Below are 72,089 nucleotides of genomic sequence, written 5' to 3'. Positions count from 1 at the left end.
CCTTGGCATGGTCCCAGTTATTCTTGTGAAAGGATAATTTTGCACTCAGGGACAAACTACACAAATAATATCATATGTAGTTGGCTCCCAGAGAAGAGGAAGCATCAAAATGGGGCTGGGCTGCAATGGCAATGTGCAGGGATTGCTTTTCCCTATTATGCAAATCCAGCAGGAGCCTTATAAGAAAGGAATGTGAGCATTTAGAATTGGACAGCATAGAATTGCCTCTTTCAATAAAAAGGAATCGATTCATACAATTCTTTCTCCTCATTGTAAGGCCATTTTTGCAATCTGGGGGAAAGAAAGGAGGAAAACTCCAGGACCATTATGAAACCCAACATGTTTCAAACTGAATTCTTTCTCAGGTGCACTCTTATATGGCAAATGCCTACCTGGTATCAAACCACCATTACGAGTTGTAACCATATGAGAAATGTTTCCTCCCTTCCTTCCTGTATGATTGGCACCTTCGTATTGGACTTTCCCAGTTTTGCAATCACATCACTATGAGACCCATGTGAGAGCAGACGTATGGGTAGGGTTGAACGCATTTGTACATTTCTGCAATGCTCCAAAAAGAACTGCTAAAATGAAAGCACAGAGCTCTTCTTATGTTAGACAGTAAGTGGCTGTCTGAATCCAACCCGAGTGTGTACACAAACAGGACTGTAATAATTCCCCCCCCCCCAGTTTCCAATCAGTGTCACTATACACATTATTTAAAAGGATGTTCCACAATGATGAAAATGGCCTGAAGATTATGATGTTATTATTTTGAGAATTTGTCCTAATTAGATTCATTTCACGTGTGTTTCTAATGTTATGCTGCTGCTGAACAAAGCTAATGAGTTGAAACATGTCTAAGAACTAGTTTTTTTGTATAAATATGCTGATGACAAATACTGTATGTATTTGTAAATATACTTTGACTGTAGCATTAGCAGAGCTACAGTCTAATAATCCAAAGTCATTATGAGTGTTATTAATATGCAATCATTTGAAACATTATGCTTAATTAACATTCAATATTTTAAGGAAAGTTTTAAACAATGTGACTTACAGTAAACTTAGATTATCTAATGTTGTACCCTAGTTCTCAGGGACCTTGCTGATTTAGTTACTTGCCAATGAGCATCAAGCTTATAAACTCACAATAGTGCCAAATGTTCAGTAGAAGTGTTAGTATCTTAGCGGAGCACATTCTTTGTACCCCATTTCCTTAATACGTTAAACCATCAATATCAGGGCCCTTTAACTAGACTGATGTCCACATTGTGATTTTTGAGGAGCCATGAAAGTCACAGAGCAATAGCACTTCTCTAAGCCAGACAAAGAAAGAAGAAATCCTTCCTGCTTTTACAGTAGCGAGATTGTGGGAAAGGACTTAAGGTCTTTCTTCTTCACCTGTCACTCATTCCAGCAGAGCTTTCCATAAACCTTGGCTTCAACCTAAGAGTGATGAAGTTCTCATCCAACCTGCCATCAAATATACTTTGAACCCTGTATTGACAGAAGAACAAAAGGTGTTTATAGAAGACATTGCCAAAAATAACCTTCCTCAGTACTGCTTACATCAACTTTAAGCTCAGTTCAGTCAGACTACCTTCATCCTAAACCTTCAGACAATTCTTAATAGCAATGCAAGGATTATATACATTATTTAAATTGTTTGTTTGCCTTTTGTGGGATGCATCTGAACAAGTGCAAGTCTGCAATACATATTTTCACAGACATTACCAAAAACATCTCTTTAACACCCATGGCATAAAAAAGCTGTATATTTTGCTTGAAAAAAAAAATCAAGCTTCTAAATTATCATTCTGTACATTGCTATTTTTGTATTGCATCCGAACACATTTGCAATGCAGCAGTAGCAAAGAAGCAACTTTAATTGTAAATATGTTTCACAATTTTTATTATATTTTATTTTATTTATTGGTGATGATGGAGGAGGGAATGAAGTATGACATTCCAAAACTATGCCAATTGCATTGATTCCCTGGCATTCAAATCCCTATCTTAGAGGGGTTAATGCAAGCTTTGTGAGTTGCCATTTTGAAGACAATGCCAAAATGTTACTGTACACAATCTATTGTATTACTCTCCCTTGTAGCAGGCTGCAGAGAAATAACTAGCAGTCCTCTAAATGTCCCTTGTAGTTGAGAAGGGAAATTCTGCCACCAACTAAAAGTCAACTGAATAAGAATGTCAGTATGCTACAGGCACTTGGGTTAGAGTTTTAAGTTCTTCTAGAACAGTCTATATAAATAAAATCAGGGCAAAATCCTATGCATGTTTAGACAGAAAAAAGTCCTACAACTCACAGCATCCTCCAGGCTCCAGCCAGCATGGCTGGCTGGGGGGTGCTGGGAGCTGTAGGACGTTTTCTATCTAAACATGCATAGGATTGCACCTTGAATAGTACTGGTGGTCACTAGCCATAATGGCAAAAGGTACAGGATATAGTTTTGACTGCCAAATGCTGTGCCCCAGCAAAAGCTGGTAGGTAGCAATTACGCTATCATGCCATGCGCTATCATGTCTTCCCCAAGGTACGGATGGACAAATCTGTTCTGCTTTCTATAATGTTCACATTTTCCCCCCAAGCACAACTTTGTTCTATTTCATTTCCACACAACTTTTTAAAAGTCTGCACACAAAAACCCATATACATTTTTCTGCACATTTTTGTATGCACAAAAAAACATATGCATTTTTGTATGCAGTTTCCCCTAACATGCACACTTGGCGCAAGCAATGTTCTCTAATATATGCCCTTCTGTATGCTGTTTTCCCCAATGTATGCATTTTTGTATGCAATTTTGTCCTAATTGTACACATTGCATAAAGAACTGGATTGCAAAATTCAGAAAAGTGTGAAAAATCAAGGATAATTGCATTCCAGTTTATCTATTAGTTCAGGAAGTGTGAATTAGGATGGTTCATATTAAAATGTGAGCCAAACTAATTTCTCCTCCATCTCGATCCCAAGTTTAATGTTGGCAAATATGTGAATGCAGTTATATATTATATGATTTATTTTTTAAAAAAAGTTTTTGTTGTTCAGTCGTTAAGTCGTGTCTGACTCTTCATGACCCCATGGACCATACCACACCAGGCCTTCCTGTCCTCTGCTCTCTCCTGGAGTGTGTTTTAAAAAGTAAATAAAATGATAAACAGAATGCTAAGTGGTCTGACTGAGGGTGCCTTTACCTATGGAGATTTCAGTGATATAGGGCAGGATATAAATGTAATAAATAAATGAATGAATGAATGAATGAATGGAACTAATGTATAAATTAACATTTAGTCACTTAGGAGGGTATCAAAGAGACCTTTTCATAGTCCCAATTAGTTTGACCAAACGAAATCTACAAATGTTATAGCTCTCATGCCAAGCCCCCAAACTGCTTATTAAAAGCACCAGAGCTTTAAAAGAATCTTGGGAATTTTCTAGGGATGGCAGAGAATTCCGCCACGGATCTCGGTGAGGCTGAATGCCAGTGCATTCGGCCCCCTGAACTCCGTGGCGGAACGGCCTGCCACCCACCGCCCCCCACGGATCCCCCCCCCGGGACGAGACTTACCTGGGGCGGATCTTCCGGGCGGCAGCGGCTCCGGCAGCAGCCTCGGCGGCAGCAGCTCATCTTCCGACCGGCTGCCACCGCCATTTGCAGTCTTGTGTAAAAAAAAAAACAATGTGATAGGCTACATAAAGATTAAGATTTACATAGCCTACCATGGCTGGGTTTAAAAAAAAAAAAAAAAACCGACGAGATAGGCTATGTAAAGATTTACGTAGCCTATCATGGCTGGGTTTAAAAAAAAAAAAACCCACGTACGCAAATGGCGGCAGCTACGGCCGCTGCCATTTGCATTTCTTATTTTTGGCTGTCTTAATCTAAAATAATCTAAATATTTACGTAGGCTAAAACAGTGAATCAAAAAGGGACGCAAATAGCGCCCGCTGCGCTATTTGCATTCCCCTTTATTTTCGCCGTCATAGTCTACGTAAATATTTACTAGATTAAGATGGCCAAAAATAAGGAATGCAAATGGCGGCCGCTGTAGCCGCCACCATTTGTGTATGCGGGGTTTTGGGTTTTTTTCCCCAGAGCCCTCTGTGGCCAGAAATCCGGCTGCGGATGGCTCTGGCCTGGCTGGGCCTGGCTGGCTGCTCCGCAGAGCTGCCGCAGAGCACAGCCGGCCATGGAGGATTCCGGGGGGGAGGAACGGATCGCCTCCCCCCCCCGGCGAGGATTCCAGGGGGAGGGACGGAACGCCTCCCCCCCCATCAACATAATCCACGGAAAGGTAAGTGACTTTCGTACATCCGTAGAATTTTCTAAGGACAGATGGTGAGAGTATAACTTTCAGAAAATTTCCAGGGTATGTGCCAGTGGTGTTCATGAACCCTACTGAATCACAGCCAGTGGGGAGGGGGAATCGTTGTAGAATTGTGTGCACCTTCTAAACCACTCACCTGCTTCAAATCCATTCTGTGACAAAGATAATCCTCAATGCCCTTTTTATGGCTTGAAATGGTCCTCAACATTTAATAATTAAATAACAATATATTGAATAATTTGCAAAACATAGACAACGCCGCCCCCTCCCCATATCTTTTATTAGGAACAGCCTTTAGACATAACATTTTCAAGCAAAGCAAAGCCTAGCATTTTAGTTGTCTGTGTCTGAGCCAACTATGTTCTTAAGCATTAACGAAGCCAGTATTGATTTGTGGAACATGACTTAAAATCTCAGCAATCACTGAACAATCTGTGAGGAGCTCTTGAAAACTGAATGTATGTATGTAACTAGACATCTCAATTTAGCAACCAGACATACATTAAACAGCATTAATAGCCAGGCACTTAATAGATCAATTCCCACTGTTTGTGTAATGTGGAAATAAAAAAGGCTTATTAAATGACAAGCTTTCCCTGGTTTGTGCTAATTAATTATACACTGCATCTGACTGCTAATTTAGTGGGAAAATGCAGCCCAAAACCATGGTTTCTGCTTGAACTTTGCCTGAGATCCACCTAATTCAGCACAGAGTGCAGCTGCGACCCACCTCTGAACGACGACGGTATTAAATTAGAGCACAAGGCCATCAATTTAATAAGTACTGTAGCAGGTAATTTGAATAAGGACACTATTAGTATTCTAGTGGTGCACAACTAAAGGCAGCTGACCTTTCAGACCAGAGAAGATCCTTGAACACTTCAAGTGAATCAGAGAGCACAGTAATAATCTGACCATGTTAAGAGTGCCAAGAGAGACGTTTATTGCCCTGAGCCCATTACTGTACATGAGCTGCTCTGCAGTATATAATACTTTATGTACAAACAAACAAAAAATGTTAGAAATATAACAAAGGCAATGCAAAATATATTTTCAGTGGCATGTTTGAAAATGCTCCTTATTATCTTGATTTATGGCATAAAGAATATAAAGTTAATCAATACACATAAAGAAGCACTACGAACATCCAGATAAGTATTCAACGATGTTTCACCACAAATTTAGTACCAGGAACATATGTCGGTATCTTGAAATAAAAAGTACATGTGTGTGTGTGTGTGTATATATATATATATATTCTTACTACTATATTTCTGTAAACTGCAGGAATAGAAGATAGACAAAATCAGATAATGCTTTTCAGCTAATTGGCAACTTTTCCAAGGGTTTACAACTATAATAAAAAAAATTCCCTACGAAAAGGCTTTCGGTGTGCAGACACATAGGTATGCGTGAGCTAATCCCCTATAGTCTGTCAAGCTGTCTTGGAAATAATCACAAGCAGTGATTGCCAAAACTACACATACACCAGGTCTACATATGCTGTTGGGATTTTTTTGTTCCACTTACCCTCCCATCCCCATCTCATCTGACAAACTACTTTTTGAACTCCAAAGGGGTTTGTGATTTGGTGTGGAAAGCCAGAAAAAATGGGGGGGGGGGAGAACTTGAGTGCATGGTGTATGGTGGCTTTGTAGCATTTGTAAATTATCACTCTGGATTAAACTGCCCTGGAATAGATATTATGAAGGTGGGTATATAAATGCCTTAAATAAATAAATGTGATAGAATACCTGAGCAAAGAGAACGCTGGTGACTGAACATGATAGCCATGGTAATGGAAAAAGCTAACCAGGGAGCAAGACCGTTACACTGTTGTGATAGAAGGTAACCTGTCCAGATTGGTTTTTCTATTTATTTCAATTGAAGAGTCAGAGTTCCATGCACAAAAGGACCCACTCCATTTACTGAACTCCTCTGAGCACACATGTATCTGCAGACCATGCAACAGAATTTAGTTCTCTTGCACCCACATACCTTTGTTGTGCAACAGCCACAGTCCAGAGCCCATGAATTCATTTGGGCTTTCATTTTAATTGTCCGCAATAGCAACTTCCAGGATGACTACCATAGCGTGAATGGCTAAAGCATCACACCACATTTACATCCCAACTTCACATAGATGTTAATGGGATCTGCGCTTGCAGTGACTGACCAGGAAAGAGATATTGGAGTCATGGTGGATAGCTCAGTGAAAACATTAACCCAATGGGCAGCTGCTGAGAAAAAGGCAAATTTCATACTAGAGATTCATTAGGAAAAGAACTGAAAATAAAACTGCCAATATCACGATACCCATAGTGCGACCATACTTGGAATACAGTGTCAAGTGCTGCATCTCAAAAAAGATATTGTAGAACAGAAAAGAACCATAGAAATTATCACGTGAAGAAGCAATGCTCCTATGAAGAAAGGTTACAGTGTCTGGGTCTTTTTTGTTTAGAAAAAAAGGAGAGTAAGTGGGGGAACATGATACAAGTGTATGCAGATACACACAACATACAAAAATATACACTCAGAACCTTTACATGAGGCATTTATTGTGCACTCATGATTTCTCACTCATGGTAGTTTGCAAGTGCTTTACATGCTGTTGTCATCCTCCAGGGCCTCTCCTGTTCTTGCAAGCATTTTAGTGGGGGTGGGTGGGTTTGACTGGGGAAAGTCTGGTATATTGGGGAATGGCAGAATGAAACCAGCGTAGTTTTGCAATTCTGCTATACCACAGCGCCACCTAGCAGTTATGTAATGGAACATACAGAAAAGCAGAGAAGGAAAAACCCAGGAAAAAAAACATGTGTAGAGGACCTGATCTTAATCTCACAAAGAATCTGAAAACAGAAGCCTTGGTAAAGTGGTGGGTTAAAAGCATGTAGTAGTGTGGAGAAAGTATTAAAGAGAAGCTTTTCTCCATCACTCATAATACCAAAACTCAAGGTCATCCCATCAACTAGGGATGTACGAAAGTGACTTACCTTTCGCGGATTATGTTGATGGTGGGGGAGGAGGCATTCCGTCCCTCCCCCCAGAATCCTGGACGGGGGGGGAGGCGACCCGTTCCTCCTCCCCAGCCGCCGCCATTTGCGTTCCTTATTTTTGGCCGTCTGAATCTACGTAAATATTTACGTAAACTATGACGGCAAAAATAAAGGGGAACGCAAATAGTGTAGCGGGCGCTATTTGCGTCCCTTTTTGATTCACCATTTTAGCCTACATAAATCTTTACGTAGGCTAAAATAGCAAATCAAAAAGGGACGCAAATAGCGCCCGCTACGCTATTTGCATTCCCCTTTATTTTCGCCGTCATAGTCTACGTAAATATTTACATAGATTCAGACGGCCAAAAATAAGGAACGCAAATGGCGGCGGCCATAGCCGCCGCCATTTGCGTACGCGGTTTGTTTGTTTTTTTAAAACCTACCCAGCCATGATAGGCTATGTAAAGATTTACGAAGCCTATCACATTGTGTGTGTTTGTTTTAAAACCCAGCCATGATAGGCTACATAAATCTTTACGTAGCCTATCACGTCTTTTTTTTTTTAACAAGACTGGAAATGGCGGCGGCGGTGGCAGCCAGTCAGAAGACCAGCCGCTGCAGCCGCCGCCGCTGCAGCCGCCGCCACAGCCGCCGCCACTCGGAAGATCCGCCCCAGGTAAGTCTCGTCCCAGGGGGGATCCGCGGGGGTGTGGGGGGGTGGCAGTCCGTTCTGCCACAGAGTTCGGGGGGCCGAATGCACGGGCATTCAGCCTGACCGAGATCCATGGCGGAATTCTCTGACATCCCTACATGAAACTGAGGCATGAGAGATTGAGGCTAAAAGGAAGCACGTCTTCATACAGCACATAGAACTATGGAATTCACTATGATATGGCAATGGCCACCAATTTAGATGGCTTTAAAGGGTCTTAGTCAAGTTCATGGTGGATAAAGCTATCGGTGTCCACTAGTCATGATCGCTATGTATTACTTCCACCATCAGAGACAGCATGCCTCTGAATTAGGGATGTACGAAAGTCACTTACCTGTTCGCGGATTATGTTGATGGTGGGGGGAGGCATTCCGTTCCTCCCCTCCGGAATCCTCCGTGGCCGGCTGTGCTCCGCGGCAGCTCTGCGGAGCAGCCGGCCAGGCCCAGCCAGGCCAGACCCGTCCGCAGCCAGATTTCCGGCCGCAGAGGGCTCTGGGCTTGTTTGTTTTTTAAACGCGTACGCAAATGGCGGCGGCTACGGCCGCCACCATTTGCGTTCCTTATTTTTGCCCTCTTAATCTAAGTAAATATTTACGTAGACTATGACGGCGAAAATCAAGGGGAACACAAATAGCGTAGCGGGCGCTATTTGCGTCCCTTTTTGATTCCCCGTTTTAGCCTACATAAATATTTACGTAGGCTAAAACGAGGAATCAAAAAGGGATGCAAATAGCACCTGCTACGCTATTTGTGTTCCCCTTGATTTTTGCCATCATAGTCTACGTAAATATTTACGTAGATTCAGACGGCAAAAATAAGGAACGTGAATGGCGGCAGCCATAGCCGCCATTTGCGTCCGCAGTTTTTTTGTTTTTTTTTAATCCACCCAGCCATGATAGGCTACGTAAAGATTTACGTAGCCTATCACATCATTTTTTTAAAAACCTAGTCATGATAGGCTATGTAAATCTTTACGTAGCCTATCACGTCTTTCTTTTTCTTTCTTTCTTTTTTTACAAGAATGGAAATGGCGGTGGCGGCAGCTGGTCAGAAGACCAGCCGCTGCAGCCACAGCAGCCGCCGAAGCCGCCACTGCCGCCCAGAAGATCCGCCCCAGGTGAGTCTCGTCCCGGGAGGGATCCACAGGGGGGGCGGGGGGGCAGGCCGTTCCACCACGGAGTTCGGGGGGCCGAATGCACTGGCATTCAGCCTCACCGTGATCCGTGGCGGAATTCTCTGCCATCCCTACTCTAAATACAAGTTACTAGGAAACAACAGTGGGAAAAGGTTATTGCCATGTCCTGCTTGTGGGCTTTCAATAGCCATCTGGTTGTCCACTGTAGGAATCAGGATGCAGACTAGATAAGCCTTTGGTCTGATCAAGCAAAGCTCTTCTTGTGTTCTTAAAGGATAGGACAAAGAGAAGATCATTACAAGGAAAAGAAGAAAAAAACAAGAAAATGAAGAGCAAATGAGGTTTTATACGCAGGGATCAGGATGCCATTGCTTCATTATTTTTGGTCTGTGTAAATCCTTGGTTATGAGCTTAGTACTTCACATGGGTATAGCTTCCCTTAATTAAATATAAAGATTGCTGTTGTTGTTATTTTTAAAACAATAATGCAATGATCACCAGAAACTGAAGGTGTTAAAAGTGAAGTTAATAACTGTGCACCTTAATTGTAACATAATGTTGTACACAATTTCTTATAATCTTCAAAATTTATTTTTGTACAAATCCTCTTTCACATAGCCATGCATTACTTTAAAAAAGGTTATTGTCATAAACAGCCAGTCAGAGAGCTACGTTGTAGCACAGTCCACAGAAAAGACACACTACCTGATCTTTCCATTAAATTTACACTACATAAAAATGGAGGGTAAGCGGGACATGACTCATTCATGAATAGAGCCCTTAGTCTGATTTGTGGCAGTGTGCATGGTGTCATTGGCATACTTACGGCTAAGAATGTATCAAATTACCTTTGCTGCAATTATTAAAATTCTTTTTCCACCTTCCAAGTGAACTTAATTTCAAGTGCCAAGACTCTCCCTAGTGAGTTTTCCCCATCAAATATTTCATAACTAAAACATTAAATACATCTGCTAAAAGAGGACAAGTAATAGTATAATCCATTTTATTTTTAAAAGCCATGCAATTTCAGAAAGTACTAATACTAATAATATAACCACCTACTTTAATAGGGCTCTGCATAATACTGCACCTGCCAATCAGCTTATCCATCTAGCACCACAAAACCTTTAGAGAAATATAGCTCTGTACAATCGGCACAAAGCTTTAACTTAAGGCAGAGCTCTCTCTCGCGCGCGCTCTCTCTTTTTTAGGATTAAAAGCATTTTAAACAGCAGAGCAGAAAATCATAAACAGAGCAATAGAGAGCAGGATATGAGAAACTGTCTTATACCAAATCAGAGCATTGGTCCATCTAGCCTGATGCTACTGAAGTATGAACAATTTTGATTGCCTCCAGCATTATTTCCAAGGTCTAGGAAGCCTTCTCTAGCCTACTTACCTGAGATACTTCAATCAGGGACTAAACCTGCTACTTCATACATGCTAAACATATACTCCACTGCTGTGCCCATCCTGAAGTCTGCAGAGGCAGTGGGTGAGGGGAGGGAATGGTCAGTTCAGGGCTATAACCATATGTTATAGGAATGTATGGTCTGTGTAAAATCCACTCCATCTGTGTTTCGCAGATTGTCAGTTCCATCGTCCGCTCACAGACAGATGCGAATTATTATTTTCTTGTCATGAGGAAAAATATTCAAATAATTACGTAAGAGATTTCATAACAATTTACGTAATTTACCTTAGTATTTTGTCCCACATGCCATTCAACTTTTCCTCAGCGGAAACTTGTGAATTTTCAATTTTCCTATGAATAAATATGCATAAATTTTAGGAAAGTAAAACAAAAAACAAAAAACAGAAGTCCACGGACTCTGTGTGGCCTGAGGGGGTCTCTCTGCAGTGGATTCCACAGGTTGGATTCTTAGAAATCCAAGCTCAGTTTAGTCCACCTTGAATGTCTCTAGCATCCCTAATAGCCATACTTAAAACCCAATGTCTCTTTTTAATAAGGGCCAAACTACGTGTTACCCTGGAGCTCTGTCTTTGGAGCGCCAAATGTTTAGATTTTAGGTTGTTTTATGGCAGTGTTTTTAGGTCATTTGATGTATACCATGCAGAAATCCTTTGAGGATGAAGCCACAGTCTATAAATTTAATTAATAAATGAATAATGTAATTTTATTTTTGTAGAAGCATCTGTGGGAGAAGGGGTTTTGGACTGGAGCCACAGTGAAGGGAAGGGGGATCTAACCCCCCGCCCCCCATACTCCACAGCCAGATTGACATCACACATATAGAACCGGTATTGGTCATGAAGAGGAAAACATACAGGCTCAACTTTTAAGACAGCAGGTTTCCCCCTCTGTGATTAATAATAACTCCAGGAGACCAACCTGAAGATTCCCGCTGTGATGATTTGTCCTGCAGAGGAAAAAACTGCAGAGGAAACAACCAAAATCCACACCGACTTCTGACACCATACGATGACTTGTCCTTCAAGAGTTCCATGAGATAGGCTCACATATAAACAAAGCTCCCATATAGCAGACAAAAGGTATATTCTTTAATCTGAATACAAAGCAAGCACCAGCATAACCCCTATGCTAGGAACAGACTAAGCAGAACACTTGGTTACTTCAATACTCTACAGCTGTGCTGGAGAACAGTTGGTCTTAATGAGAGGTTTACACCACACACACACACACACACCGCAGCACTGGGGGTAAGGGTCAGACCCCCCTCCCCTTCCCTCACACCGCAGCCCCTAATGAAATCTCTCTCCCTGCTTCCCCTGGTGTGGCTGCTGTTGCAAAAAGAAAATGATGTTTGGAGCTGCAATGTAACGTGTAGTTTGGCTCTAACATTTTGAGATCATCTATCCATCAAGAAAGATTAAATTGACCACTAGGCAAAAATAATGCCAGATTTTTAAGTAACCTCTGAAACAGGGCTTAGGAACATTGTTCTGAGAGCCACAGCAGAAATATACCATGAGTCGGAGGATTGCTGATAAATTGCATATTTAATTGGATATGTGGCATATATTTTCACAAAGATGTCCAATTCCAAATTATAGTGAGCTGAGATATTGCAGCAATAGATAACTCATTTTCTTCAGACTATTGTGATGTACCACAATGGCATACAGCTGTTCCATGTAGTCATGACAAAACTAACTAAGACTGCAATCTTGGCCACACCTAAGGTGCAATCCTATGCCTGTTTAGACAGAAAAAAGTCCTACACTGTAAATGTAGGACTTTTTTCCTGTCTAAACAGGCATAGGATTGTTCCCTTACTTGGGAAGAAAACCTGTTGAACTTGGTGAGGCTTCCTTCAAAGTAAATATGCATAAGATTGCACTGCACAGATTCAGTCCTATACATACTTACTTGTGAGCCACTCCTAATAAAATCAGTAGGATTTACTTTCCAGTTAATGTGGCATTATAGGCTCCATACTCACATAGTTGAATGTACTTGTAAGATTATGACTAACATGGAGAACTGATATTAAAGGGGTTGGATCCAAAAAGTCATACTTACAGTAGACCCACTGACAGCAGCCTAAGTCCCATTTATTTCAGTGGGTCTGTTCCAAGTATGACTAGGTCTAAACCCAAGCCAATGAGAGCACAATACTTCCAGGCTCACAGCTGCTGCCTATCAATATACTCTTTGGAAAAGAAATACTCAAATCCCCTACTCTTCAGTCCTCATTTTGCTCTTTAGAAAAGAAAAGCCTATTACATACTATATAACTAAAAGCCGGCCAACATTCCAGGCACATTGAACACTGTAGTACCTGAAGTCAACGAGTTCTCAACTGCACCTTCTTTTCAGTGGGCAAGTGAATGTAAGAACTCATAAATGTGAAAGATCTTAACAGCTCTGACCTGAAACAAATCACAGTGAAAGATTTCCTCCAAAGCTCAGATAAAATATCTTGTGGCTGACCTGTGACAGAACCCCTGTTATTCCTCTCCTATAACTCTGCTGAGGAGAGAGACTGACAATTGTGCCTCATATGACAGTCGTTTTCAAGGTGCACACAAATGGGGACATAGATACAATCCAAGTTATTGTTAATTGTAACCTCTGCTTGAAACTGGGCCTTCGAGGTGAGAGGCTAGTGAACTAGTGGTACTGATAAGACTTCTTCTACAAGTGTGAATTTATTTCTTCCTCGACCAGGATAGTGATAGAAGTGTAGGAAAGGAGTATAAACTCTAGGTGTACTGCAGACCTAAGAAAGTAACTGTTACAAGTGCTTACGGCATGATCCAGTCAGCACTAAAAATATTTCATTCCCACTGCTATCAGAAGGACAGTTAAGCAGGTGATAAGCTGGTGTTTAATGTTCTCCCTCTGTTATCGACAGAACCTGTGTGTGCTCACCTTTGGATGCATCACTATGGCTAACTAAAACTAGTCAAATAACAAAGTACAGATAGTGATGATTGCTCATGCTATTCCTAATCTAAAAAGGCTTTAGCTAAATGCATACTTAAACTGCCTTGTTTGTTTATAAGAGTATTTATATGCCAATTTTCTGTCACAAATGTGGCACACATAGTGACTTCCAACCTAAAGTAATAAAACACAGTCTGAAACAAATAATACAAAAACAAATAGCAGGAAAAAATAAATTAAAACTACAGCAACAAAAGAACTGGAATCAAAACCATGGGTCAGATTGTATCTGCCCATGAGAATTAAATTATACTGAACTGCCCCCCACCCACAGAACACCAACAGTAAAAATCAAGAGTTTGCTCATTCCAGGAGTAGGGATGCCAGCTGAGACAGGACTATGGTTGTCATGAAGGCTATGAACTCCTGAGCAGTCCTGACTGAGTGAAGGGACCTTGGCATGGCCATTGAAATCAACCAGTGGGAGTCATGACATCACAGCTGAGACCACCTCTGCCACTTCAGGGGGGAAATCTGTTGGACAGGGTGGGGGTTGGGCAATATACCAACTATTCTGTCTCAAAGGTCCATCACCAGGTGCCTTCAAACACGAACGCTACTGTTGTATAGTGAGAACAAAGCACAAGACTAGCTAACAATAACAAGACTTTAATGATTATTCAACAAATAAACAGTAGTTAACCTTACATCTGTAGGAGACATCTAGGCCTTGCTGAGGCCTGGTCCTGCCTGTTGGGAGGAGAGCTCTTGCCTGCTTTGCTGCTTGCTCTGAACTGAAGCCCTACCCCAGTAGTCCTGCAATAAGCCTCTAACAACTGTAGGAGGGGAAATCATTTAAAGGGGCAGTGCACACTCAAATACACATCAAATACCAAACCAGAAACCTAGATAGGGTTGTGGATTAATGGTAGTTTATTGCAGGTGAAGCCTTCCCAGGTCTCACCTGCTACAGTACTTAAAAATGTGGTGGACACAACTGAGACAACTTGACCCTTCTCAACTTGTCCAGCGAGGACTCTGCCACATATAACCGGTCAGCATTGCTGATGTTTACTCAGGCCAGGCAAAGTTCGGGGGTTTGTTAAAGCCACCCACCAAAGTGATGTAAGCTTTAACCAGCCCCTAAACTCTTCTCCAGTTCAGATCTTGATCTGAGCTACCTGAAAGAGAATGCTCTTCCTGCGCCACCATTTGCATTTGTGGGGGGAAGGTAGAAAGGAGATGAAGGGGCAAATTCTCAGGGCTGAGATTCACCTTCAGAATCTGCCCAGGCAGTCTCTTTATCATCCCCCACAGTGGAGTGACTTTGCGGCATTACTTCATATGGAGGCAGTTAGGAAAGGACAACCTGGCCAAATTCAGGGTCTGGTTCCATCCTTGTACCCCCTTTCTACCCTCACCAGAACTAATGGGATCCATTTCGGGGAGATTAAAAAGCAGCTGCAGGGGAAATTCAGGGTTAGAGAACCCATTCCCCATACCAAAAAGGAATGGGCTCCCATCCTTCATCCCTGGTTTTTGCCCCTGCAGTTCCTTTCTATCCTCCCCCCCCCCAAAAAAAAACCCATATACTTTAATGCAGCTACTTTACTCCATTAGACGTCAGGGGAGGAGAACATTAGAAAGAGATGGGCAGGGGCAAATAATTTTGACAAGGCCTCAGATTGGCTCAGAATAATTACCTGAGCATTTCCAGCTTCTGTCGGAAGAACTTGGTATTCTTTTGAGCTGTCCGCAGCAAAACCCACCAGGCAAGGCAGGCTGATGGTTGCAGCACCATGGAAAGCTCCAGATAAGCAACTTGCTCTGACAAAAGCCGGAGATCAACTGAGGCCTTATGAGCCCCTCAGTCTACACCTCCTCAGGTCCACCCCACTGCCTGAAAAATATGAATCCTTAAAGGATTCATATTTTTGGGTTGAAGACCCTGGGTTGAAGATAAGTGCTTCTTCTTTCTGTGGCCTCCTCCCTGGTGCATTCGCTATGCTGTTGGGCCGATGTGGTGGAACGGGAGGTACTTAACTCCTCAGGGGAATTGGACTCAGGGGACAGTAGCTGCATAGGCCATGGCTTGGGTTCTGGAAGCTCCTGACCACTCACTTCAGACTCAGTACCAAGAACCCAGTATAGCAGCCCCAGACTCTGCTGGCTCATTCTCCTCTGGGCCTGAGCTCAAGGCCAGGGCTATGAAACTCAGCTTATTTCCAATTTAAGGTGCATTTTCTCGAATACACCTATCTCTACAGGTTCTTTGGGGACATGCTGACTGAGACAAGATCTGGAAAAGAAGACAGCCCCTTGCATGGTGTCTGCTGATCTTCAAGGGTGTCAGACCACCCTTTCCCTGGAATAGCCAGGTATTCTCCCTCCATATACCACACTTACAATAGCAGTGCCCATGCCCCTGTCAATCCCATCTGAATCCCCCAAACATTCCCAACTGTACTCATAGCCGCAACAGTAATCCCCCAGAAAGAGATCCAGACAGAATATCAAACAGCACAAGAAGTGTGACTAGTAAAAAGATGTATACAAACAGGCAAACAAGAAAAAAAGATTCCAAAACCATGATGTAAAAATAGCTCTCATCAGAATGCCACACTTTTGAATTGGAAATCCAAATTCAGAGCATGGTTCACTGCCCAATTACTGAAATGTCCACCATTAATATGGACAGTGTGTGTGCGCGCATGTGTATGCACGTGTATGTGCATGTAGGGGTATGTGAGTGTGTGTGCGTGTGTGGGTGTATACACAAAAAACAAATTTCCATGAGGAAACAGAACAGATTTTATTGAAAGGATTTACATCCCTTCCTTCTCTCTCAGTACAAGGCACTCAAAATGTCTTACTATAAGATGAAACATTAAACAAAACAAAGTAATTAAAAATATAGTCAAGGACAGTAGAAGCAGCAGATAAAATATAAAACAGGCAAGAAGCAAATAAGAAGTTAAAACATAGCTGATGTGTCTCCCAGGCTAGAGGCCTGCCCGAACAAGAAGATGGTTAACTTTGCCTAAGTCAATAATGGTGAGCATGTTGACTGGGAGCTGGGAGATCCGGGTTCTAGTCCCCACTTGACCATGGAAGCTCACTGGGTGACTTTGGGCCAGTCATAGACTCTCAGCCCACCTTACAGGGTTGCTGTTGTGAGGATAAAATGGAGAGGAGGAGGATTACGTATGCCGCCTTGGGTTCCTTAAGGAGGGAAAAAGGCGGGATAGTAAGTAAATAAATAAATAAATAAATAAATTTGCCTGGAATGACATCAAGGAGAAAGCCAAACAGATCTTCCAGAGCAGGGCATTCCAAAACCCAATAGAGCAATTCCATACGTACATTATGCTGATACTGGAGAGACACAGCCTCTATGCTGGCAGAATAGGTGTCCTGTCAAATGTGTGCTCAGCCCAGGAGGGGGAAAACATGCAAGAATACAAAAATGGTGGAAGCCCACAGCATTCCTGGAAATCCTACCACAGCCCACTAGAGGCTGTACCACTGCAGTCCATGTGCCCACTACACACAAGCAAATGAACTCACACTGGAGACATGCCCCCAGCACACTGCTCTGCATCACCACATATCACACAGAAGATGATGATGGCACATTGCTCCCACTCAAACAACCTATAGCACAGCCAGCAATGACCCCACTACTGCAAGTCTCTGGGCATCCCTACAGGCAGGGGTTTGAGTCCCCTTATGCTCCTCACAACTACTGTTTTGAAGCACAGCACACACAGAGGGGAGAAAGGAGAGTTCACACAACACAGCATTCACACAGCTCCCTGGGTAGGAGAACTGTAGAAAGTACACACAGCCCTTCTGGGACAAGTGTCCAAGACCCACAAAGGGAGAGAAAGACCATTTTAACAATCAGACAAGTACAGGGGACAGGACACCCAAAAAGGGCAGCCACAGATGTACATTGACAGCAACAGCCTCCAGTATCGCACTGCAGAGGACACAGGGTTGGGAAACAGAAGATGGGAACTCAAGCCCCAACACCTCCACTTACATTTTGCATTCCTGAAAAAATAAACAACATGTCCAGCAAAAAAATTGGGCAGCTCCTTGAAGTCCAACCTAAACTGCAAGCTCTACAGAGCACTTCTGTACCCATAGCAGCAGACAGAAAATAAGACACATCATGGGGCATTTTGTCTTGTTCTGTGGTCCCTCCCTTGAGGCTCACAGGGCAAGCTGGTAGCAAGATCAAGGCAGATCAAGACAGGAAGAAAGTAGGACCTTGGATAGCTCCAGGTGGCTCCTCTGGCTTGAACTCTCTCCTACTAGGACAATAGGAGGATGTTGTCTCAGCAGGTAGCTAAAGCCAACTGAAGCATTGTAGGCTGACAAGACCTACATAGTCATCTCTGCCCCTCCTAGAGGAGCTGACTGGATTGTTAAAGGGCCCTCACCTAATTTTTGCTTCCACCAAATCCTAGGGCCCTGAACCAGCTTATTTCTATCAGATTGTGCCCTAACTGCAGCAATCAGGGGTGCTCACCGAACAAATCTCAGATTGGTGGGACATTCAACAGGGCTCCTTAGATGTTCTCAGAGGTTGGGAAGTTCATATGTAAGAGGTGGTCCTTTCAGAATCCTTGTCATTGCATAACTGATCATGCTATACCAATATAAAAATGTGATTTTCTTCTTTCTTTCTTTTAAATTGAGGGGGGGTGTGTTTTTAATTGGAATGACTACTTGGATCACCAAGGTATGGAAATCACAAGTACCACTTGATACCGTTGATTTCTGTCTGCAAATACCAAAATACAAGATTGGTAAGTGCAACTCATATAATTGGGTGTATACATGCCTAGCAAAGTACTTGGCTAATCCTGCCTACATATAATTACCTAATTTGCAAACATGCATACAGCAAAGTGCATGCCTGTGCATGAATAATTACATCCATCCATCTTTGAAATTCCACCCTCTGAGCAGGCAACATCAATCAAAGAGAAACTATCACCCACATGCTGAATCTGTTGATAGATATTTCATAATCTATCGCTCCCTCCTACACTACTCAATTTCCATAGACTCTGTCTGCAAACAACAATAACTCTGAATTACTGGAGGAAATATCTATTCTTTTTCTTAAGAGTCTCAGCTACATAGATAGGAGTCTGCATTTATCTGTACGTTATGGAGACCCTCCAATATTCAACACTTCATTTTATACCAGCACTTAGCAAGGCATATATTTCTCTTGTGAGCATTATCCTGCCATTTCTTTCCCAGCTGCAGCCCAATAATGAGGTAACACCCCTGCCTTGTACCAACCCTGTTTACAAATACCTTTGCTCAGTGTGGTCTTAAGTGCCTAAGAACTCTGGGCAGTTTTTATTTTAAACACTTGTAGCCCTCATGACTATGGAGAATGTGCATACAAGCACAACTCAACTTCTCCAAATTCCACCTCAAAGCTTGTTCTGTCTCGTGCCCATAGCAGATTGTGAGATTTTTCTTCTTGCATGAAAATTTGTGTGTTTTTTTCACACACATTTTTCCAAATGCAAACATCAGTCTTTGAAATGTACACATTCTTCTCCCATTGACTAAAGTGTGTTTGTGTACATTTTTCCAAAGTATGCATGTTTCCATGCACATTTTTCAAATGTAGCATATCAAACACATTTTTTGGGTCCACAAATCATAGAATAGTAGGGTTGGAAGGGGCCTATAAGACCACTGAGTCTAACCCTCTGCTCAATGCAGGAATCAAAGTCAAAGCATCCCTGACAGATGGCTGTCCAGCTTCATCTTGGATGCCTCCAGTGTGGAAGAGCCCACCACCTCCCTAGGTAATTGGTTCCATATTGCTCTCAGTCAGGATGTTTTTCCTGATGTTCAGCCAGAATCTGGCTTCCTGTAACTTGAGCCCATTATTCCATGTCCTGCATTCTGGGATGATCGAGAAGAGATCCTGGCCTTACTCTCTGTGACAACCTTTCAAGTACTTGAAGAGCACTATCATATCTCCCCCCAGTCTTCTCTTCTTAAGGCTAAACATGCCCAGTTCTTTCAGTCTCTCTTCATAGGGCTTTGTTTTCAGTCCCCTGATCATCTTTGCTGCCCTCCTCTGAACCCTCTCCAGTTTGCCTGCATCCTTCTTAAAGTGCAGTGCCCAGAACTGGACACAGTACTCCAGATGAGGCCTAACCAGTGCTGAGTAGAAGGGAACTAGTACTTCATGGGATTTGAAAGTTATGCTTCTATTAATGCAGCCCAAAAAAGCATTTGCCTTTCTGGCAGCCACATCACATTGTTGGCTCATATTCAGCTTGTGATCTACAGCAATTCCAAAATCCTTCTCACTTGTAGTGTTGTTGAGCCATATATCCCCCATCTTGTAACTGTACATTTGGTTTCTTTTTCCTAGGTGCAGAACTTGGCATTTATCCCTGTTAAATGTCATTCTGTTGTTTTCTGCCCAGCGCTCCAGTCTATCAAGATCACTTTGAATTCTGTGTTTGTCTTCCAGGGTATTAGCTATCCCACCCAATTTTGTGTCATCTGCAAATCTGATCAGCATTCCCTGCACCTCCTCCTCCAAGTCATTAATAAAAATGTTGAAGAGCACTGGGCCCAGGACTGAGCCATGTGGTACCCCGCTCGTTACCTCTCCCCAGTTTGAGAAGATCCCATTGATAAGCACTCTTTGAGTCCGATTCTGTAGCCAACTGTAGATCCACCTGATCGTTGTTTCATCTAGCCCATTTGGAGCTGGTTTGCTCATTGGGATATCATGGGGCACTTTGTCCTGTTGCAAGCTTGAGAATGTATGGACCTGGACCACAGATTGTCCATCAAGTCCATGTTCCATCAAGTCCATGAGGGTTTGAACTGGGTGAATCCTGACCAAAAATGAACTGAAACTCATCCATCCATCCAAACTCATCCATCCATCCATCCATCCATCCATTCCTAGCCCTTAAGTGATGCTTCCCACACCAGCAGTCTATGTAGTCACTAGGGATGTAGGAAACCCCTACCTTCCGAGGTGGTTCTGGGGGGGTTCTGGGGGGGTTCCGCAGAGGGGGAGGTGATCCATTCCTCCCCCCCCCCCAGGATCCTCTTGAGTGTCCATGTGTCTGCTGGGTTCCGCGGGCCGGCACGCCTGCTCTGGGTCCTCCGGCGATACGGCAATGGCAGCCGCCATTGCCATTTTGCTTGGAGAAAGACAGCCGCAAATGGAGTAGCAGATGCCACTTGCAGCTGTAAAGCCCTCGCAGACCTTTATGGCTTTATTTATGTAAAGCTCAGGGCCTTACGGCTGTCTTTCTCAAAGCAAAACAGCAATGGTGGCCGCCATTGCCGTATCGCCGGAGGATCTGGAGCAGGCATGCCGGTCCGGCAGGAATTCTCCTGGAGCAGAGGTAAGAGGCGCCATCCCGCTGTGGACTACGGAGGCTGGAATCCAGCCTCATTGGAGTCTGTGGAGGATTTCTACAACATCCCTGGTAGTCACTACAAACTGCTAATGGAGGTCAGAAATGATTGCCTGGCACTTCTTGAAAAGAAGAGGTAAGCATAACATAGGATAAAGGGAAGCTGAAGGACAAAGGGACCTCTTCTTTTTCATGAGGTCTTTTGGGCTTCCTTTGGGACCTTCCTATGTGGGTGTTCAATATGCCTATGTGATTTTGTTCCCTGCCTTTTCTTTCATTTCAACTTTCCCAGAGAGATGAAGAGATCAAGGATTCACATGTTTGTTGCTGGGATGTCAGTCTTTCATCTGATTAGCAGCACTGAACTACAGAGTCTATGTTCTTCTCAGTTCAGTGGTACTGACTCAAAGGTAAATGTGTATAGAATTGCAGCCTTAATGACCCCTGGGAGGGCTTAATAGTTTTATTCTGAACTTAGCTTGAGAACCCATGTTCTCAAAAAAGGAAAAAACAAGTATTAATTTGCTCTTTCTTAGTGGACAAGCATAAATATAGTATTTCAGAAGCTACTCACTGCTGTGAACTGGAGAATTTGTTCTATGTGAAGTATGAAAAAAAAAACAAGCTCCCTCTTATTTTAAAAAAAAGTAAAATAAATATGCAAGCACACTACATTTTATGGATAGCTTTAAAAGTTTTTTTTAAAAAAGTGGTAACAGATGAAATTTTGCAGCCACTCTAAGATTAAGAGATGAAATAATGCACACATTATTCATGATCCTGTTGAAATGATTTCTTTTTTTTTTTAACTTTACTAGATTTTTTTTTTTTTTTGCATTATGATGATTATTTATACAGTGCTTATATTATACTGGAGGCTTTGCCAAACAAATAAAAAATATAGTTTCTACACCCCTAGGAATTTATGATCTAATTTAGACATGACATAAGTGAGAGCAAAAGGACAGTGTAGAATGAAACAGAGAAGAAAAGAAACTGGGCAAGAGAGAACAAATGGTCTAGTAGCAGATTGTACTGCATCAACCTCTCTTGATTGCTCATGTTCCTTAATAGGTCTACTACCATATTTATTAAAATCTTCACCATCCTGCCACTCTTTCTGTTATGATAGGAGGCGTTTTGCCAAGTGTTCTTTGGTCTTCTAAAAATGTCATACAGGGAAAATAATGCAGATTGGTAGCTGGAACACCTTTCCCTCCCAGTTGGAGGAGTTGGATGCCCATGGGGTTGCTACGCTTGCTCAGAAAAGACATGTATGTAACATGCATCTCAACCAGATTCAGCAGGTACTGAAAGAGAACACTCACCAGGAATTAGTATGGTACTAGGGGAATCTCTTCCTCTGAAGCCTTGATCTCTAGTCCTCATGGAGGACCAACCACTATACATCAGATAGAGCTGTCTCAGAAAGCTAGCCCTTTAGCCAACTTAGCAGGAGCTAGTATATGTAACTTAGTTTCCTGGTGTAGATAGTGAAGTGTTACCACAAGGTTTACTTATCGATTTCACCTTTTGAAAAGTTAAAATATATAGTGTATGCTGCCTTGCACCAGTGCTGATGTGTGTGCATGTGTCCTTTTGAAAACAAAACAAAACAAAACCCAGGAAGCTTCACCTGCCAGAAAAAGCAGCAGCAGCATAAATGAATAAAAACAACACTAAGATCTAAAAACACACAAATAAGGTCTGCAATGCCTGGGGAAATAGAAGGGTCTTTACTTGCCTGCAGAAAGACCTATAGATGCTGCTGGGTACAAAATTGGAGCCATCTTAGGTCTAGGTGGAGAGTCAGACCTTGGGTCTGAACATCTGGTCTGACTGGGATCTGTCACGGAAGGCAGACACAGAGGCCTATGAGCTCCAGAAACAACACCAGGGCCAGAACGGGGCCGCTACTAGGATCTGTCCTCGAAATGCCCTTACCTTGCATAGCATTCTTGAGGGAAAGGTGGAAAGGCATACAGTAGCCCCTGAGGCTATGGGAGGGACAGTGCATCATTGGCTTCAATCCCTGGGTCCCGGAACCATGAGAAGAATCTGGATACTTTTTTGTCTGTCAGCAGATTAACCACTGGAAACCCCCCTTCAAACTCTCAGTAATCATTTGGGATGCCTTATGGAGGACTGACCAATCCCACTGTAGAATCACTTTCCAGCTCAGCCAGTCCACCTGAACATTCTGGGCCCCCTTGACATCTTCTGCTGAGAGCAAGGCTAGGTAAGATTCCACCCATGTTAGTGCAGGTGCACATCTGCTTGTAGATCACTGGAGCTCGCTCTTCTCCTCAACTGTCCCTTTAACCCCCCAATGCCACACCTCCCCCTACCCAGAACCACATTAATAACAGTGCCTGTATCCCTCCCCTGGTTAAGCAATGGGTCTCCCAAGAAAATATCAAAGCAACCAGCAAAATAATATAAGCCTCCAGCCAGCAAACAAAAACACGCAACAGTAAGAACAGTCAGTGCACTAAAACACGTTCAGCAAGAAAGAAACTTTACAAACAGTGTGAGCATCTTTTTTCACGCCTTTCTTGTCTCAAGGGTCACTAGGCCTCCCAGAAGGGACTCGAGACTGAAAATAGCAGTTCAGCAATCTTGCTCTCTCCCCTCAGCCTCATGCCACACCAAAGCAGTACCCTCTCTTTGGTGTTGTCCCATTCGGGATCACCACCATCAGGGGTGCTGTCACCCACATCTGCTCAACAGTAAAACGCACACACATGCACACAGACAGAAGCCTGCTTCAAAGCCAGATGTGTACTCTTCATGGGGGCAGTTTCTCCTGACAGGCAGATGGTGTTTCAAGCTCTCCTTCTGCCAATGTCAGCTCCTGGGGAGCAAGGGACAGATGAAAACAAAATACTTCACCTGCGCCTCTTTTGTCGCAGCTGCCGCACTTGCTGTTTGTTGTTACCCGGAAGCGTCAACCTGACATAGGAACATGAACATGAAATCCATTGCTGTTCATAAAGTTTCAAAGTTGAAGCCAGAGGGGTACGAGTAATAATCAATGTAATACCACATCAGCCAGATCAGAAACAGCCAATGCAGAGGCACTTTTGTGGTTTTGTAAGTTTTTAGTAGTTGAATATAGACACATTTGGGACTGAGCAGTGAAAAGCAAGATGACCTCAAGACAACCAAACCTTTGGCATTTATCACCTCTTGCTGCCCATCTGAAAGGTAAACATAACATTTGAAAGGTTTTCTTGACAGGCTACCAGAGATACTAATGCAGCTAAATTTAGTAGGATACCAAATGAGGTGGAAAATTGCTGTAGCTAAGTGATAATGCTGCTCATAGCAAACAAGATTTTAAATTAATAAACATGAATATATTAATTCACTACAGCCCAAGTAATGTTGTGTTGATGTTTCCTCTGCATAAAAATGCCACTTAATAATGTGACAGGGAAGTCAGCTACTGGGGGAAGGAAGTTGCAGAGTTAGAAAGCCAAGGATTCTTCCAGAAGGCTTCATACTGTATAGAAAATGGTTGAGCTGGAATGCATCACAAACCACAAACTCAGGTGGCAAATATATGGTTCCTGTAAAACATCTCTTGACTATTTTAATGAAAGTGAAACCCTGAAGAAGGATCTCCACAACAGCTTCCCCACTTCTATGTTGTATTATTTTTGGTGGCCAGGACATCAAACAGATTTTAGGGTGCAATCCTATGCATGTTTAGACAGAAGTCCTACAACTCCCAGGATGCCCCAGCCAGCCATGCTGGGAGTTGTAGGACATATTTCTCTCTAAACATGAATAGGATTGTGCCTTTAATCTGCTTTCCCTTCTTTCCTTCCAGAACGTCACATTAGTATATCCAGTTGGGTTATTGTAGGACAGGCCAAACTGATATCCTCCTAATTCTATTCCCATTTGATTAAAATCTCTCATTAGTTTTGCACAGTTGTACATTCACATGATACTTGCTTTTAAATAAGCATGTTTTGCAACTGTCATACTGTTTCCTCTCATTAAAAGCAACTCAGGCTCATCTAGTGAAGCTGTAAAGTTGTACAATTGCCCTAAGTATAAACAAGGTGTGTGAGGGGTGTTGAATTCCAAATCTCAGCTTTTGAATGAGACAGCCCAGACAAGGAGCCTTTCTAAATGAGCCATTTATTGTGTGCTTGGGATTCCTCACTCAGGTAATTTGCAGGTGCTTTACACGACATCCTCCTCCTCCAAGGCCACTTCCTTGCTTTGCAAACCTTATAGTGTGTGTGTGTTTTCTAACAAGTGAAATCTGGTATTTCTGTGAATGGCGGCATGGAACCCTGGTGTATATGCATAATTTCACTATAGCACAGCACCACCTAGTGTTTGTGTAATGGAACATATATAGAAACAAAAACCCTGGGGGAAAAAATGTGTAACGGAGCCGATCTTTGTTCCACAAAGAATCCAGATGCAGAAGCCTCAGTAAAGTGACAGGTAAAACACCTCATGTAGAAAAGCCCAAGGAAGAAGGGAATGAGGAAAGTAACAAAGGGTACTCCACAGAGATTAGTTAGAGGATGTGAAGGCACTTATTCAGTGAACAATCCCAAGCATTTTGTTACTCTGACCATTCACAATGTATGGACTGAAACAATTACTTGCAGGGTGCAGAGGATGCTGGGCAGCAGCTTTCAGATCATACACTATAGTGCACTAAAAATATTGCTGCCCCAGCCAGCTGCTTGGACTGGTTGTGTAGCTGAGCCCTCTCTCCACAGCTGAACTTCCACAGTAGCAGGAATCCCAATGGGGCCAGCAGGAGCTTCACAACAGAAGGAGCAGGATGTAGGTGCAGCCCCCCCCCCCATCACATCATTTATGGAGAAAGAACCCTCCCTTAAACTTCTAGTTTGCTGAAAAAGCCTCACCTCTAGTTCTGAGAGCACTACACCAGCAAACACGGAAGCAGAATCAACTGGTTATCTGCACTCTGCCCTGATCTTGCCACTACTCCCAGTTCCAGTCAGGAGTCTGACCTAGATTGTGGAGAAACCTCTTCAGACAACGAGGTTTGGGACTGTACGGGGAACCCTTCTCCAATTGAAGACCCAGAGGAACCTCACCCAAAGGCAGCCTGAAGAGCCCTGTCTCAGGTATGCCTTGCCTGCCCCCCAATTAACTCCTGCAGCCCCATCCAGAGCCATGCCTTGATCCCTGATTCTCCTTTCTCACCCTCGGCCCTCAAGAGCAAAGGTGGCAGTGGACCCGGTGGCAAGGCCAAAGTCCCTGCGGGGGCATCCATTTGGCTGCCACAAGGCTCCATTGTAAGGGTTCTACCTGGGAAGAGGAAGAAATTCCAGCTGAAAGCAATGACCCAACTAAGGACCAGGAACAGAAGGGGCTGGCAATTAATACATAAGGCTCTCCGTCTCCTCTGGACCTTTGCTGGGTTAATAGCACCCTTTGAACTTTTACCTCCAGCTCCTGGCTCATGGACAGCTGCTCAAGGCCCAAACCAAAATGCAATGCTTTCATCAGGAGCTGCATGTCTAAAATGTTTTCTTACAACAGTCCCTTTACTCTGTTTGTTTAGTATAACAGCAATTAGTTTTCTATTCAAAATCCAAAATAGGTGTGGGTCCGCACTACATGAAATGTATTGTGTGTAAGATTGCAAAGAACCACCTGTTTGCAACTGAAGAACACACCTGTAGAAAATTGGAAATGTGTGTCCACCAAGTGATTCAAAATTAAGCAGCTGTTTTTCTATTATTTTTGAAGTCTGTATTATATATAATGATAGCCTTATTCGCATGCTAAAAACTGAGACTGCAGTCCTGTATGCACTTACCTGGGAGTAAGTCCCATTGATCTCAGTGTGACTTACTTCTCTGAGTAGATATGTTTAAGGGTGCAATCTTCTGCACTATAAGGGTGTGATCTTCTGCATGTATAGGTGGAAAAAGTCCTAAAACACCCAGCATTCCCCGAATCCCCACCCAGCCCTGCTGGCTGGGGAAAGCTGGGCGTTGTACAATGTTTTTCTGTCTAAACATGCATAGGATTGTGTCCTGAGTTAGAAGCACCAAATTCTTCATATAACTTGTGAAAGCAGGTTGAGATAAATACAAATGAATAACATTTGTGGTGCCAGTGAGAGCCAGGTTGGTGTGGTGGCTAGAGGGTCAGACTGGGAGCCAGGAGATCTGGGTTCTAGTCCCTGCTTGGCCATGGAAACTCATTGGGTGACTTTGGGCCAGTCACAGACTCTCAGCCCAACCTAATTCACAAGGTGGTTGTTGTGAGGATAAAATGGAGAGGAGGAGGATTATGTACGCCACCTTGGGTTCCTTAAGGAGGAAATATATATTTATTTATTAGGCGCGATATAAATGTAATAAATAAATAAACAAATAAACAGCAATTGCCCTGCCTAAAAGGTGTGTGTGATATTTTAAAAAACATTGGATTCATCAACAGAGTTCATCACCCCTAAAAGAGGGAGGGGAAAGAAAAATACACAGAAGATGGCTGCTAGAAAAATGAAAACATTTTGGCTTGTCTCAGAGACCATAAAACAGAGCACTCCTTAATCTCTCCCTTCATACTAGAAACTGTAGATGTAGGTATCTGAGGACCATATGGAAGCCTTTCAGTGCCCTGTGCCAGAGAGATTTCGAGCCTTGTTTGGCATACCCCAGATTTTATCTCCAGATTTTCTCCTCTATTTTATGTAAAAAGCTCAAAAATCTTACCAAGTTTTCAAAGGACCTGGTTTAACCTATATAATTTATTCTGGGTTTTTTTTTTCTTAAAAAAAAATAACGGGTAATTAAAAGCCAGTCTGCAAGATATAAGCATTACACAATCTTCCTAACTTTTACATTATAAGGCATTGCAGTCCCACATATGCTGAAATAAATGATTAGAGAAGGGAGGAAAAAATAAAATATACCTTTGTGATACGTTTCTGAAGTTTATGACAAAAGCTGCTCCTTGCGGTTTATTAAACTCTAATCATTTTTCTTGAAGGATTAGTAGCAATTATCATTAAGGTTCAAGCATTTAACTGTGACTGCTGCAATAAATCTTACTGAAATAACTGAAACATACTTTTTTTGCATGTGGCAACCTGTCTCTGAATCACAACCATCTGTACATAGTTATTGCCTGGTGCACACAGATGGCAGTAAAATCACTATAAAGCTATACCATTCTTTAATCATAAGTTCTATCAGTACCAAACAGAATGAAATTGCAGTCAGACTATTAGCATTTGAAAGACTATATGATCACTGTAATTAACAAATATGTTTTCGAATCATGGTGCAATACTGCTTTTCACTGGTTTCTCATTGAACAAAAAAATAAAAACGGGGGAGGGGAGCCCAGAAATATTTATACTGGGCAAACCCTTGTTTTAATCACAGACAGCACATTAAAAAAAGATGAATGAATAAAAACATATGTTAACAATAGAATAGCAGTCTTTCAAGCTTTTGCTGTGCACAATTCCTTTGCAGATTTAAAATGACAGTAGATGGTAGCAGGATAATTGATCTTTTCTTCCTCAAGGCACAGAACCCTGAGTGCTTGAGGTCAGCAACTGAAGGGGTACACTAAATCCTTGTCACTCCACATCAGTTACAAAGAAGGTATTTGTGAATTCCTTTGAGCTTTCAAGGGGTTGGGGATGTCCATATGGCTTTAAGAGGCCTGCCGTCTACAGGTAAGGACCTTTAAGCAAAGAAAAGCAGCTGTTCACCGTTAACCTGTATGTGGTGTTACGTTGTGCGATGCTGACCCACAGCACCAGTTATTGCCATCTCAGGTTCTTCCACCTGTCCCCCATTCACCTATCGCATGTGAGCAGCCCTCATCTGCCCCATGCATGTGCAAGTCACTGGAGTGCTGATGGTCAAAGAGAAGAGCAGAAAAGAGTGCAGGGAAAACCAATATGGGGGTCAGGGGAGGCAGATTACCAAACTCAGTCTTAGAAAGACTCAGCCAACTGAGGAACAGAAGAGTACAGATCACAAGGTCTGACAAGAGCAGAACCTTCCATTCATTTGCATTGGTCTTGTACCTTCTAAAGTACTTCAGAATTAAGACTGCTTAAGACAAAATAGTTAAGGGCACAATCCTATGCCTGTTTAGACAGGGGGGGAAAGTCCTATAACTCCCAGCATTCCCCAGCCAGCAAATCCTAAACAGGCATAGGACTATGCCCGAAGACTACTTATTTTAGTAGTATTGTAGGAACCACCTTTATACTAATTAACACAGCTTTATAGGATTGGGGTCTGAGGTGATGGGAGATGAACAGATTAGTTATTTCCAGGATTTAATATTCTATATCTTATCCAACTCATTTGAATCCTACAAAAGTTGTTCCAACTGGAGCTAGAACTGATGTTGCTCTGCATTTTTGGAGGTCACACTTTTGTGGTACATCATCAGGCAATTCTCCTTGCAGTGCTCTAACTAGGAGCAGTGATGTTACTGTGGCTTGACATATGAGTGGATTCTATTTTGCCTTTGCCATCTAAAAATATCTGAGTGCATTTCATGTTTCCTGTGCTAGAAGTCTCATTATGAAATTATTCACTGAGATGTATATTCTGTCTGTGTTTCATGCTTGCTTTTGTTTTATATTAAAAACTGTGACTTTGCATCTCAAGTCTTCCATCAGCTATGAATACCAAAAAAATATGAAACAGATGTGATGAGTATAACATGAATCTTGCAGAGCATAGCTGTGCTTTTTGATGGGTTTAGGGTAAGCAGTTGCCCTCCCTGGGGCACATGTTAACTGTTTGAGATTCGTTGCTGCCAAATGCACAGCTTGCTATCTGTAGGAAAGTACAATTGGCAGGGAACAGCTGGTACCAGTCAATAGATGTGCCATTTCTGTTTCTTCCATAAGAGCTGTAGCACAGTAAATTAGCATAGATCTAGATAGCACAGAAGACACTGTGCTTCTATTAAAGACTACCAGGCTCTATTCATATGCATTTATTTAGATTTTAACCTCTCCACCAAAGGCTCAGAGCATTTATCAATGCTTTACCTTAAAAGAACACACAGTAAAATATTAACCATCACACACAAATACATAATCTTAACATTAAATACCATAGATAGGTTTTCCAGCTTTGCTGGAGTAATATCTGTGTTTTGGCAAGTTTCTGTTGAAAGAAAGTTCCATAATTGTGGAGCATGTGTTCCTGTTTCCTGAATACATGTATGTATCCCTTAATATACCTATTCAGCACATGGATGATAAACAGGGGGATACTCACTACTGAAGTTACAAGATTGAGAGGAGACACTTGAAAAGATACCATTTCTGAGCATTAAGAAATCCAAGGATTCTAGGATTTTACAGGACCAGATCAACACTTTGACTTGTGATGCAAGTCACCTGGAGATGTCTATGTCAGGGTCATAGACAACTGATGCATATTGAGCCCTTTGTGACTCACCCATAAGGTCATCTGGTCCACAGATGCATCATATAAGTGCTTTGCGTATGGCTACTGGGCAGGGTTGGATAAGGTGCCTATATAGGAAGATATTTATAGCAAAGCTTTTTGGGGCCCGGGAGGAATTCAAACCCTTAAACTTTAGCTGCTAGGCTGAAGTTAGGCTAAGATGGACATTCTTGTGTGAGGCTCTTTGCTGCACAATTGCCAAATATGTAGATAATGCTTTTAGAAAAAGATGCTTCCTGGCCCATTGTCACTGCAATGAACCCAAGAAGAGCCTAGTGGAGAGTCTGGATCCCTGGTATAACATGCTCATAATGCCAATTTGCCATCAAATATGACCTTTCACTCTTTCCTCTGCAGCCTCAGAACAATAATCAAAGACACTCCCATACAAGTGATTATAATCACCATCCCAAGATTATGAGTGATGATTGGCAGATCAAAATGAGTGCAGCTTTCTCATTTGATAAGTGTTTAAATATCACTGTTAGAACCTAGTAGTCTAAGAGGGGGAAGCAATGTGGACACAGAAGAGATCTGAAGTCTCGAGTTACACAAATTCACACAATATTCATACAAGGCTTAGGCTGCACACTTGTGGACTACAGAGGGAATATCCATAAAGTACATAAAGTATGTTTGAGAATGGGATGGGGGTAAAATTGCAACAAAGGGGGCATACTGTATTGGTTAAAATAGCATCAAGTGTGACAAGGAAGGGGTTAAAAAGGAAGCATCAAAAGAAGTCAAACAGCCCTAAAGAATCGGCAGTGAAAAATCCAAATTAAACAGTTGTGCAGGGAAAAGACTGTATTCTTTATTCCAGAAACATGTCAATATCCACTCTTTTGCATGATCCTTACAATTTTGAAAATGATAAATACAATCAGTACATCAACACTCATAACAAAGCGAAACAAGCTTGCTACAGAGATATATACTGACGTTGTTGAAGAGTATGGGGGGGGGGTAAAGGATAAAAAGTGTGATATACTTCATGGCTGGTCCCAGAACTAGCAAAATGACACCATCATGCAAGATAAAGGAAGGTCTCCACCTGGCAGAAAAATCTTTAGAGTATTGTAAGGGCCTGTACTATTCTATCACACTAAGTGAAGAGACAGACCTTAATGGCTACTGATGCCACTTCAAGCTGCTTATATCTAAGCATCTGTTGTGGAATATACATACAGTATAGTCACACTTACCTGTAAAGTGTGGGCTGAAAGGCACAGTTTATATCATTTGAAGGGAGTTTTGAGTGATGGAGCTGGCTGGGAAAGGTTGCTAAGAGGTTACTGGCTAGCATAGGAGTGGGCAACTCATGGCCATCCAGATGTTTGGCCTACAACTCCCATCAGCCCTAGCCAGCATAGCCAAAGGTGAGGGATTATGGGTGTTATATGCCAAAACATCTGGAGACCCACAAGTTGCCCAACCCAAGGCTAGCAGAACCAAGTGCTAGGAGGTTGGGTACTGGACTGATAATGCTTTAGGACCATTTTTATCAGAGGTCATATTTTGAATTGAACAAAAGCTGAAGGACTAACATAGAACACTGTCTCTGCCCCCGAATCACTCCCACTTGAGTCCTGACATGGAGAAAGGTTTTTTTAATCCTCTCCTCCCCAATGTGAACAACAGATGTTCTGGCAGAGATCCCCCTTTATCTTGTGTGTCAGCTGCTCACCCGCAACATCAAGGAGTAAACAGCCAGAGTGGTATCCAGTGCTGCCTGCCTGCTAGCTGGACCCACCACTACTGCAATGGGGAGCTCGCACTTTGTAAGTCAGGTGGGAAGAGTGGACATACTAACTTCCAGAATGGGGCAAATCAGCAGAGCTTGTAGAGCTCCAATGACCTGTCCCATTCTGGAAACAAGGGCTTCCTCTCATTTATGGGGTTGCTTTCTGGGGTCGCCAGCTCCTGCTGTGCTAGTGGTAGGTCCCATGTTTGTATCAGGAAAACTCTGATAGAGCATCTATTGCATGTTGTGGGAGGGAATGAAAGAGCAGCTTTCCTGTATTGAAAGGAAAGAAGATGTCCATGGACAGAAGATGGTTGAGGGAAGATGTCCTCCTCAGGTGCTCTCATCAGTTTGGGAGAAGGAGTTTACAGTTGGCCACCAGGCTGCTAAATACCTATTCCTACTGTAAGGGCACAATCCTATGCATGTTTAGACAGAAAAAAGTCCTACAGCTCCCAGCATTCCCCAGAATTCATGGCTTTCTTGGTTTATTTACACGTATACATATGGAGCTAGTAAGAAGCAAATAGGCACCCAGGCTGATAGTCTTAGGGCACAATCCTATGCATGTTTAGACAGAAAAAAGTCCTACAACTCCCAGCATTCTGGGGAATGCTGGGAGCTGTAGGACTTTTTTCTGTCTCAACATGCATAGGATTGTGCCCTAAGACTATCAGCCCGGGTGCCTATTTGCTTCTTACTAGCTCCATATGTATACTTGTAAATAAACCAAGAAAGCCACGAATTCTCCTCACAACAGATCCTTTAATTGCCCTGGAACTTTTGGCTGCTCAGGGAGGTGGAGAGGGGAGATCTGAAATAGGATTAGGATTTTATGTTCAAGAACCATTCTAAAAGCAAATTTAGCATAGAGTTCACATTTTATTCTCACCTTTTAAGAATATGCACATCCAGAAGAGGAGAAGCAAGTATTTAGAAAGCTTTTATGAGATGCCCAGACTGAATATTGAGGTTTCCTATGTGTGCAATGAACTCAAAGTGACTGGTTTGCAAATCTGAAAAGACAGCATTGACCTAGTCTGATACAGTATCTCTGCCACAGCTTTGGTTGAATGCGTAAAAACTAGCAACCCTCTAGAGGCAACCCCACAAAGGACCATACATTTGAAGAACAAACCAGATAAAACTCTTTTGACAGATGTATCACGGACAGAAATTGTTCAGAATGCTAAACAGAGCCAAAGAGAAAGAAAGAAAACCTCCAAACATTTTATTGGGTTTGTTGCAGAAATCAAGGAAATGCCATAAACAGAAATACCAGGCAACTTTTCTGACTTGGCAATAAAAAGTACAAATCTGAAACATAAAAGGCCACCACACATTTCAGTTCTTCTTGCAGCACTATTGCATGTAAAATAGCATGATTGGCTGATTGCAGAGTGGAGACAGAGATTCCTACCGCGGTAGAATGATGTGATGGTCCATGGAGCAGATTATCCTTGCCGCTTGGTTTCCATGATTGATTTCAGATGTTTGCACTGCTGCTGCTGGTCCTCCTGAAGCCAAAAGAGGTCACAGCTTTTCCTCCACTGCCGCTTGCTTGCGAGGTCTGATTTTAACATGAACCTAGTTACACAAATAGCACTCTGAAATGCAGGTATGCTCCTGCACTCTGTGTGGCTGTTCCCTGTTTAATTGTGGGTCCTATTTGGTCGTCCACAGCATGTAAGCTTATGTGTGTATGGGGGGGGGGGGGCGGGGACAGCATTGCACTAGCAGATTCTGCCTTCTGACCCAAGTGCATTCATTAAATATATGGAGGTTAGGGGTGAAACCTTCATGCTATGCTCACTCATGATTGATCAGTCTTTGAATGACAGAACTGGACTCAAGTCATGGGCCTTTCTATCGGCAGAATTAGTATGCCAGACGTCTATGGACTGGATGGATGCCGTGCTAGTGTGCTAAACAGGGGAGGCTGGTGGATTCAATTTCAGTGGGGCAGAGATTCCATTCTGGGTTTTAGTTACAACCAGCCAGAAGTCTAAAGGAGCTATCCAAGGTGCTGGGCCCTATCCCCAAAATGGTCCTGGTACCTTGGATAGCTCCTTTAGACTTCTGGCTGGTTATAACTAAAACCCAGGATGGAATCTTAACCTCACCAAAATCAGATCCACCAGCCTCCCCTGGTGCTAATACTGCATCCATACGGAGAACCAGTTACTTGCGTTAAATCAGAAGCTGGCCTTATAGGTCATTAAGTAATATTGCCACTGCCATGCATATGCATGTATTGAAACTGATATATTTAAATTTATGTAGCTACAATTTCTTTTCTTCTTTTTTAGTTTAGTTTTGTATTGCTGAACATTTACAATAAAAATAATTTTTTAAAAGTATCAGTCCTGGCCTGTGGGAAATTCCCATATAGAATAGAATTGGACTTGGAAAATACTTTATCCAAATTCTGAGAGGAACCAAAGCAACACAGAAAGGATTTCTCAGGTTAGAATCTGTGTTTATTTCTGTCTCCCTGAGAGAGGAGACAGAAATAATGGCAGGTCGCACCATATTCTACTTTAGGTTCATCATGGAAGTTAGGATTGAAAGAGAAATGACCGGGTTTACATTCTCAGGAAATGATCAATTTAGGTTTGTTTATAAAAAAAAAAAAAAATAGCTCCACTCTCTCACAAGATCACACTCATGCCCAGATGGCAATGCTTGCAGAAAGTGCAGTTTCAAGAAAACAGATGGAAAGAGAAGTTCTTCAGCCTACTGAATTGGGCCCAAATGCACTGTCTGCCACAACTGGTAAAAAATAAAGTGATAAAAATAAAATTGAGTGATCTGGCACACTAGTGACTCAGTGAAGGGATACACTCTCAGCCACCTAAATAATACACTACATGACGTTGGTATCCAAATATTATCTTTCTTTGGTCTGCTTGGAACACAATATCAGCACAAAGCAAACTTCAGTCTACTTCAGTATTTATATAAGAAGGCTTTGCAGTTTCATAACACTTTGTATAGGAGTATCTCACATCAGTTTCTCAGCTCATAGGAAGCTGCCTTATACTGAGTCAGGCCCTTGGTCCATCTAGCCCAGGAATGCTGGCACTGATGGGCAGGGGCTCTTCAGGGTTTCAGGCAGGAGTTTTTCCAGCCCTATCTGGAGATGCTGGGGATTGAACCTGGGACCTTCTGTGTGCAAAGCATGTGCTCTATCACTGAGCTATGGCTCCTCCCTAAATCAGACCAGTGAAACTAAGACATCTCGCAGTGCTGCTATTTAATGCCAGGTCAGTCTACATTAAAAGCGCATTCATTCATGATTTAATTGTGGATGAGAAGGCCGACCTGGCATGTGTTACTGAGACTTGGGTGGGTGAGCTGGGTAGGGTTGATCTGACTCAGCTCTGCCCACTTGGGTACTTGGTGCAGCACCAAAATAGGTTGGAGGGCTGGGGCGGGGGGGAGCCACATAGAACTTCCATCACCAGGAAACCACTCCACCTTGGAGCAGGCCTTGAGGGGTTGCACCTGGTGTTGGGCCATAGAGACAGATGGGGGATGCTGCTGGTGTACTGCCCACCCTGCTGTCCAGCATCCTCCCTGACTGAGCTGGCAGAGGCAGTCTTGCATGTGGTATTGGAGGAACCCAGGACGGTGGTTCTGGGTGACTTCAGCTTCCATGCTGAGGCTGTTTCTGGACTTCATGGCCTCCATGACAACCATGGGGCTGTCTTTGTTTGTCATCAGCCTGACACATGAAGCAGGGCACACTCTTGATTTGGTTTTTGCTCCAAGTTGTGACTTGGGTGGTCTGAAGATTGGGGAGGTCCAAGTAACCCCAATGTCATGGTCAGACCATTTCCTGGTGAGATTTGAACTCACAAGTGACTTCCCTCCTGCAAGGATGGGGGACCCATTTGGATGGTCCATCCCAGGAGATTGATGGAATGCAGTGGATTCCTGAATGCTCTTGGGGATTTTCCAGTGGAGAGAGCTAGTGATCCAGCTGAGGCTCTAGCCTCACTATAGACAGTGAGATGTGGAGGGCCATCAACTTGATTGCACCAGAGTGCCCTCTCCAGCACTGTAGAGCCTGCCTCGCTCCTTGGTATACTGGGAAGCTGAGGTCAATTAAACAGGCTGGATGTCGGCTAGAGCGCAAATGGAGTAAGAACTGAAGCGAAGATGACCGAGCATGCTCTAGAGCACATAATTGTGCCTATTGTGTGGTGGTGCGGGCAGCAAAGAAGGGTTATTTTGATGCTTCCATTGCATCCTCAAGTAGCCATCCTGCAGAACTCTTCCAGGTGGTCTGGGGGTTGTTAACACCCTCCCCAGCAAATGGGGTCCTGGCCCCATCGAGGACCTGCTGTGACCTTTTTGCATCGCACTTTGAGGACAAAATCGCTTGTCTCCACAGCAAACTTGACACTGTTGTGACCATGGTTCCAGCTGAGATGTCTGATACCAACATCTGCTCGATTCTTTGTGGGATCAGTTCCAGTTCCTGCAGCCTGATGATGTAGACAAGGTGCTTGCAGCAGTGCAACCAACCATATGCCCTCTCGATCCCTGCCTCTCTTGGCTAATAAAAGCTAGCTGAGGAGGTACGACTGGGCAGATTCAGGGAGTGACAAATTCTCCCTTGCAGGAAGGGGTGGTCCCAGCTGTCCTTAAGGAGGCAGTAGTGCAGCCACTCCTGAAGAAGCCCACTCTGGACCCAATGGTATTAGGCCACTACCACCTGGTCGCAAATACTCCTTTCTTAGGGAAGGTACTTGAGAGGGTTGTGGTGGAGCAACTGCAGGCACTCTTGGAGGATACTGATTATCTAGACCCATTCCAGTGTGCATTTCAACCTGGTTATGGGACTGAATCAGCCTTGGCCACCCTGATGGACGACCTTTATCGAGAGAGGGACAGGGGGAGTGCAACCCTGTTAATTCTGCTCGATCTCTTATCAGGTTTTGATACCATCGACCATGGTATTCTCCTGCATTCACTCTGTGGGATGGGTATTGGAGGCACTGTGTTACAGTGGTTCTAGTCTTACCTAGGGGGCCTATTTCAGAGAGTATCATTGAGTGACTATTCCATGGCCCCTTGGCAATTGAGCTATGGGGTGCCACAGGGCATCATCTTGTCCCCAGTGTTGTTTAACATCTGTATGAAGCCGCTGGGAGCTAGGGGATTTGGAGCTAAATGCCATCAGTATGCTGATGACATGCAGCTCTGTCTCCCTGTGATATCTGAATCAGGAGACGCTGTGCAAGTCCTGGATCAGTGTCTAAACTCAGTAATGGGTTGGATGAGGGCCAATAAACTGAAGCTGAATCCTGGCAAGACGGAAGTCCTTTGGGGAGCGGTTCCCCAGTCCAGAAGATAGGCACATCGACTGTTCTGGATGGGGTTGCATTCCATCTGAAAGTTCAGGTTTGTAGTCTGGAGGTACTTCTAGATCCATCATTGTTGCTGGAGGCCCAAGAGGCCAATGCAGCTTGGAGTGCTTTTTACCAGCTTTGGCTGTTTCACCAGCTATGGCCTCTCCTGGACAGGGATAGCTTGATCACGGTGGTGCAGGCATTAGTAACCTCAAGACTGGATTACTGCAATGCGCTCTATGTGGGGCTACCCTTGAGGCTTGTCTGGAAGCTGGAGCTAGTGCAGAACACAGCAGCTTGGCTGTTGTCGGGAGCTGCCCCTTTTCAGCATTAAATTTCTTTGCTGAGAGAACTGCACTGGCTGCCTATTCACTACCGGGCCAGGTTTAAGGGATTAGTACTAGTGTACAAAGCCCTGAACAACTTGGGGCCAGGATACCTGAGAGAGCACCTTCTTCTTTACCAGCCTGCCTGGTGACTGAGATCATCGGAAGGCTTGCTCGTGGTGGTTCCACATGGACCCATGGCCCTGTTCGAATTCACCAGAAAAAGAGCTTTCAGCATGGTGGCCCCCTCCCTGTGGAATTCCTTGCCTTTGGAGGTGAGGCAGGCGCCAATATTATGTTGCTTTCGGTGCCTACTGAAGACATTGTTATTTTGAGAGGCCTTCCCTGAGTGACCAGCCACAGTTTATCAAGTTCAGAATCTGTTCTTTTAAAATATTTTAATTGTTTTAATTATAGGGTTTTATTCTTTCATCTTGTTGTTCACTGCTCTGAAATCTTTGATGTGGAGCAGTATATAAATATTGTAAATCAATCAATCAATCAATATTGACAAGACGGACTCAAGATAAAGTTTGGTAGGCTCAGAATGCGAAGTCTAACTGAAATAAAATAGGATTTATATTTCATGAACTGTGGTGAGATTTAAGCCTGTTTAACTTTGTTGTGATTGAGCCCATTTTGGTTGCTTAATGTCAAAATGATGGACACATAACATTCAGGAATATGTTCTAGATAACCTGGCTGAACACATGATATGCTCCCTATACTGGCTGCCTATACGTTTCCAAGCCCAATTCAGGGTGCAGGTTTTGTCCTGTGAAGTCTTACAGCTTAGGACCACATAGCTGATGGAGCATCTCTTCCAGTATGAACCTACCCATTACACTGTGATCAACATCTGAGCCCCCCCCCCTTAGAGTCCCTTCTCCAAGGAAGTTTGGAAGATGGCAACAAGGGAGAGAGCCTTTTCAGTGGTGGTCCCCCCCCCCGCCAAAAAAGTGGAATGTTCTCTGCCATGAGGCCTGCCTGGCACCAACATTGTCATCTGCCAGGTCAAGACTTTCCTCTACTCCCAAGCATTTGAACATATATGATGGCTTTTTATCCATTGGTTGTTTTGGGTACTGATGTGTCAGGTGTTTTATTATGTTTTGGTGTTTTTCATAGCTATTTAATATTTTGTATATTTTAATAATTTTCTTGTAAGTCACCTTTAGTCTCTTTTAAGGCAACTAAGAAACAACAACAACCCCTTTTCAACATAGTATTTTTAAGTCCCAAAATCCTCCTCTCAGGCAGCCTTCTCTCATGATGCAGTGTTTAATCAGAAAGGCAAACAACTGTCCCTTCCCCAGTCTCACAAAGTAACACTTCTAGTTCCTCCAGAGGGGGATCCAGCGTATGACACACTCCATGTATATCACATTTTGGACAGAGAATGGTGTGAAGATTCCCAGTGCAGTTCCATATACAGCAGTGCCTGGAAACCTAATATATGCCACCATCAGGAGAGGATGCAATAGTTCAATGGGAGAACATTTGCTTCGTAAGCAGAAAATCCACATTCCATCCTTGCTGTCTTCAGGTAAAAGGATCTCAGGTAGTAAGGCCATTAATACAGGAAAGGGAAACTTAGTAAGTGAAAATATCCTTACTCCTCTGGGACAAGTGGCATCTGCTAAAATTCTCTATGCTGTTAAGAGTATAACTCTGATCTCCTTTGCATCTGGTTATCCTAGTTCAGGGGAGCAAAACCTCAAGCCTGGGGGCCAAATCTGCCCATCCTGGGGTCTCAGCCCAGCCCTCTGGGGTTCCGAAAAGCCTATCCTAAGGCTCAGTTACTGGCTTTCAGCTAAAATATGCTGAGATTCTGGCCCTGCCCTTTTAGCCCTGTTCCTGCCCTTGGGCTGAAAGAAGCACAATACCCCAGTTCTAGTTGCTCATATCCATGTGACACACGCACACAATCACAACACAGAGTTCCCTGTGGCATCTCAGGATTAAACAGCTAGCTACTGGGTGCGTGCAGTTGTACCTGATTGAAGTGAGATACCTCACCTGCATTGGTGGATGCTCTGGCTCAGGGGTGGGGAATCTTTGTTGGACTGATGGCAGACTTGGCTCCAGGGAAGAATACTGGGGGGCCAGATGCCAGCACTGGGTGGGATCCCTTGATGTGATTGCCCAGACCCTCATGCACACAACACGCACTTGCACGCACTCCCTCCAGGGGAAGCTGGCGGCTCCGATGTCAGTGGGGCTGTGAATCTGCTCAGAGTCTCAGACAGAACCAGTCAGAACGCTGAACCCTATCCCCAAAATGTTGTAGGACTTTTGTCTGTCTAAACATGCATAGGATTGCACCCTAAAGGAGCAATCTAAGGTGTGGAAGCACCTTAGATAGCTCCTTTACCGTTCTGACTGGTTCTGACTAAAACCCAGAGCAGATTTGTAGCCCCACTGACATTGGAGCCACCAGCCTCCCTCCTCTGGAAAATGAATCCCCAACCCCTCACACACTGGCATTGGGGCTTCTTAAAAGCTGGATTGTGGTGTAGGGGCAATTCTTTTGGGGGAGGTCACAGTATTGGAAAGGAGAGAGTTAGTCCTTCCCTCTCCAGCAGTTCTCCCCCCCCCCCCGCCACCCACCAAAAAAACAAACAAACCCTGCACCACAATCAGGCTTTTTAGACGCTTCCATGGCACCAATGGAGGCTTCTTAAAAGCCTGGATTTAGCACGTGGATGCAGGAGGGGGGATCTCTTAGCTCCATTTAGCAATCAGAGATCAGGCATTTTCTCCCATACCTTTTTCCTTTTTTATTGTGACTATTAGATTTTGGGCCTGTGAGCAGGGAGTGTCTTTTCTTTTAATCTTTGTACAGTTCTTGGAACATTGTAGGTACTTTATATGTGATAAATAATAATATACATAACTTTCTAGCTACTATTCCTTAATTCTTATTCCTTAACTTTTTCTTACCCAGTCCCTACCATTAGTGTCATGTCTTATCCTTTCTCCAATCTCTGTCTTGTCCACCTATTGTATATTTGAAGTTGTACCACAGGATGGCCCACCAATTTGGATGGCTTTAAAGGGGAGTTGGCCCCTTCATGGATCACTGCCTTGTTGTGGCGAAGGGGCTTGTGTAACTAAGCTATGCCGTGCAGGGCCACCCAAGACGATCAGGTCATGTCGGAGAGTTCTGACAAAATGTGGTCCACTGGAGAAGGAAATGGCAACCCACTCCAGTATTCCTGCCAAGAAAACCCCATGGAACGCTGAAGCTCAAATATTTTGGCCACCTAATGCGAAGAGAAAACTCACTAGAAAAGACTAGGGATGGACGAAAGGGACTTACCTCGTCCCGCAGCTTGCTTCGCGGTGGGTGGGAGGCGCTTCGGTTCTCCCCCCAAAGTTCAGGCGAGGGGGGGAGGCGCCCCACCTCGCCCAGCCGAAATTCAGGCTGGGGGGGAGGCGCCCCATCCCTCGCCGGCGAAATTCAGGCCGGGTAGGAGCATCCCGTCTACCCGGCCGCGAAAAAAAAAGTAAAACACACACACACACACCCGTGGTAGGCTATGTAACGATTTACGTAGCCTATCACAGCTAGATTTCCAAAGTCAGCCGTGATAGGCTATGAAAATCGTCACATAGCCTAACACGGGTGACTTTGGGGGGGGGGGGGGAAGCGCGTACGCAAATGGCGGCTTCCATGGCCATTTGCGTTCCTTATTTTGGCACGTCTAGTCTACGTAGGGATGGCGGAGAATTTCTCCATGAATCTTCGGGAGGCCGAGCGCCGAGGCATTCGGCCCCCCGAAAGTGTTGGGGAAATTCTCCGCCGGCCCCCCGCCCCCCCCCCGGGATGGGACTTACCTTCAGCGAATGTCCCTCTCGGCGGCGGGTCCTGGCGGCGGTTCGGCGGCGGTTCGGCGGGGGCGGGGGCGGCGGCCAGTCTATCACGGCTAGATTACCAAAGTCAGCTGTGATAGGCTACGTAAATCATCACATAGTCTATCACGGGTGACTTTGGGGGGGGGGGGAAGTGCATACGCAAATGGTGGCGGCCCATGGGTGCCGCCATTTGCGTTCCTTATTTTGGCACGTCTAGTCTACGTAAAGATTTACGTAGACTATGGCGAAAATAAGGGAACGCTATTTGCGTTGCCCTTATTTTCGCCGTAGTCTACGTAAATCTTTATGTAGACTAGACGTGCCAAAATAAGGAACGCAAATGGCGGCGCCCATGGGCCGCCGCCATTTGTGTATGTGCTTTTTTTTTTTCCAAAGTCACCCGTGATAGGGTACGTGACGATTAACGTAGCCTATCACAGCTGACTTTGGCAATCTAGCCGTGATAGGCTACGTTAATCGTTACGTAGCCTATCACGGGGTTTTGTGTTTTGTGTGGTTTTTTTTACTTTTTCTTTTGTGGCCGGGGAGACGGGGCGCTTCTCCCCGGCCTGAATTTCGGCCGGGCGAGGCGGAACACCTCCCCCCCTCACCTGAACTTTGGTGGGAGAAGCGAAGCGCCTCCCCCCCACCGCGAATCACTCCTGCGAAAAGGTAAGTGACTTTCGTACATCCCTAAGTCTACGTAAAGATTTACGTAGACTACGGCGAAAATAAGGGCAACGCAAATAGCGTTCCCTTATTTTTGCCGTAGTCTACGTAAATGTTTACGGAGACTAGACATGCCAAAACAAGGAACGCAAATGGCGGCACCCCATGGGTACACGCTTTTTTTGTGTGTGCCCCATGGGTACACAAGCCCCAAGTACACGCTTTTTTTTTTCAAAGTCACCCGTGATAGGCTACGTGACGATTTACGTAGCCTATCACGGCTGACTTTGGAAATCTAGCCGTGATAGGCTACGTAAATCATTACATAGCCTATCACAGGTGTGTGGGGGGGTTTACTTTACTTTTTTTTTTTGCAATGGCGGTGGCGGCAGCCAGTTGGGAGACCGGCCGCCGCCCCCGCCCCCGCCGAAACGCCGCCAAAACGCCACCGGGACCCACCGCCAAGAGGGACATTCGCTGAAGGTAAGTCCCATCCCGGGGGGGGCGGGGGGCCGGCAGAGAATTTCCCCAACACTTTCAGGGGGCCGAATGCATCGGCACTTGGCCTCCCGAAGATTCGTGGAGAAATTCTCCACCAACCCTAGAAAAGACCCTGATGTTGGGAAAGATTGAAGGCAAAAGGAGAAGGGGATGGCAGAGGATGCGATGGCTAGAATAGCATCACCGATGCAATGAATATGAACTTGAGTCTTGAGTACGCTCCGGGAGAGAGTGGAGGACAGGAAGGCCTGGCATGCTATGGTCCATGGGGTCACAAAGAGTCGGACATGACTTAACGACTGAACAACAACAACAAAGGGGGGTTGGACAAATTCCTGGAGGAAAAGGCTATCAATGGCTACAGTCCTGATGGCTATGTGCTACCTCCAATACTAAAGAAACGAGCCTATATACACCAGTTGCTGGGGAACATGGGTGAGAGGGTGCTGTTGCACTCATGCCCTGCTTGTGGATTCCTGGTCAACAGCTGGTTGGCCACTGTGTGAACAGAATACTGGACTAGATGGATCTTTGGTCTGATCCAGCATGGCTCTTCTTATGTTCTTATGTATATTGTAAGTTCTGTCAAATGATGAGCAGATGAGTGGTGCTGAATAAATGTTAAATAATGATAGCACCAGTATTGATATGATCAATATTTGTGCTTAAAGTAATCTGACCTGTATGGAAGCAAAGACCACAGCGCACCCTGTGAATTTCTGTCCCATTTGAGTAGGGGCTACAAAGGCAAAGATGGGAGACTGACATCGGTCTAAGACTGATGGCAGCCTGAGCCCTGCACAGGGCAGAATGTGCTTACAGAAATAGAATATGAAACAGTGTACTGAAGCAGATCCTCTCCTGAGATGAAGAGTGTCAGGGTTGTATCTGAGCCCATAGAGTCCCAAGGCAGCTCTGATTCTGAGGAGATACAATTCGTGGGAGAGGAACACTCTCAGACTTCAGAGCCCCCCCCCCCCCCGCTCACATCCCTGGGAGCAACAGTGACCCAGGCATGGAAAGGGAGGGACAACTTGAGCTTTTAGACGCGAGGCACAGGCGCAGGCACAAGCGAGAGATTGCAGGAACCGAGCTTAGGCACTCAGCCCGATTGGCTCGACGTCAACAGCTGTGCCCCGAGGCCACACGGGAGAAGGGGAGATCTTCCCCTCCCACCCCTTAAGTTCAGAGAGTTGCTGCGTTTTTCTAGGGGTGTATGAAACCCCCTTACCTTTGGTCTGCGGGAGGCGATCCGTTCCTCCCCCCCAGAATCCTCGCTGGCCCTGGCCGGCTCCACTCCACAGTGAGTCTGCACAGCTGCCAGCCAACTCCGGCCACAGGGATGCAAATGGCGTCCATGTAGCAGATGACATTTGCGTCCCTGTTCTTTGCAGTAATAGACTACGTAAAGATTTATGTAGCCTATTACTGCAAAGAACAAGGACGCAAATAGTGTAGCGGGCGCCATTTGCGTCCCTGTTCTTTGCAGTAATAGGCTACGTAAAGATTTACATAGCCTATTATTGCAAAGAACAGGGATGCAAATGGCGTAGCGGCTGCCATTTGCACCCCTGCTCTTTGCCATGATAGGCTACGTAAGTATTTACGTAGCCTATCACGTAGGGATGTCAGAGAATTTCGCCACGAATCTCGGGGAGGCCGAATGCTACCGCATTTGGCCCCCCAAAATCGGTGGTGAAACGGTCTGCCCCCCGCCCCCCCCGGGACGGGACTTATCTTGGGTGAATCTCCCTGGCGGCGGGGGCTCCGTGGCTGCCGCCGTCACCATTTCCAAGTTTAAAAAAAAAAAAAAAGTAATAGGCTACGTAAAGATTTACGTAGCCTATCACGGCTAGATTTTTAAAAAATACCGTGATAGGCTATGTAAATGTTTACGTAGCATATCACGGCTGAGTTAAAAAAAAAAACACGCATAGGCAAATGGCAGCGCCCATGGGCGCCGCCATTTGCGTTCCTTGTTTTGGTATGTCTAGTCTACGTAAACATTTACGTAGACTACTTCGAAAATAAGGGGAACGCAAATAGCGTAGACGCTACGCTATTTGCGTTCCCCTTATTTTCGCCGTAGTCTACGTAAATGTTTACGTAGACTAGATGTGCCATTGGCGCCACCATTTGCATACGCGCGGTTTTTGTTATTTTTAACTCAGCCGTGATAGGCTATGTAAACATTTACATAGCCTATCATGGCTGACTGCAGGGATGCAAACGGCGGCGGCTACGGCCACCGCCATTTGCAGTCCCGGCCAGCCAGGATTCGCAGCGGGAGGGACGGGGTGCCTCCCCCCCAGCCAGAATTTCAGGGGGGAGGGAGGGGGCGCCTCCCCCCTGGCCAGAATTTCAGGGGGGAGGGACGGAACGCCTCCCCCCCAGGCAGAATTTCGGGGGGAGGGACGGAGCGCCTCTCCCCCACCACGAATCAACTTTCGTAAAAGATAAGTGACTTTCATACATCCCTACTATATCACAGCTTAATGAAGGCATGCAAATGGCAGCTGCTGGCCACAGCAGCCCAGCAGCGGCTGGAAGACAAGCCGGAGCTGCTACCACTGCATTTGCCGCCGCATCCGCCACCGCCGCATCCGCCGCCAGGTAGGTCTGTCCCAGGGGGGATTTCGGGAGGTGGCACAGGGGAGGCCGTTCTGCCACGGACTCCAGGGGGCCAGATTCCAAAGAATCCGGCCTCACTGGAGTCCATGGCGGATTTCTCCAACATCCCTACATTTTTCCCAAACGGAGATCAACTGACATCCTAACCCTTAGAAACCCCTAGATGGCTGTTCCTTTGTAGTTCCTCTGAGTCTCAGGCAATTAGCATCTGTATGGTTGAATGGAATTAAAGCCTTGGAAATGGAATTAAAGGTTTGAATGGAATTAAAGCCTTGAAAAGCAGCCCTTTTGTGTGAGTGTTGACTCTGGCTATTGGAGGATTCAGTAGGCAACAGGGGCATCCTGTCAAAGAGAAGCCTAAGGAAAAAACACACAAACCTGGCTGGAGAAGAGGCAAGAGAACAGGGAAAAGAAGGCAAGAAGCTAGGCAGATGTTGGACAGGGCCAGCCCAAGACCCCATGAAACCTCAGCAGGATGCCATTGACTCTTAGCTTGGCCATAGGAAAGGTAAACCACTGAGCTTAAAGCTAACCATCCTTAACAGTCACGCTGCTTACTCCCACTGCAGGGCATGGGCCACCCTGGATCTCTGAGCAAAAGAGGCCCAACATTGCAGCTCTGTTAGATGGCCAAGCTCCCAAAGCTTTTGAGCAGCACAACTGAAATAGATGTTGCCTAAATGCAGCAATGGGTGCTTCAGAGGTGAAGCTCTGTCTAGGACAATGAGGCAGCAAGTTAGTGCAAACACAGAGAGAGCTTTTCTACACGAGGCATTTATCGTGCACTCATCATTTCCAACCCACGGTTGTTTATGGGAACTTTAGACAGCGTCATGGTCCTCCAGTTTCACTTGTTTTTAAACTGCACTTTGGGGAAGGTTTTTTAGAGCAGGGAAAATGTGGTGTTATTTAAAGAAAGCAAAAGAAAACTAGTTCCATTTGTGCATTTGTGTTACTCTGCTATACCACAGTGCCACCTAGAGATTATATAGCAGAAAAGCAGGAAAGGAAACGTTCTTTGTGTAATGCTTGGATTCCAATTCTACAACAAAACTGAAAGTAGATACAGCAAATTAAAAGCCTTGTATTGAAAAGCTAAAAGTGGGTTCTGGGCCAGAGTTGGTAGCGGAGATAGAAAGCAGCCAGGTGAACCCTGGGAGAATCCCAAACTCATGCAATACAGTGTCTATGAGCATTGGGTCCCACAATCACCACTGAGAGTTTCAGCTCAAAGGTAGTTATAAGATACAGACAAGGAGCACAAAGGAGACAAACAACTTTAGACACACTCGGTCTGGGGTTAGACAAAAGATTCAATAGCTTGACTACCAGAGCGAATAGTTCTATGACTGAATTTGAGCTGGCTGATGAAGCATTACAAAGACATGATTCCAAGAGACAATTTAGGTGGCAGTTCCTGGAACAAAAGGGACTGAGAGAGAACCTGGTGATTCATTCACCTAACAGTCTATCTGGAGATGAGAGTGTTGCAAGACTGGAAGATATTTCCTGCCAGAGCTTTAAACTGGTCAATTTTAGGTTACCTCATGGCCTGCCTGACTAGTGACTTATTAGGAAGGCATCTGCATATATCATTTGATGGCACATGTTGGGCTGTTTAATACATCAGTTGAATTGTTTATAAAATGTTTATAAAATGTCACTGACATTTTAGTTGTTTTACAGGGTGGTTGTATTTTAGGGGAAATTGTTTTAGCTGTTATACATTTTGTACATTCTAATTTTGTTGTATGTTGCTTAAGTCTTTTTTTAAGGCACCTAAAAAAATCTAATCTCTCCACAATTAAACATATTAGGCAAGGTGGTAGCAGCTAGGTGATGCTTGCAAAAAAGGAGGACTGGGGGAGAAATGCCATCATGGCTGAGCCTCTCAGTAATGAATGGGATTCTATAAGAAATACCTATCAAGGTCAGAGCCAAAGAAGGGCTCTACAGATAAAATATGGTCAGTACAGATAAATCTGCCTAGAGTCTATGCCTGGCTCTGCCTGTTCATATTGGCCATCTACTTAGTGATCATTCCTCATGTTTCAGCAAACAGATATCTACCACATCAAGAAAGAGCAACCTGACTTTTCATCCACCACTTTCAACCGCCATACAGTTAAACTGAAGTTTCTAAAGAATACAACTCATTTGTATTTTCTCTTCTGTTTGAAGGATCAAAAAAGATAACCCAGGCGGTAGATAAATAAAGATTATGAAAACAATCAAGAGAACTCACCATTCACAACTTACCACACATTTTTCTGGCACTGGAATCTTGATTCATTTCACAATTCACACACATTTGGTAGGAATTATTTCAATGACTTTACTCCTTAATTTCAAATAATGGTTGGGTTCCTACACAAGCATACGTTAGACATGACACAAATGTAACATTTGGTTCTCATTATACAAATGCCCTATTAATGTCTAATTAGTGTTGATATTTTTAAAAGTTATTTAGCAAAAAAGAAGCAGACTTTTAAAATGTGGTGGCAGCCAGAAAGTTAAGCTGGCATTACAGAAACATAAACACTCTTGGCCTATGATTAACCTCACAACCAACTGAGTGCAAAAATTGACCACTCAGCTTACATGTTGAAATTAAGCACACACAAAAAGAAGACAGAGAAATGTGTTCATAGCCACTATTCCTAGTTTTATTGGCCATGACTGAAATTTAAGACCTATTTCAGACTCATTTGTCCCCCACAAAATATGTTTTTCATTTCATGATAATGTGTGTGTGTGTGTTTTTCTCCTCAGATCAGATGTTTGATTTTTCCAACATGCCAGCTACCAGACACAAATGAGTCAATACCACAAAGTGCACCAATATTAAACTTTTATATTTTTGAATTCATGCTTCTATTTTTACTTGTGGTTTAAAAGCTGCAGGCCTTTTTTTCTTTTTCTGCTACCTGCCAGAAATGTACAGACAATAATATTCAACAGCTCTTAAACACCTGCAGCCTTACCAAACTGAATTGAGAAATATCAAGCAATGCTGGTGATGTTATGTCTAGTCCATTAATATAAATGCCTCTTTACATTGGCCTAATTACTTTTGACCAGAAACATATTATTCTTTATTGCTTATACTGCCAGCAGCACTGCATTATGGGAGGGGACGCCTGGAGCACTAGGCTCCCTGCAGTGAAAGACGGTAGAAGTTCTACCTGTCCCTAGTTTTACCCTGCACATCAAGGGTTCAGGATAAAATAGTCCTGACACTGACCTCTCAAAGACCCAGCAGCTGAAACAGCCTTAACAAGATATTAACACAGCAACATGCTCCATAAACTATTACCAGCTGCAGGGGGAAAAAGAAGAAAAATGACAGAAAGAGAGAGAGCAAAAGAAAGTGGGAGGACGGTAAAGGCCGTTTCACAGAAGATACACGGGAGTCACTAGCCAATTTGAAAGTGAGATGCCACAGCACACTTTTGCAGCCTGATCCTATGGATGTTTGCTCAGAAGTACGTCCCTCTAAGCTAACTGGAGCTTGTTCCCAAGGGTCCATAGTCCTGCAGCCTTCTTTCTCAGGTTTTAGGTATTAGTCTGAGGAACATTCTAACGGGCCCAGATTTGCAAGTGAAAATCAAGTACCAAAACTTAGTAACTTGAATTCCATGTATGTTGCTTTCCGTTCTTGCCTGATTACACCACACACAGTTATTTCATAAAGATTATCACAGTGCTGTGAACAACATGAAGGTCATTTTAAGCCCTCAGGACCTGATCAAGAGATCCTTGCCTGCAGCAGCAGTGTGTCAGACACAAGGATCTATCCACCAAAGAGGCAGTTGATGCTGTCAGTTCTGAGAGTGTTGGTCACCTATTGGACTGGAATGAGTTCCTGAGTCCCTCCCAATAACTGCTAAGTACTATCAGGATGCAGAGCAGCAGCTGGCATCTGTTCAGTTGGGGTAGGGGGTACTCAGCTCTGATCCTGCAGGAGGGATGTGCTATGGGCTCCAGGGCTTGAACTTGAAATTTCATGTTGTGAGGTAGGGACCTAGTCTACTGAATTACCTGGGACTGTAACCTTTTCTACACGAGGCCTTCATTGTGCACTTGTGATCCCTCACTTATGGTGGTTTGCAGGTCCTGTACCCAACATCATCATCATCCAGGGCCTCTCCTGTGCTTTGCAACCATTTTAGCAGGTTTTTTTCTAACAAGGAAAGTCTGGTATTATTTGTGAATGGCATCTTACTGCACTTGCACAATTCTGTTATACCACCTAGTGCTTGTGAAATGGAATATAAGGAAAGTTGGGGGGGCAGGAAAAAAAATTGTAAAGAAGCCAATCTTAATCCTGCAAAGAATCTGGAAACAAAAGCCTTGAGAAAGTGGCAGGTTAAATGCCTCATGTAGAAAAACCCTATGTCTACTTGGTCCTCAGAGCTCTCTTTTATGAACAGAACAGAAGAGTGAGTGCAACAACTTGTGACTGGCAGGCAGCCTGAAGTCTCAGTGTTGGCCAGGCCTGGTATAAGTACATGGATCCTGGCCAACTGGCATCTGCCCAGCTATAAGAGCAGTACCTTTTGCCCACTGCACTTCAGACACCAATTCCAGCATCAGAAACATATCTCTGGAATCTTGACTTGGAAGAATCAAGGGTCTGAGCTGGAGAGAATCTGGGGTCTGGATTCAGATTTTGCTGTCCACACCCTCAGCCTAGCCCTCGGGTGGCCACTTACACATCACCGGAAAAGAGGACATGGGGAGAAATGCATAACTTCTGCACGTGCTACTCTATATGTGTAGATGCACATTTAGAAATAATGACTAGAATTTTATTAGAAATGCATCTCACCGCAGTGAGGAGGGCTGTGTCCAGGTGACTTGTGTGCCAGTTCAGTCTGCTATCAGGATGCTTAAAACTGATAGGCAATTTCATGACTGCTGTTCTCTTTTCTTACGGCTTTTTAACATTGCTCTGGACTTGCACAAGTCAGACGGAGGACTGCCCTCTGAAAGCCTTTCAGACTGAGGACTGCCCTCTATAAATTATAGCATGCAACCACCCTACCTTGCCATGACATACTGTATGCGCTGTACATGACAAATTGCATGCCCCGATGCCGTGGAGGCTGGTGGCTCCAATGTCAGCGGGGCAGAAGATCCTCTCTGGGCTTCAGTCAGAACTCTAGAGGAGCTATCCAAGGAGCTCTGCACCTTGGATAGCTCCTTCAGAGTTCTGCCTGAAACCCGCAGCAGATTATCCACCCTGCTGATGTCAGAACCGCCAGCCACTACTGCCTGAATGTCAGAGGGGAGAATGTTATTTACCTGGCACATATTCAGATGTGATCACTCTTGCAGGACCATTGCAGCCTGCTTTTAACTATTGGCGACTAGCTGCCAGCTGAGGAAAGCAGCAATCGAGGAAAACTCCAGTTACTGTCCATTTGGGTTTTAAATTTACTCCCGCTTAAAGCAAAGTAGGAACAGCATATTTCCCTCCCACATTGGCACCACTGAAATGAATGGGACTTGCAGTGTCCATTCCTTTCAGTGGAACTGGCACAGATCCTCTCATTGGATTAATCTGTTTTCAGCATGCATGAATTACATTAATTTATAGGGCTGTTTACATCAGAAGCTCTTCATTTTATGCCAGCTGGCCTGAACAGAAACAATTTTGAACAACAGTCCCTAGATCCTTGTGTCAGGGGCCTAAAGGGCACAGGCTATGACCTCCTTTATGCACCATCACAACCATCTCTAAAATAACAGCATCACACTCTTTAGCATCCATGTGCCAATATCAAAGAAGTGCACATAGAAAGAAGGATGTTGGGGGAATCCGCAACGGAATCAAATGAGTTTGGGTTTTTATGAATCCGACCCACGGATTCCACAGTAGACCAGCTTTTCACCAGTTGGGCACCTTCCGCAGACTTGCGGACCATTTTTCTAACTTTCTGGAATTTTGCACAAATTTAGAAAAATATGCCAATTAAAAACAAAAAAAAGCTGAAAATGTGCATTTCCCTCATAGGCTAAAACATGAAAATGTGTAGGGGGGGATTTGCACATTTTTGCAAGTGCAAATTCAGAAACTCGAAAACAATCCGATTCTGTCAATGAGCAGAGGACGGAATGAAAGGCGCCTGTTCTGTCCGCGAAACACAGACAGAACAGATTTTACACGGTCTGTACACCCCTACATAGAAAGATGTTCTCTGTGGTGACTTCCTCCCTCCCGATCTCATCCTCTTGAGGTTCACTAAAGCTTGAGTGCCTTCAGAGGCAATGCCAGAATTTTCCTATTTGGGATAGCACTTAATGGCCAGGAACTAAGCTGATGTTCAATGCTTTCACACCCAAAGCAAAAATTATATGCCCTACTTCAGACTCATTCATATATGCTCATTCTTAATAATACACAGATATACATGGGAACATAGGAGGCTACCTTATACTGAGTCAGACCAGAGATCCAACTGGACCCAATATTGTCGACATTGATGGGCAGCAGTTCTCCAGGAGTTCAGGTAGGAATATTTCCAGCCCTACCTGGAGATGCCAGGGATCAAACCTGGGACCTTCTGCATGCAAAGCAGGTGCTCTACCACCGAGCCATGGCCCTTCCCCACTATATAGGCATAGAAACTTTGGGTTTACTGGGAGCTATCTTCTCATCAGTAGGTGGATGGTGTCCTGGTGTGGGTTACTCCTCCTCCCACCTGCATTTGCAGCCAGGGCACTCATGCAAATTAGACGCTTCATCTCCATAACACTATCCAACTCAGATTGCAGAGCTGTCATGCCATGTCCACAAAAGGTGCAATCCTCCCCACATTACATTATGGGGCAGACTATGGACATGCTCTGGCCCAGGCAACAGCCCAGTTCCTTCCTGTCAGAAACAGAAAATGCCAACTTCACCTCCCACCTAACTTAGCTAAACCAGAGGGGGGTAAGGGGGGAAATCTGAGTTGCTTTGCTCACAGAAGACACTAAAGCTGCAGTCCTATGCATGTTTAGACAGAAAAAAGTCCTACAAGTCCCAGCATGCCCCAGCGAGGACTTATTTCTGTCTAAACATGCATAGGATTACACATTCGCGCACGCACGCACACGCACACACACACACATATATTATATATATATATATATATATATATATATATATATACATACACACACATACACACACACACATACACACACACACATACACTGGAGCAAGTCTCCCTTTTAGACTTCTCACCACAGAGGATTGATTGATTGATTGATTGATTGATTGATTTGATTTGATTTGATTGATTTGTTTCTACCCTGCCTTTCTACCAAGAAATTAAGTTTGGAGTAGGCAAGGGCAAGGCCAGGAATGGAAGGCAGAGTTCCTTCTCCATCCATGTGAGAGGGATAAAGACTGGAATTCACTGAAGCCCCACCTGCCAGAACTAGTGCAAAGACAGACTCACAGCGGGATACTGTCTTCCGCTGATGAAACATGGAGGTAGCCCCGTCAAGGGGTCATATAAATGTAACATTTTCAGAGTGAAGGTAAATTGCTTCAGTTGAGTTGACTGAACTTTGCTATAGGTTAAAATACAAGGAGATGCTGGGTTTTCCCTGTTTAGCCAAATCTGTGCTGAAAATCTGCAGCACATTCGGTCAAAGTGCTCAGTGAATCAGAAAAATGTACATGAGGATTGTTTGTAGGTAGCCATCATGCCTGTCTTCAGCCCAAACTCTGCTGCCCAAAATAACTTTTGGGAGCTGCTTCAAAGTAAGGTAGGCCATTTTAGCAATATAGTTTGTGTCTTGGACAGAGAAATTTGATGCTTATCTAAGAGTGCTCCTTTTTCAGGCAGGTGGTGGCACTCTCTGCTCTTTTCTGTGCCCAGTCAGGCTCCTGCTGGCAGGGCGAGAGGGATGAGTATGTTCACCACTTTTCTTCCTGTGTTTTATTTTAACCAATTTCTCTCTCATATGATGTTGGACCAGCTCTCAGGCTGGTCCACATTTCCCCTCTCATTGCAGTCATGACGGAGGATTGGGAGGGCTTCAGATATTGCCTATCCAAAGCCTTTCCCACTCTGCCTGCCATGCTCTCAATCTACCCATCCCGTCCCCGTCCCCCCAACACTGGGGCTCCAATGTCAGAGTGGGAAGGGCTACAGAAAGATCTGCAGGGGCAGGTAGGCTGAAGCTCTGTCACCAACCTCGGAGGGGGAGATCCAGTCTTTCCTATGTTCCCTGGGATGGGCCTTTGTAAAGATTCCAGCCTAAATATCTTTTAAAGTATTGAATTGGTATTTGTTGTTTTCTTACTTATATTTGTTGACAATCTTGCTCCCAGAACCCACATGGAAGGGGTGAGTCATAAATCTGAAAAACTAATACAGGATCTGCTCTTACTGCTGGGTACTTTCCACTGTATTCATGCAGCTTGCCTGCCGAACTGCAAACTAAGTGTTAAAAACAGAGCGGAGTTTGCCAGAGTGGAAATGTACACGTACCTAGAGGCTTGCAAAACTACTAAGCTGCACATATAGTATCATCTCCAAGTCCACTCTATTACAGAATTCAGTTGCAAAGTAATTATTTATTAATCAGACAGTTTCCAATCATCTCATAGGTTGGGGTGAGAATGGGGATTTAAATTCTTCCGTATAGTGAAAAGACTTTAGAAGAAAGGGTGGATTCAATTAATAATGCGCAATATTTATACACCCAGCTTGGTTGATAACAATGCCCAAAACTTAAGCATCAAATATTGTACAGGTACTGCTGGACTGCAGTCAAATTAATGAGGCTGAACCTGACCAATAAAAATGTGAAAACCAGGACAAGGGGAGACAGAATATAAGGGAGAGAACAGAAAATGCTACTAAAATAAAGCCTGAATATGGAGAGGATGCAAAGTTGGTTTGGGAAAGGTAAGAAAAGAAAGAAATAATAGGTTTCTGGAGATAGTTATGTGAGTCATAGAGAAAACTGGTGCCGAGGAGCGGGGCGGGGGGAGAGAAAGATTACCAGTGTGGGAAGAAATAAATTAGCAACAACACAACTGAAATGAAGAAATAAAGCTCATGTCATTCTGCCTTAACAGTGCAATCTTAGACATATCTACTTAGAAGTAAGCTCCATTAAATTCAATGGGGTTTACCTCCAAGTAAGTGAGTATAGGATTACAGTTTTAATAAGGGACAAGTACGTAAAGGAGGATAACAACAATAAAAAGCCATCTTCCGATGGTATACCGACATATCTCTGGTTGTACTGATCCATTTAGTTTTCACGGAAAGAATACTGGGGTGGGTTGCCGGTACCTTCCCCAGGGATCGTATTTAGTCTGACCTCTCTGCCATGACCTTCCCGTCATTGGTGTCCCTTCACGGTTTAGCTCATGGCGTCATTGAGGTGCTCAAGCTCCAGCACCACGACAAGATAAGGATCTCCTTTGCTGGAGATTGTGATGGGTTAATAATGACTAAATAGCAATGCAGATTTTTTTTTTTTATAGAATTCAATATCAAGAGTTATGGAGTACTCGGATTAAAATGCAAAGTAAAAAATAGAAATGGTAAATGAAGATTTAAGATTATGTTGTTGCACACTTCTCCTCCATTTCAGATAAATTCCCAATAGACTAAGGTTGCAATCCCAAGCACACCTACTTGAGAACGAGCTCCATTGAATTAAACAAGACTTACTTCCAAATAAATAAATATTCCGAGCCTTGCACTGCGTACCCTATTAAGATACATTTATATGAAGAAAAGTTATAGCCAATGTATGAGTCAAGTAATCTATCACAAGGTGCTTTAAATTTATCAGGGGAGCAAATTCCACTGAAGGACATAGAAATGAAGACATCTTGAATCTACACAGAAAATATTCTTCTGTTAAAGCTTAATGAGTTTCATTCCATAGATATATATAAACTGAGGGCCACTTCATGCATTACAGTTAAGCAGATAAGATGTTACAGATGTAATGTTATCCTGCAGTGTATGAGAGCACTGCATGTGGGGGATGTTCCTGTGCTGAATGGGTGGGTTCAAAACTGGGTGAAGGAGGGTCATCCTGGGACACTGGAGATCACCAAAACAGAGCCAGCTGCTACAGCCACACTTTAAAGTCATGGGGATATCATGGCAAATATGGAATCCAAGCAGTTCCAGGTTGTGGATAAGATCATATTTGACCACATTTACTCTGTGCCTACATGCTACACGGATCCAGAACAAGCCTGTAGCTCCTCATGGTGTGCGGACCCAGCATGAGTAACATCAGACACAAATGTACCCTTGGTGTGCGCCTGCTATTTTTTTAATTACATGTGGTACAGTTCTGAGTTTATTACTGTTTTCTGTTGCAATTTAAATCCGGATATGAAAGCTATTAACAACATTAGAACCACTGCATCTTTTCATAGGGATTTTGAACAACAAACACTTTGTTTTTTTGCTATAGCAATCAGAGATGCATATTCGGAAAGACTGACTACCACTGAAAACCTTCTTTTTAGAATGAGCTTATTAAAAGTACTGTGAATGTTACTGTTCCATGTTACTCTGCTCTTTCTTGCAGTTAAGCAAGCTAAGAGGATGTAGGAAATAAAGGCATTCGCATAACTCTCTGTAGGAGCTCTCTCTGTCCTGCAGTGACACCTACTGTCAAGGCCGGGGATATCACAATAAAGGCATTATATACGTAAACATTTACATTTCTTCAGTGTAAAAATTACAAGGTTAAAAAGCTGAGTTCCGGTAATTCTGTTGGTGATTCAGTCAACAGAAATTGGGAAGATAGCAGGTTTTAGAATCTTGGAGAAAAGGACATGTCTGTACGTTAAAGTCCAGGAAGAAGATATTAGATCAAAATGAACCCCTTCAGTACCACCCTGCCCTCTATATGCAGTTTTCTTGCAGATGTATCCATCTAAGCACCTTAAGGATGAATAAAAGTCATCAACGTAGCTATACATCTGGTGGAAACTCACATATTTTGCTTCCCTCTTTGAAACAAACAAGCAGCATCTTACACTTGGGAAAACCTCTACAACAATTCTGTCTTGTCTAACATTTGACACGCTGAGCATGCAAGCAAGCAGTGAGAGGACCAAGGACAGGGATCATGCTTTGGTCTCTCCCTCAGAGTAATGGTGTGGATTGGGGCCAGAAGGGGAGATAAGGAAATGAGCAGCTACAGTAGTGGCAAGGAGCTACTATTGGTGGTGGATGCATTCAGGGAGGGGGGATGCATGGACCATCTTACCCAGAGCCCCCCACCCCAAACCTGAAACTGGGGAATGCAACAGTTTGATAAACATGCCACGTTCACCAGATTTCATCAGAAAGTTCATGCTCATATTAGGTCTGAATCAAAGCGGTGGGGAGAAGGTGGCTTTTTTGTGTGTGAGAACGTCCAGCTCTGAAAAATGGGGCCAGCCATTTTGGTGATCATTTCGGGGAGCACACAAGCAAGGCCGAACAGTCCACCCATTCTGCAGGGGGAGCACATCTTTGCATTGCTCCGGCAATCCATGATACACCATCTCCCGCACTGCATGACAAGGGGCAATGAATCTTGCCCTGACAGTGCAAATTAACAGGACGCATCCTCCACTATGTGGCTCAGCAATGTGGGGACATGTTCCCTCCTTCCTCTGCAGAGAAGTCAGTGTCGGTTAGTTTGCCCTCCATGGTGTTACCGATCTTATCTCAGCCTTCTCCATTATGGTGCCCTTCAGATGAGTTGGTCTGCAACTCCCACAATTCCCATAGGCCATGCTGGCTTGGAATTATGGGAGTTGCAGTGCAACGCATCTGGAGGGCTCCAGATTGGGAAAGGCCACCCTATCATATCTTGCTGATAGGCAAACAGCATCATGTCATGTCGCTCACCTTCTGATCCTCAGCTGGTTGAGATCCTACAATGAGGGAGAAGAAAATAGTGCCAAAGGAACAGTAGAGCGGTGAAACAAAGTGGCTGTGAAGAGCTAAGAAGAAATATGTTTAGGAGCAGTTTCCTCAACCCCCGCAAATGTTTATGGGCAAAATTTTTGTTTATTTCCATGTATAGCAGCAAGAAAACCAGAAGACAGCTGTCAATATGGAGTACTGAAATAAAATGATACACTTTTCAAGAGGCTGATTTTGTTCCTCAGATGCAACATCAAGTTATTTCAAAAATATGCCTCCTATTGCCAATTCTCCTGCTGTAGGAGGTGGCTGCTACCAGGTTCTCCTGTGTTCAACAGGCATGGCTCATAAAGGCCCTCTGTTCATTCAAACTATCTGTAACCTTTGATGTCGCAGAAACTACAGAGGGGCGGACAGAGCCACGGAGGGTCATGGGGACTTGACTTTGCCCCCACCCTTGTCTATTCATCAGAAATTCATCCAGGCCATGGGAACTGTATTTCAAATTTTCATTTTCAATACATGGGCCTCAGAGTGCCAAATGGCATGGGAAATTTAATAAAAACAGTAAGCTATGGAAAGACTTAGGGAAAGAATTCTGGCTGAAGAAATTCTTCATAAAGCTGTAATTTCTCTACCAAAATCATTCAGTATAAAAATCTTACTTATGTTCAAACTGATGTAATGCTGTTAAACTAAAAGTAACTTTTCCAGCTGCTGCAGCAGAAATCTGTGCTAATATTTTTGTCCTTTCTATATTCTTTTCTTTTCTTTTTTTAATACCAAAGGGATTTTCTGCATTTCTCTTTCAAGACTCCTCATTAACTAGTGTTGTGTGATGCACCAAAGCACCGAAGACAGAGCTTGCTTTCTATAACCTTTCCTATTCTTTATGGCATTAAAGTACTCCTGAGCAATTTTTGCAAAGTTCACCTTATGAACGTTCAAGATCATGTCTTAAAAAAATTAGGCATTTCTCTGTTAACACAAAGATTCTGGGAGTGTTTCATCATATTCCATCTCATCACCAACCTTCACTCCAGAAAGCTTACTTGATAGTCTGCTTGCCAACATCTCCCACAAACCACTTCTGGCACCTGTCCTGCTGCCCTAGACAAGACGAGCCTTCTGACAAAATCCATTAGATTGCCTCTTTATTCCCCTTTCAAACAAAGTGAAAGCTATGTTAAGAACAGGTAAAAATATAACTGTTTATACTAAAGAAAAGAAAGGGCATATTTTCATGAACTTACCACATATTGTTTATTATTAGCAGTATCATATTTCCTCATTTATGAGAAAGTGCCTGCTGCTTTCAATATCTGGATCTTATAACAAAGCAACGTGGCCTGCCAGGGACCTTGGCCATTATTTATTTGTGGTAGTTTAAATGTTTTGAATAGGTAGCAATTTTGTGGTTGTGGCTTGCCACAAAGGATATTTTGCATCTGAGGCCACAAACAAACCACAAGAATGTCCCAGATTCTTTCCAGCTGCATACAGTGAGGTAAAGTGGTGGTAACTCTGTACAGATGTCACATAAATGATTAACCTGATATTTGTCAATATTGCAGTCTTACATTTGAGAGGGGGGGATTGTGGCATAAATATAACTTTAGGATAAGTTAATATAGTATGGATGAAAATATAATTTTCATGTTGGTCTTGTCTTTTTCTTGTAACCAGATTGTCTTAAAAAGACACACAAAAAACGCCCTGATTTGGATGAGCCAAAAACTGTACTTGAATTAATCTGTTTTAGACATCTAACTGTGCATTAGCTGTCCTTTGTTTCTGTCTCATTCAAATTTTATTCCACAAGTGAAGTTACTCAATTGCCCCTTCCCATTTTAATAGTATTAGGCCACCTGATAAGTGTTTTGTCCTGGTCAGAGAAAGAACTTTTTGTTACTTTATGCTGTACCTGTCTCTACCTAAGTGACTTGTTGCCTTTTGACCAATAATCTTGGAAGGCACATCCTGCTGAAGAAAATGTGTTTTCAGACATCATCACCGTTGCTAATGTTACCTTTGCAAAATATGTGAACATCTGAAAGGAAATTAGTTTAGGGCTTATGCAATATGAATTTAATTTTAAAGACTTGGGAAAGAAGAAAGGAAGACTGGCATACTTTGTCAAGTTAGCTATAAAGTTACTGTAAAGTTATCCCTTGCTTAGGTTACCTTTTAAATCTAGGGGGTGCATTAATGTGTCATTTCCTTTTGGATGCTAACTTCTGAATATGTGTATATGCTACTCCTGTGATCCAGTTAGAAGCATAACTCTAAGCAAGTAACATGGACCTGAATCTGTGTTAGACATACCTACTATGTATAATACGGTATATAGATCCCGATTATTTTGTTGCTTTAGCTAATGCCATAATTTGAACATTTTACAATATTAGTAACAACGATATTGAATGCAACCACAGAAAACAGGCATGTCTTTGAGATTAAGTGCCAGAGGAATTAACTGGTAAGCCATAAATCATAACAAGCAAACATGATATGCAATCAACTGTAACCATAATCCATGTCCGCAATGTTGGCCAACTCTTGTATGTAGCCAGTGTAATACAAGGGCAGCCAGCTATATATATGAAGATTTACTCCACAATCAAAACTCCAGCGTTTTCTCTAAAGTTTTAATATTTTAATTAAGATGGCTACAATTGTTATAGAAATGTCAAACCAATTTCTGATAAAAAAAAAATAACCATCCAAGTTTAAAAAAACAGCAGCAGAGATCAGGAACATTTATCAGAAAGGTTCATGATTCTGATAAATATTTAAGTGTGGAAGGCAGAACCACTGAGGACAGTAAATACTTTATAGCTGGCACTTTGTCAAAACTCTAAGTGGCTCTGCCTTAGAATTTTACATCATCATTGAATTTACAGTCATTTGATAAGTGGCACAAGGTAAGAATTACTTCTTTCTAAATCTAAACCAAGCCATAAATCTAACACAAGGGTTCCTCTCATTGTCCGTTATCGTCTGATGACAATGCCTTTTACCTTCATTGTCTTGACAGAAATATGATATGTAAAACTGTAATGTCACATCACTCACAGTGATTTAACACTATCCAGCCCAAACCATTTTAATCAATCAAAATTGTCGCTTTTTAGTGTAATGATTTTGTGGTGGATTCCCTGTGTTTAATGTGATATATAAGTCATATCAGTGACTTGATTTACTGTTTTATTCCAGAGTCTAACAGCTCAGAAGGCCATTCTTGCCTCCTTCAGAAACCTTCAGAATTATAAAATGTATCAATTGAAGTACTGAAAAAAAATACTAATTATTGCAAAATGTAATTGAAAGGGGGATTACCAAGAACAGGGAGAAAATAATGCAAATTAATGACATCGAAGGAAGACAGAATCCACCAGGAAGTTCTTACGGTGTGGAGATCAGTAAGCTTACCTAAAATCTCAGCCCTAAGTATATTTACTCAGAAGTAGGCTCCACTGAAATCAATAAGACTTGCTTCAAAGTAAATATTCATAGGATCTGAGTCTCAGATCTATTTCAGTGAGGCATGCATAGAAAAAATTGTCTTGGATTGTTCCAAAGAACCGCAACAGGTTACACTAACTGCAAAATACTTTGTTATTTTGAGATGAAGTCAATACCCTGATTTAGTATTCCATTTGTATGTATGTATGTATGTATTTCATTGTGATAACTCCATTGAACATCGAAATGACAGAATAAAATTTGGAACCTAAATTTAAGAGACAATGCTACATTTCAAGTTCAAATTCAAACCTAAACAGAGTTTTAAATTGGCGGATGTTTCATATAAATTCTACCAGAATTTTTAAAAGAGGTTATTCATAGAGAACTCATATACATCATTTGTGCTACATGTTCCATGAACATTGAACATGCTTAAATGACGTGCAAAATTCCAAGATGTGCACCAAAGATCACCTGGGATTAGGGATGTTGGAGAAATTTGCAACAGATTCAAATGAGTTTGGATTTCTATGAATCCAACCTACAGATTCAACAGTGGACTGGCTTTTTCTGAGTCACGTGGATTCTGCAGACTTGCTAATTTTCAGGAGCACTGATTTGCACTGACTAATGCACACTTACACTCTAATGCAAATTAGCACAAGTAGTAAAAAAAATCTGGTAAAAAAAAATAAAAAACAGATTCTGTCATTAAGCAAATGATGGAACAAAAGATGCCAGCAATCTGCAAAACACAGAGGGAATGGATTTAACAAAATCCTTAAGTCCCTACCTGGGATCTGGCTAATTGGGATATAAAGCCTAGAAGTGGATTGGTATTTCCCTTTGATAGAACCAAGTTATAAAGGGGACTAGAATCCCTCAGAAAAAGCATTTCCTACTCCACATTCTTCTACCAGCCTGTCCATCTTTGCCAGTGTTTCTCCCACATTAAGCAGAATATTTGTTGGCCAAGGAAAGTGAGGACTTCAATTTAACTACCTACACATTTGACATTCTGTTTGCCTGTAAGTTAAACTCAAGGTGCTGTCTCTGACCTTTAAAGCTCTAAACATGACACTAGTGTGGAGTCTATCAAGCAGTACAAAACACACTGGTTAATCAGGCACTCTAGAACATCATGGCTGGCTTAACAGCATTTTAAAAATATCTAATAATCACAGCAGGAGCAAATTGCTATCAGCCCAAAACTAATCTGCTGTATCGACAACCAGTTAATGCCTTCCCTCGGAAAACTATTGCTTGGACCAGCCACAGATAAAGAAGGGTGCATCACCTTGAGGAAGAGGGCTGCTGCCTTCAAGCCCTGCTTGTGAGCTTCTTGAAGGCATCTGGTTGGCCACAGTGGGAAGCAGGATGCAGGACTAGCTAGTCTGATCTAGCAAGGCTCTTCTGATGTTATGACTGCAGCCTCTTGGCAGCTAAACTGAGGACCTTTTTACATGTTACTTAGGTGATGTAATTACTGTCACTGAATTGCTTCAGCACAGTTGTCTCTCATGTTGTTCCCACAACAGGTAAAGAGGTCTGCCTGTGTGGCATGGCTATACTCAGTGGTTATGCTCCCATATACATGATTGGCATAGACCACTCATGTGAGTTCATAAATGTACAAGTCTGTTATGGCAAGTAATGTCTAAACTGGCCATAACGCACAATAGAACTAAACACCCAGCTGACTGTTACATACAATTAAAGCACAGAAGAGCTAGAAACAGAGAAACATGGACCACTTGCCAAATGCATCTTGCTTAGCAGTTTAGGTGACTGATATCTCTTAAGGTTAAGATAAGAATCACAAAGGCATCACCACCTCCTTTGGTAGGACTGATCAGTCAGCAATCGCTAGCAGAATTGCTGAGCTCCAAACAAAATTGCACCTAACAGAAAAACAAATTTTCCATGTAAAGTACTTGAGCTCACACAAATCAAGACGCACAAAAAGGTTTTCACCTACTTAGTCAAGATCAGCTAGATAACCATGACAGTTTTATTGGTTTTCCATGCATCCTTCCTTGAAAACATTGAACTGCTGCAGACAGCATAGAAAACTCTTTGCTTTACATAGGATTACAAGTGTCCAAGCTAGTTGCTGATGTTATATTTCTTACTCTTTACTGCTCTCCTGCAATACCAACCAGAAAGTCATCTTTTATTAGACAAATTTTGATTTTTTTTCTTTTTTGCCTACTGAGCTTGTTAAAAGATTCCAAGAGGCTGGAAAGGAATGCAATAGGTCTTCTGAGTCATCAAATGTTACTGTATCAACTATGGACACATTTCAAATGGAAGATAAAAATTAAATGGTTCTTTGGCAGTATGCAGTTATAGCCACAGGGAGGTTAAATACATCTCAATCATCTGCTGTCAAAAAATATTTTTCCCCTTTAGCAGAAACTAGTGATTTCTATTTGCTATGAAGCAGAGTGTTATTTGTGTTTTGTCCAACTAAAGCAACAGTTATGAAACTATTTATATTACTCTGCTGCAGTTTCAAGTGTGAATAGACTGAGGAAAGTGTTTTGAAGTCAAAAATTCCATGGTGATACATTAAACATTCCCTGAAATTATATGTTTGGTTGGGATTTCTTTTTCTCAGTAATAGCAAGTCCTGAATTGACAAGCTGACCAAAATATGGCAATTTATCACAGGCAGAGCTTATAAAGTTAAAATAATCAGTTGAAATTGCAAGCTTGTTTAGGATATTTCAAGACACTGACTGAGTTCACACAACACACTAACCCACACTCAGTGGTTGAGTGTGGGTTGTTGTTGAACTGTGGGTTGTTGAACCGTGGGTTATCATGTTGTCTGAACACAGGGCATTTTCTGCAGGGTGGCTTCTTAACCATGGAGTGTGGCTTATTTTTCTCGAACAAGCCACCTTGAGAACCCATGGTTTGTTGTTGGGTTGTTAAGATGGTGAGCAAGCCACCCTGCAGAAAATCTCCTGGGTTCAGACAACATGCTAACCCATGGTTCAACAAACAAGCCACGGTTCAACAACAACCCATGCTCAACCACCGAGTGTGGGTTGGCGTGTTGTGTGAACATCCCCACTGTAGCTGAAAAGCAGGAAAGCACAATTGTGGAAGTCATCACTGACAATTAGCTGTAGGAACTACTTCTTAAAGATTGTTCTGTAAGACTGATTGAACAGCTAAGCCACAACTTTCTTCTAAAGCAGTCCTTTTAAAGTGAATGGACAATATCCTATCCTGCCCATGCGCCAGCAGGACCCACCGCCGCTAACACAATGGAGAACTAGCAGTTCCTAAAGCAACTGAAAATGACCAGGAGTGCTGCAGCAGTGATGGATACGAATCCAGTATCCAATGGCCCAAATCCAGTACTTGGTTATACACACTATTGAACTCAAAGGATATTACGTATACTTACTTGTATGCTGCATTGCGCAGGAATATCGCTCAGCTCTCTGGGGAAGTGAAACTGCTGAAAGTATTTGGAAAATCTTGTCCTACATTTTCATGGGATGACTGGGTCTCCTAAAGGGAAATCTGAAACAGCTATGAGCCTCTGAAATGAAAATAAATAATGTACGGAAATATTGCACTCATCGCATATATTCCAACGCTGACCTTAAAATAATTAAAAATTGATGCTTTGAGCATAATAGGGCTGTGCAATCATATTTAAACTTAATAACTTCTTAGAAAGAGGAAACTTGTACCAAAAGGTCACAACACACTTTAATTGCATGACAGTATATTTACTCTTTATTCCCGAAGTGAAAAAGTCTAATTTCTAAAAGACCAAACCAATAATTACATATTATGAAACTATTTTAATCAATACCTAATTTCTAAATATTGATTAGTATTTAGACATTTAAAAACATACCCTATAGCAACAATAATATATTTATCAGACTAGCCTTCTCTCCTTACTGACTCTTGTAAGCATTAACAATATTGATCAGAAGCATATGACCAAAAGGTCAAAATATTGGAATGATTATAATATAGAACTACTATCATTTAGTTATTTCAACAACAGAGTTATTTTTACAAATGAATTCCTCCTTCAGGGTTGTTTGTCTTAGTGAAACACTACAAGAGGCAATAAAAGCAACAGTTTATTAAAAATAAATTCATGAGTTGTGAAATCAGCTCAGGCTGATATACCAACTACGCCCTTATCTGGACAGACATAGCCTAGCTACAGTTATCCATGCTCTGATAACCTCTCGTCTGGATTACTGCAACACGTTATACATGGGGCTGCTGTTGGAAACAGTCTGGAATTTTCAGCTAGTCCAAATAAGTTAGCAGGGTTGTTAACAGGGACTGGCCAACAAGATCACATTATGCCAGTACTTTTCCAGTTGCCTGGCTGACAGTCCATTTCCGGGCCCGATTCAAAGTGCTGGTATTAACTTTTAAAGGCCTAAATGGCTTGGGGACAGGTTATCTGAAGGATCACCTACTCCGGTATGTGCCTGCCCAGATCCTAAGATCATCCTCAGGGGTTCTTCTCCGGGAGACCCCACCAAAGGAAGTGAGGTGGGTAGGTACTAGGAAGAGGGCCTTTTCTGCAGTGGCACCCCAGCTGTGGAATGAGCTCCCTAGAGAGGTTCGCCTGGTGCGTACATTGTACTCCTTCCAGCACCAGGTGAAGACCTTTTTATTCTCCCAATATTTTAGCATTTTAGCATCCTAATCTTTTAGCTCTGGTGTGTTAAATCTGTATTTTAAATCTCTGCACTGCTACTAGGTTTTATTCTGGTTGTATTGTGATATTATGGTTTTAAGCTTTCATATTTTATATTGTCTGATGCTGCACTCTGTGGTTTTCATTTTTGTGAATCGCCCAGAGAGCTTCAGCTATTGGGTGCTATAGAAATGAAATGAAATGAAATAATAAATAAATGAATGAATGAATGTTAAATTGGACCAAAAATGTGATGCTGGTGTTCTAATTTAAACTTGAGGGGGACTGCCTCCAAAGTGCATGGGCCACCACTAGTCCTGTGGCTGGGCCATGCTCTGTCATACAAGCCCTTTGTAATAACACAGAAGTCATTTAAAAAAAAACAACAGCCACAGTGTGATGAGAGAGAATTATGGGAACTGGCCATTATATTGATAGAGAGCAAATTGTTCTGCAGCTGTTGTAAAACTCACTTCAAACCATCAAGTTAGACTGCGTACAGAAGATGCTGACAAAAGGTCTTGCTTTTGGAGCATCTCTACACCAGCCTAAAATCCTGCATTTAAAATGGGGCTTTCTGCTTCCGTTTTAAATGCAGGATCACGACAGACTCCCTTTACACGTGCTTCCTTTCCCCACTCCTTCTCCCCTTATCTGAGTCTTCCATTATCTTTCATTGATCTCGCTCTTCTTCTTGTGGCTTTTCCTTTTTCATGGAGGGAACTCAAGCGGAACACAAGCAGGGTAATTCGATAGCTCATTATCTCCGATCTATTTTAAAATTGCAGTAAAGGTCATTTAGTGCAGGAGACACCCTGGAGGTTCACGACATCATCTGAAGGGCCTGCAAACCTCCATGAGTGAGCAATCTCAATAGCAGAATACAAGCTCTGTGTGAAGAAGCCCATTGTTTCAGTTACATGGTTGAACTGGGGCTGCCTTCACATGAACTAAAGCAAACAGTGTAAGATATTCCTGTAGGATCTTATTTCTGTACCTTTCACACAAAGGTGTGTTTTCCCATTGGAAGGCCATATTCAGTGATGCCATATAAAGATTAAGGCAGAATTTATTTATTTAAGGCGCAATCCTATGGGTTGTGCCCCGGGTACTTGTAAGCCCCCTAACTTGGAGGGTTATGCATATCCTATGCAGAGAGGGAAGTGCCTTGTGTTTCCCTCTCTGCTTTTTGGCTAGATGGGTGACTTTGCTGGTCTAGTGGGGGCTTTGAGGAGGGGGAGGGAAGGAAGCTGGGGTGTTTTACAAGTGCAAAGAGGCAGCCAGCACAGTTCTGTCTGTGCTGGCTATGAGGGGTAGGAGAGGGGAGGGGGAGTGCAGTTTCCTGGCTCCAAGCTCGGAGCCCTGTCTCTGAGCTCGGAGCCAGGAAACGGAAAAATCCTTTGTCCCCCAGACACTCTCCAGGGTACATAAGATTGCTCCCTTCATAATTAATATCTCACCTTTCCACTTACTAAGGTAGCACTCAAGGCAACGAACAATATTCAAAATGCAATGGGAAGTATCCAATTTGGCATGAGTGCTAATGGAAATTATGTTGCTCCAGCATAAGCTATGGACGGAGGTCCGTAACATTGTTCAGGAGACAGCAACTCAATCCATCCCAAAGAAAAAGAAATGCAAGAAAGCAAAGTGGCTGTCTGATGAGGCTTTACAAGTAGCTGAGGAAAGAAGGGAAGCAAAAAACAAGGGAGAAAGGGGAAGATATACCCAACTGAATGCAGATTCCCAGAGAATAGCAAGGAGAGACAAGAAGGCCTTCTTAAATGAACAATGCAAAGAAATCAAGGAAAACAATAGAATGGGAAAGACTAGAGATCTATTCAAGAAAATCGGAGATCTCAAGGGAACGTTTTGTGCAAAGACGGGCATGATAAAGGACAAAGAAGGCAGGGACCTAACAGAAGCAGATGAGATTAAGAAGAGGTGGAAAGAATACACAGAAGAACTATACAGGAAAGGTCTTAATGTCCCTGATAGCCATGATAGTGCGCTCACTGAACTTGAGCCCGACATCCTAGAGAGTGAAGTCAAGTGGGCCTTAGGAAGCATTACTAACAACAAAGCTAGCGGAGATGACAGCATTCCAGCTGAGCTATTTAAGATCCTAAAAGATGATGCTGTTAAAGTGCTGCACTCAATATGCCAACAAATTTGGAACACTCAACAATGGCCACAAGACTGGAAAAGGTCAGTTTACATTCCAATTCCAAAGAAGGGCAATGCCAAAGAGTGTTCAAACTACCTTACAATTGCGCTCATTTCACATGCCAGCAAGGTGATGCTCAAAATCCTACAAGCTAGGCTTCAGCAGGATGTGAACCAAGAACTACCGAAAGTACAAGCTGGGTTTCGAAGAGGCAGAGGAACTAGAGATCAAATCGCCAACATTCGCTGGATCATGGAGAAAGCAAGAGAATTCCAGAAAAACGACTATTTCTGCTTCATTGACTATGCTAAAGCCTTTGATTGTGTGGATTACAACAAACTGTGGCAAATTCTTAAAGAGATAGGAGTACCAGACCACCTTACCTGCCTCCCGAGAAACCTGTAGGAAGGTCAAGAAGCAACAGTAAGAACCGGACATGGAACAAGCGATTGGTTCAAAACTGAGAAAGGAGTACGACAAGGATCTATATTGTCACCCTGCTTATTTAATTTATATGCAGAGTACATCATGAGAAATGCCAGGTTGGATGAATCACAGGTCGGAATTAAGACTGCCGGGAGAATTATCAACAACCTCAGATACGCAGACGATACCACCCTAATGGCAGAAAGTGAAGAGGATCTAAAGAGCCTTTTGTTGAGGGTGAAAGTGGAGAGTGCAAAAGCTGGTTTGAAACTCAACATTCAAAGAACTAAGATCATGGCATCTGGCCCCATCACTTCCTGGCATATAGAAGGGGAAGAAATGGAAGCAGTGACAGATTTTATTTTCTTGGGCTCCAAGATCACCGCAGACGGTGACTGTAGCCATGAAATTAAAAGACGCTTGCTCCTTGGGAGGAAAGCTATGGCAAACCTAGACAGCATAGTAAGAAGCAGAGACATCACCTTGCCGACAAAGGTTCATATAATCAAAACTATGGTTTTCCCAGTAGCAACGTATGGCTGTGAGAGCTGGACTATAAGGAAGGCTGAGTGCCAAAGAATCGATGCTTTCAAACTGAGGTGCTGGAGAAGATTCTTACGAGTCCCCTGGACTGCAAGGAGGTCAAATCAGTCAATCCTAAAGGAAATCAACCCTGACTGCTCATTGGAAGGACAGATACTGAAGCTGAAGCTCAAATATTTTGGCCACCTAATGCAAAGAGAAAAGTCACTGGAAGAGACCCTGATGCTGGGAAAGATTGAAGGCAAAAGGAGAAGGAGACGGCAGAGGATGAGATGGCTAGATAGCATCACCGATCACTGATGGCTAGATAGCATCACTGAATATGGACTTGAGCACACTCTGGGAGAGATCGCAGGACAGGAAGGCCTGGCGTGCTATGGTCCATGGGGTCACGAAGAGTTGGACACGACTGAATGACTGAACAACAACAACAAAGCATAAGCGACCTCTAGCACAATGCTAATAGCATTTGCTGGTGCAATGGGTTTTCCAGGGAAACGTGTCATGCCAGCAAATGCTAAATGCCTAAAGCTTAAAAAGGTAAAGGTAAAGGTGTCCCCAACCAGTCGTGTCCGACTCTAGGCCTAAAGCTTATAGACTGTCTAACTATAGGAACATTTCTAAAGCACAGCAGTGAGTCTAGATGGGCATACCCACACCAGCCAATATTCACTTCATTTGTTCTAATTCATATGGACTAGAAGCCTGTAGCCAAAGAACTGGCTAGTTAGCTCAAATCAGGATGTTAATTTCAGTTCTCCTAATTGCTTCTTGGCCTTGTTGCTCTGTTGTGGTTGCTAAGTCATAATTCTGCAGGATAGTAAAAGCAGCAGCTAGCAGAATTCCTCAGAGTCTAGACTCGACACCAGAGATGGGGAACGTGTGGCCCTCCTGATGTTCTTGGACTACAACCATTGGCTATGCCCTCACCATTGGCTATGCCCTCACCATTGGCTATGCTGGCTAGGGCTGATGGGAGTTTATTTGTTTGTTTGTTTGTTTGTTTATTTATTACGTTCTTATAGTGCCCAATAGCTGAAGATTGAGTTGCAACCCAACAAACTCTGGAGGGCCACACATTCCCCTCCTTTCCTCTAGATCGTGCAACCCTGTGTCTCCTTGATTCCCTCCCTCCTTGCCTGCCCACTTCCTTCTTCCTAACAGTGCACAATCTTTCCTGTCTCTAGGTTGTATGTACAGTTTTGACCAGTCCCAAGTTCTCCTTGGTCCTTCCTTTCTTCAACGCCATGTCTCCACCACCCATTGCTTCCTCAGGGGCCTGGTTGTCAGGCTGCTACCTACTTTGTCACATCTGCTTTAGCCACCTGGTCTCTTGATGTGTCCCCATGGCACTCCTCTACCCCCCCACCCCCATAGCATGCAGCCCCACCTTATTTTAAATGCTGTTAAAAAAAATTTCAGAACCTACTCTACTCTGCATAGCTACTTCAGGCCTCAGCTACCAGCCTCTTCTGTATGTTTTTTTACAGCCTCATTTTCCATCTACCTTTCCTTCACATTCCTCTTTTAAAGGCCATTGGATAGTGTCTATCCATTCTGTAGTCTCCTTGGGTAAAATCCAACATAAGGCCTACTTAGAGTAGACTCATTGAAATAAATGGGACTTCCATTACTCATGACTAACTTAAATCTCATTCAGGTCAATGGGTCTACTCTAAGAATTATTTACATTGGATTTTATCCCTTGACTCTGGGCTCCATGTCTCTTAGCTTCTCTATCTCTTAGGACCTCTTCCCAATCCTTTGCCTGCCACTATGTAAAGTTGGTGGAGAGGGGCAAATTCAGACTTGTGGAAGTTACGAATTTCCTCAGTCTAAAAGTCTACACCCCATTACAAACTAGACCCAAGCTCCTCAAAGTTTGCACTGCCAGTCAGCTCTTGTAGGGTGGCCAGGTGTCCTGCTTTACAGGGGGCAGTCCTCTATTTTGACGAGCAGCCAGATGACAGTCCTATATTTGAAGGTGGCCTCTATTTGGTGGGCTGTCCAGTCCAAGTCTAGTTTAAAGTCAAAGAACTGTAAGGAGGGAGAGGAGGAGCCTTGGAATTTACCCATCACTGTGGTGGGGTGTCTTGCATTCCTATTTAGTTATTATTTATAAGTTTGCACCTGTCCATACAAATGTTCATAGGAACATATTATGCAAATTGGTCTCCTATTTTGTCCACTTGGTGCTGCACTTTTCTGATGATGTGTAAGTGGCCGCCCTATCTCTCTGCCAGTCCTCCTTCTGCCCTTTCCAGCAAACTGACCTCGCAGAGTGGGTGGGGGAGCCAGAAGAGACCTTGTAGGTCTCTGCTTCACTAGATCAGACATGCCTGAGAAAGCTGGCTTTTGTAGGCTTTGAAGTTTTCTGTGCCTCTCAGTTCAGAAGCATCCAGTTGCCCCTGCACTCTTAAACCCAATCCTTTATGTTTTTATAGTGAAGCAATAGATTAATATTATCAGATCATAGATGACTGTAGAATACTACTGCGGAAGTACCGTTGGGGGGGTTGCTGGTTTTTAAAAGGGGGGGGGGATGTAACAAGCCAAAAGTCAGCTACTTTATTCATCATGTTATAAAACAGACTCAAGAACTTTCACTTGGCACCAAGGGGATTTACAGAATGTAGTAAAACCATATTGACATTAACTGTAAAGGTTAATGAAACATTTTTACAACAGCAACAAAGTTCAAACAAAGTGCTTCCCTATATTACACAAACTTATACATAAATACCTGTCATACTATAAAACGCTCTTGTCAAGTAAAACTCATAGGGAATATCAAAGGGTTTTTATTACAGATGGGTGACAAGATTTTAAGAATTCCAGCGTTGCACCTGTGTGGCTTACAAAGCTAACCTGGGATCACCAAGACAAAGCTGGCAACTTACCTAATACACTCAAAATAAGTTGTTCAAAGCAACTTCATAAGCCTGTACTAGGTGTGGGATTGTTTCTAGAGGATGCTACTTAAGAGGCATCATTCAGCACCTCCCTACTCTTCCCAGTCCACCTGGAAGTAAACATAACCAACGTGGAGGAGGTAGGAACACACTGGCATAGAGATGGGTTAGCGGCCTTTACGGAGGGGCTGTGGGCCTGTGGCTCATTGTGATAGAGCCCCTGCTTTGCATGCAGAAGGTCCCAGATTCGATCCCCGGCATCTCCAGGCAGGGATGGAAAAACTCCTGCCTGAAACCCTGGAGAGCCGCTGCCAGTCAGTGTCGACAACACCGGGCTAGAGGGACCCAGGGTCTGGCTCGGTATAAAGCAGCTTCCTATGTTCCTAATCTCACCTATAAAATGAATCAGGCCCTTCAAGCAAT

This window comes from Heloderma suspectum, chromosome 2 (genome assembly GCF_057233095.1).
Source record: "Heloderma suspectum isolate Gila_16-S chromosome 2, 16-S_ref, whole genome shotgun sequence".
NCBI lineage: Eukaryota > Metazoa > Chordata > Lepidosauria > Squamata > Helodermatidae > Heloderma > Heloderma suspectum.
Note: the sequence above shows the minus strand (reverse complement) of the source record.